The 72089-nt window shown below is 43.4% G+C and overlaps 2 protein-coding genes and 2 long non-coding RNA genes across 4 annotated transcripts; 2 read left to right on the plus strand and 2 right to left on the minus strand.

The window, feature by feature from the left end:
• Positions 1-1659: 1659 nt before the first annotated feature.
• On the minus strand, positions 1660-2049 carry LOC137356295 (late histone H2A.L3-like). Its single transcript, XM_068022168.1, has one exon. It carries the CDS (start codon positions 2047-2049, stop codon positions 1660-1662), a length of 390 nt encoding a protein of 129 aa, XP_067878269.1.
• Positions 2050-13426: 11377 nt separating this feature from the next.
• On the minus strand, positions 13427-32332 carry LOC137356204 (uncharacterized). The gene is made up of 3 exons (XR_010971025.1): positions 32261-32332; positions 25435-25681; positions 13427-14032 (listed from the first exon to the last, which is right to left on the minus strand). It is a non-coding gene; the product is annotated as an uncharacterized lncRNA (long non-coding RNA).
• Positions 32333-35943: 3611 nt separating this feature from the next.
• LOC137356296 (uncharacterized) lies at positions 35944-53898 on the plus strand. Its single transcript, XM_068022169.1, has 15 exons — positions 35944-36009; positions 36484-36591; positions 36952-37033; positions 37131-37177; positions 39483-39531; positions 39829-39864; positions 42019-42312; positions 43998-44051; positions 45868-46164; positions 46297-46584; positions 46713-47006; positions 49504-49809; positions 50428-50733; positions 51623-51718; positions 53561-53898. The coding sequence occupies exons 1-15, from the start codon at positions 35944-35946 to the stop codon at positions 53896-53898; spliced, it is 2661 nt and encodes an 886-aa protein (XP_067878270.1).
• Positions 53899-54621: 723 nt separating this feature from the next.
• Positions 54622-57935, plus strand: LOC137356142 (uncharacterized). Its single transcript, XR_010971007.1, has 3 exons — positions 54622-54673; positions 55984-56027; positions 57732-57935. It is a non-coding gene; the product is annotated as an uncharacterized lncRNA (long non-coding RNA).
• Positions 57936-72089: the final 14154 nt, after the last annotated feature.

Genomic DNA, 72089 nt, shown 5'->3' on the forward strand with positions numbered 1-72089 from the left:
AGTATACACACCAGAGCTCATTGGAACTCAAATGTCATTTCAACCATTTCAATCTGCACCTTAACACCACGTTCATGTTCCCATTGGAGGATAGAATCATGGAATGGTTACATCATCTCCTAGAAACCGACAAAATTCTAACAGGACTGGACAGACTAGATGTAGGAAGGATGTTCCTGATGGCGGGGGAGTCCAGGACCAGTGGTGACAGTCAAAAGATAAGGGGTAAGACATTGAGCACTGAGATGAGGAGGGATTTCTTCACCCAGGGAGTGGTGAAGCTGTGGAATTCTCTACCACAGAAAAGAGTTGAGGCCAAATCATCAAATAAATTAGTAAAAGTGTTAGTTGCGCTGGTTTCGGGCGTTCAGCTGCTCAGCAGATGAAATGCATTTCAGTTCCCTCTTGTCATATTTGTAAGGCAATTTTTTTTACACTTCTACACTTTGTGCACTACTAAAGCGTGTCTGGAATTCGAAAATGATCGTCGCTTCTGTCTGAAGGGATCTCGGGATACGCGGAGAAAGCGGGAACAGTTTACTGCGTTTCGATGATCTGCCATGATCTGATTGAATGGCGGTGCAGGCTGGAAGGACCGAATGGCCTACTCCTGCTCCTATTTTTCTATGTTGCTCAGGCAGCGACCGTTGGGCCCGTCGTGTCGGGGCCGGCTCTCTGCAACACCAGCTCACCTCCTCCCACCGACCCGCCTTTTCTCCATTGCTCTACAGTTTTGTTTTATTCTCGATATAATTATCCAATTCTGTTTTCAGGGTCTCGATTGAATCTGCCCCCAACACACTCGATGTTATTCCTCTCCAATTTCAGATATTTCTGAAGGAATGGGAATATTCTTGCATGACTCACTTTTAACCAGTAGATGGCATCAGTCTACAATCATTTGGATCTTGTGATTTGTGTGCACACATATCGACCGCAATGGGTCTGCTGCTGCCCGGGGAGTTCTCCAAGCACGCCGCCTTGGCAGGGACAAAAACACTGACGAATTATCCCAGTTCCTTGTAAATCTCCACAATGTACAGAAATAAAACACGAAATGCAACATCTCTTTTAAAATCCGCCTTCAGCTTCTTTGAAACAACTGCCCTGAAAAAAAATACTGACCCTGCCCGGAACTGAGTTTGGCATCAGATAACACAACGGCTCTTCAAAGAGACATCAAATTGGCAAAAGATAGAGCTGTTATCTCTTGTTGATTCCAGCACATAAACGTCTCAGAAGGATGTGACCACCCTCTTTACTATCCACTGATAACTCTCGAAGCAGAGTGACCCAGATTCCTTTGTCTCCATATTGCAGCTGGGAATTTCAGGACCTTGCAGTTTTCAGTGTGAGAGCAGTGACACCATTGTATACAAGTCATTTTATCAGAGTAGCTCATTTTAGAACTCAAGACACGCCTTAGTGGTATATAAACGGTAGTATTGTAAAAAAGCCTTACAAATATAGCAAGAGAAAATTAAAATGCATTCCATCTGATGAGCAGATAAATGCTCGACTCCAGTACAATTCATAGCAACACAAAATAACGCGAACAGTATAACATTACCGTCTCTCAGACAGTAACCAGCCCTTTCACAGATAAAGTGGGTGGCTCTGAAAAGAGCCTTTGGGTTGTCAAATTCAGGTCTGGCAGCTTCACTTGCCCTTCGTGCTCGGAGCGCTGGTTTTCTTGGGCAGCAACACGGCCTGGATATTAGGCAGCACACCGCCTTGTGCGATCGTCACCCCTCCCAGCAGCCTGTTGAGCTCCTCGTCGTTGCGGACGGCCAGCTGCAGGTGTCTGGGGATGATTCGGGTCTTCTTGTTGTCCCGGGCCGCGTTGCCGGCCAGCTCGAGGATTTCAGCTGTCAGATACTCGAGCACAGCAGCCAGATAGACCGGGGCTCCGGCACCCACCCGCTCAGCATAGTTGCCCTTTTTAAGGAACCTGTGAACACGGCCCACCGGGAACTGCAGTCCAGCTCGGGAGGAGCGGGACTTGGCCTTGGACCGAGCTTTACCACTGGTCTTCCCTCTTCCAGACATTGCCACAATCTCACAAGCACTTTCACGAAGAATGTTGAGATCCGCCCACATTCCTCCTCCTTGTACCTTCTGGAGGAATGGAGTGGTGGGCACTGCTGATTGGTCACTCTGCTCTGTGTTCTTCATGTAACCAATCGGAGAGCTGCTGAATTCACCAATCAGGAGACGCCAAGGAGATGAGGGCGGAAAATAACGGCGCCAAATTGTCAGACTGCAACCGATTTTTCAAATTTGAAAAGCCCGCCAATATATTGGGGCGGCTTCAATACAGAATATCACATTTATAGTTCTTTTTTTACGGTTAAATAAATAAAACCTTTTTCATATTGTGTTATTCTACATTTGGTAACAAGTTCCAGATTGGCTTTTACATTCTGACATCTATTCGGGTTTACTCTCTGTCCTTTTTGAAACCAGCGAGCAGAAAGTCTCTTTCACAACATTCTCCAACCGGGCACATTTCATGTCAATTTTCATAATAATACCGCATCACTGATGAACGATTGTTTGTTATTCGTGGGAGATAACAGCGGAGTGTAGATTTTCAGTGTCAGGTGTCAGCGTGTGAGACGGAGGGTTCCGACACCACCCGGGGTTAGAGATAATGTACTTATTAATTTTTGAGTTCAAACTTGAACTAGGGAAATAAGTGACTGCGAACTGATGTATGTGCGTTAAATCAGCTTTTATTGTCGAAATACAAATAAGGGGCCGAATATGAACACGTCCGAGAACAAACCTCACAAAGGGTCAGTGGTCAGTAATTTATGTTCGGGACATTATTAGTTAGAGACAGAAAGATCGCACGGGCAGTGAAACTGCATTAACCAGAATCTATGGGAGTAAAACAGAGATCACAAAGGCAAGGACACTTGATATATAAATCAATACAAGTCGATACTATACAGACAATGTTGTAGCTTTTTCAGAGAAGTTGTGGGTGGCTCTTAAAAGAGCCTTTTTGTGTTTTGGGTGTGTTTCAGTACATTGCGGATATTTACTTGGAGCTGGTGTACTTGGTGACCGCCTTTGTACCTTCCGACACGGCGTGTTTGGCCAGCTCCCCGGGCAGCAGCAGGCGCACGGCGGTCTGGATCTCCCGGGAGCTGATGGTGCTGCGTTTGTTGTAATGGGCCAGGCGGGAAGCCTCACGGGCGATTCGCTCGAAAATATCATTCACAAACGAATTCATGATGCTCATGGCCTTGGAGGAGATGCCGGTGTCAGGGTGAACCTGCTTCATCACTTTGTACACGTAGATGGAGTAACTTTCTTTCCTGGATTTTCTCCGTTTCTTGCTGCCCTTCACTGGCGCCTTCTTCAGAACTTTCTTGGCGCCCTTCTTGGAAGGTGCTGCAGTTTTCTTCTCGTCAACCATGATCACGATCAACTTCAGACACAGAATAACCGAAATTCCGCTCCAAGCTCGCATTTTATAGACATCCCCTGAACCCTATGCTAATGAAGGATGGGAGAAGGCCATGTTCATGATTGGCTGCTTTCCAATGATGTCACTGCCTGATGTTCTGTATCTATCTGATTGGGTATCTAAAGTAACCAATCACATTTTGTGCTTCTCACATTCACAAACTGTCGCAGCAGTCAGATCGTCCAAACCCCTTTGCCGGCCCTTATCCATCTCCATCAGTGACTTTCTGAGTCCCTCTTCCTCATCAACCATTTCTATTTTGCTCGTACGAACTCGTCTCTTTTTTCACTCTCTATAGTTCCCTTCCTTATCAGGATGTAGCGCCCCTCTGCACTTCCGTCCATCAACAGGACCGAATCGTCCAGTATAGTGGGGGTCAGAGTGGGGCAAATGCGAGCATTGAAGTGCAAGTTCTTATCTCCATGTAGCGTGCCAAATAAGGTTGGTCAGCTGCAGTCACAAGTAACCACATGAAAGATTTATATGACAGCGCTTCTGATATGTCTTCCTTTTTCCTCAACCGAGGATACCCTTGTCCTCACTTTCCACCCCATCAGCCTCCACATCCAAAGAATCATCCTCCGCCATTTCTGCCACCTCCAGCGAGATGCCACTACCAAATACATCTTCCCCTCCCTTCCCCTGTCAGCATTCCGAAGGGATCATTCCCTCTGCGACACCCTGGTCCACTCCTCCATTACCCCCACCACCTTGTACCCTTCCCACGGCACCTTCCCCTGCAATCGCAGGAGGTGTAATACCTGCCCCTTTACCTCCTCTCTCCTCACAATCCCAGGCCCCAAACACTCCTTTCGAGTGAAGCAGCGATTTACTTGTACTCCTTTCAATATGGTATACTGTATTCGCTGCTCACAATTTTGTCTCCGCTACATTGGCCCTTTGGCCCATTGTGTCTCTGCCTCCCATCAAGTATGAATCTATTCGAATCACATTTTCCAGCACTTGGCCCATAGTCTTGTATGCTATGACGTTTCACGTGTTCATCGAAATCCTTCTCAAATGCTGTGAGGGTTCCTGCCTCTACCAGCCCTTCAGGTAGTGTGTTCCAGATTCCAACCACACTCTGCGTGAAATATTTTCTCCTCAAGTCCCCTCTAAACCTGCTGCCCACTACTTAAATCTATCTCCCCTGGTTGTTGATCCCTCCACTGAGGGAAACGTTTTCTTCCTATCTGTACGATCAATGTCCCGTGTAATTTTGTATACCTCAATCAGTTCCCCCCTCAGCCTTCTCTGCTCCAAGGAAAACAACCCAAGCCTATCCAGTCTCTCTTCATCACTGAAATGCCACAGCCCAGGAAACATCCTGGTGAATCTCCTCTGCACGCTCTCCGTTGCAATTTGGTGAGTTGACCAGAACTGTACACAGTACTCCAGCTGTGGCCTAACTAGTATTTTATTCAGCTCCCTCATAACCTCCCAGCTCTTATATTCTATGCCTCGGCTAATAAAGACAAGTATCCCATATGCCTTCCTAACCACCTTATCTACCCGTGCTGCTGCCTTCAGTGATAGATGGACAAGTACACCAAGGTCCCTCAGACCCTCTGTACATCTTAGGATCTGGCCATTCATTGTATATTCCCTTGCCTTGTTAGGCCTCCCAAAATGCATCACCTCACATTTTCGCACTTCTCTGGATTAAATTCCATTTGCCACTGCTCCACCCATCTTACCAGACCATCTATATCATCCTGTAATCTAAGGCTTTCCTCCTCACCATTTCTGACACCAATCTTCATGTCATCTGTGAACTTACTGATCATATCTACTACATTCACATCTAAATCATTCATGTACACTACAAACAGCAATGGTCCCAGCATCGATCACTGTGGTACACCACTGATCACAAACTTTAACTCACAAAAACAACGCTCGACCATCACCCTCTGCCTCCTGCCACTAAGCCAATTTTGTATCCAATTTACCAAATTGCCCTGGATCCCATGGGCTCTTACCTTCTTAACCAATCTCCCATGTGAGACTTTATCTAAAGCCTTACTGAAGTCCATGTAGACAACATCAACTGCCTTACCCTCATCTACACATCGAGTCACCTCCTCAAAAAATTCAATCAAGTTTGTTAGACACGATTTTTTTTTCAAGTCACCTCCTCACTCTGCTTATTATTCTTATATATTTTTATTTAATTACCACCTCCCCTCCCCCCCCCCCCCCCCCCCCCCCCCCGCACCCCTGACATTTTCTATACTCCTCTAGGGCCTCCGCTGTTTTCTGCCCTAAGCCTCTTTTTTTTTCCGTTATCCAATCCTCTATATCCCTTGACATCCAGGGTTCCCTGGATTTGTTTGTCCTACACTTCACCTTTATGGGAACATGTTGGCCCTGAATTCTCATTATTTCCTTTTTGAATGACTCCCACTAGTCTGATGTAGACTTTCCTATAAGTAGCTTCTCGCAGTCCACTTTGGCCAAATCCTGTTTTATCATATTGAAATCGGTCTTCCCCAAATTGAGTACATTTATTTCTGGTCCCTCTTTGTCCTTTTCCATAACTACCTTAAATATTACTGAGTTATGGCCACTATCCTCGAAATGCTTCCCCACTGACACTCCTACCACTTGTCCGGCTTCACTCCCTAGGATTAGGTCGAGCAGGGCTCCTTCTTTTATAGGACTTTCTACCTGCTGGCTCAAAAAGATCTCCTGTATGCACCTTAAGAATTCTGCCTCCTTTAAGCCATTTGCACTGAGACGATCCCAGTTGATATTGGGTAAGTTGAAATCCCCGACAATTATTACCCTATTATTTTTACACCTCTCTGAGATTTGCCTGCATATCTGTTCCTCTATCTCTCACTGACTGTTTGGAGGCCTGTCATACACTCCCAGCCAAGTGATTACCCCCCTTTTTGTATTTATGTTCTACCCATATGGATCATTTGAGGAATGTTCGAAGATATCATCGCTCCTTATACAGTAATTGACTCCTTGATCAACAGTGCACTGCCACCTCCTATTTTATACCCTCCCCTGTCATGCCTTAAGATTCAATACCCTGGAATATTGAGCTACCAGTCCTGCCCTTCCCTCAACCATGTCTCCGTGAAAACAATAATATCATATTTCCGTGTGTTAATAAATGGCCTCAATTCATCTGCCTTACTAGTAAGATTCCTTGTGTTAAAATAGATGCAATCCAGCCTTGCAGTGTTCGTTTGTGTCTTAACAGGTCTGCCTTTTCTCTGCCTTCCAGCCTGACTCAGTTTCTCTTCTATATTTGACTGTGCATCAACCCTTACTGTACGTCCCCTCTGTATCCCACCCCTTGCCAAATTAGTTTACAACCACCACCCACCCCCCTCCCCCAAAATCACGTGCAAACCTCCCAGCAAGGATGTTGGTCCTGATCCAGTTCAGGTGCAATCTGTCCAACTTGTACAATTCCCACCTTGGCCAGAAACAGACCCAGTGATCCAGGAAATTAAAGCCCTCCCTCCTGCACTATCTCTTCAGCCACACATTCATCTGCTCTATCCTCCTATTCCTATACTCACCTGCACGTGGCAGCGGGGGTAATCCAGCGATTACAACCTTTGTGGACCCCTTTTCTTTAATCTGCTACCAAGCTTCCGAAGTTCAAGTTGCATGACCTCATCCCTCTTTGTACCTGTCAGTTTCTGGTATGGAATAAAGATCTTTACTCTGTACCTGCTAGTTGCTGGCAAGTGATTGTGGCATCAATCCATATGTGTCAGAGTGTGATGTTACTTCAGATTTTACTCTTCAGCTGTCAGTTTCTGACATGTGAATATGGATTTTCCTCATTCTGGTCACTTACTGCAATGTAAATCACTCCTTTATTCTGTGCCTGTCAGTTTCAGGTCTGGAAGAAAGATTTTTTTTCATTACCTTTTATAATCTGGCAAGTGAATGTGAGATCACCCTGTATCTGTCAGTTTGTGACATATTACTGTGACTTTTACTCTTCACTTGTCAGTTTCTGATACGTGAATGTGTATTTTATTCTGGTTACCTGTCAGATACTAAAATGCAAGTATGTATTCTATTCTGTTCTTGTTTGTTACTTGGAGTGTTTACTCTTGATCTGTCAGTCTCTGGAATGTGAATGTGGCTCTTACTCTGTGTCTGTCTGTATTGGATTTGCCAGCAAGTGTTTTTCTTTGCCTTTCTGTTCCTGATATGTGAATGTGAATTTTACTACGTACCTCTCAGTTACTGGTATGTGATCGTGGTTTTATTCTGTCTCCATGAGCCTATGATTAATGATTGCAGCTTGTGTCCAAGGCATGTCAGTATCTTGTTTGCACATGACCATTCTTATGTGCATGTTGCTTTATGGGAAATGACTATAGGATTTACTCTCTTATCTGCCATATTACTTCTATGGCTTCAAGGGCTGGTCAGAGACAGGGAATTCTGTGATGAGCAACTCATGTCCTAACTTCCCAAAGTCTTTCCACCACCTACAGGCCACAAGTCAGAATTCTGATGGATTACTCTCCACTTGCTTGGATGAGTGCAGCTCTAAAAACACTGAAGAAGCTTGATACCATCCAGGACAAATCAGCAGCCTTGATTATCTTACCATTCACCAGGTTATGCATTTACTCCCTCCACCACCAGTGCACAGTGTATCCCATCTAAAAGATGTACTGCATCAACCTGAGGAAGTACCGCACAACAACACCTTCCAAACCCATGACATCTGCTACTGACTGGAACTGGGCAGCAAGCTTATGAGAACATTACCACCTGCAATTTCATCTCTAGTTTGCACAACATCCTGACTTCAAAATATAACACCATTCCTTCATCATCGCTCAGACCAAATTCTGGAACCTCCTGCCTAACACCACTTTTATGAATGACATTCATTCTGTAGCTGTTCATCAATGGTACAGTCTGCGTGTAGAATGTATTCTGCATCTGCCACTCTGAAAGACAGGATTGGTTTGTTTATATTTAAGGAACAAAGAAGGATCTCTTACACACCTAGATCTGTCTAAATATCTGTCCCTCTTTGTATGGTATGTGTGTGAGGGATTCATTCTTTATCTCAGAATGTGGAATGTGACTATATTTATCTCTGTCACTTACTGATATGTGCATGTGCACTTTTCACTCTCCCTGCCAGCTTCTGATGTGAGTGGATTTTTTTATGTACCTTTCATTTAGTGATGAATTGAACGGTGGTTTTGGTTTGAATCGCTCACTTTCTCTTATGTGAATATGAGTATTCCTTCGTACTTGTCAATTACTGGTATTGAAGTAAGATCTTTAAACTGCACCTAATACAAAGCAAAATACTGTTAATGCTGGAAATTGGAAATAAAAGCAGAAAATTCGGTAAATACACAGCAGGACTGCCAGCATCTGTAGAGACAGAAACAGAGTTAGCCTTTCAGGTCAATGACCTTTCATCAGAAAGGTCTGTCCTGATCAAAGGTCATTGACCTGAAATGTGAACTGAATTTCTCTCTCCACAGGTGCTGCCAGACTTGCAGAGTATTTCCAGCATTTTCCATTTTCATTTACACTGTACATGGACATGTACATTTACTGGCAAGTGAATGTGGGGTCAATATTTAACCTTTCAGTTCTGATATGCAAATGAGGATTTTACCCAGCACGTTTTCAGTTCCTGCAGTGCAATTATCTGATTTATTCTGTAACTTTATGATTGTGGTAATTGATTGTGGGTTTGACCCTACATCTACCAGTCTCTGTAATGTGAATGTGACTATTACTCTGTATTTATCTGTGCACAATTTGTGAGTGTTTGTTTTCCTCTCCGTGTCTGTTTCTGACATGTAAATGTGGATTTTGCTATGTACCTCAGTTACTTTATGTGTATGTGCTTTATTCTGTTTCTGTCCATCTGTGGTGAGCTTCACATTTTCCCTGTACCTATCAGCATCACACTTCTTTGTATGGCCATTATTCTGCACTTGTTGGTTTATGGCACTGCTTGAATTACTCTTTCCTTCTCAGTCTCTGATACGCTACTATAGATTTTCCTCTTTACTTGTAAGATTCCACTCTGTGATAATGTTGTTTCTCTGTCTGTCTGCGTCTGGTATGCTATTGTAAGATTTACTGTGTGCCCATCAGCTTCTGGTATTTAATTATGAAGTTCACATTGTAACATTCAATTTGATCTGTGTGAATCTGCTTCTGCCTTGAACTGACAGTTTCTATTCTGTGAGTGTACATTTACAAGTGCACTTGTTAATTTCTGCTAAATAACTGTTTGTTTTAATCTGTGCACGTCAGTTGCTGCAATGGGAAGTTGGGAAAGGTTTTTAATTCTGAAAATGGCAATTACCGATAAGTAAATGTGGGTTTTACTCGGTAACTCTCATTCTCTGGTCTATGAGTTTGTGTCTTTTTATTCTGGTTAGCTGTCACACTCACTTCTCTGAAGTAAACATCTTATGAACCGTCTCCAACACATTTACTTCCTTTATTAAATAAGGAGACCAAAACTGCACACAGTATTCTAGATGTGGTCTCACCAATGCCCTGTATAACTGAAGTATAACGTGATTATTTTCATTTTCAATTCCTCACGTAATACTGGATAGCATTCCATTTGCCTTCCTTCTGTCTTGCTGTAACTGCACACTAACTTTTTTGACTCATGCACTAGAACACCTAGATCCCTCTCCAGAATTCTGCAGTCACTCAGCACTGAAATATTTTTAAATCTTCCTGACAAAGTGAACAACTTCCCATTTTCTCACATTGTACATCATCTGCCAGATTTCTGCCCACTCACTCAACTTACATATATCAGTCTTCAACTTCCTTATGTCCTCTTCACAACATAAATTCCTACCTATCTTTGTTTCATCTGCAAATTTAGCTGCCATGTCATCACTCCCCTTATTTAAGTTATTGATATAAGTTGTAAAAAGTTGAGGCCCCAGCACACGTCACATCCTGCCAATCAGAATATGACCCGTTTCTGCATTCTCTGTGTTCTGCCAGCCAGTCAATCTTCTATCCATGCCAATATGTTACCCATGAGCTCCTACTTTGCACAACAACCGTTTATGTGGCACCTTGTCAAATGCCTTCTGGAAATCCAAGTACTGTCTGTCAACCGGGTTCTCCTTTATCCACAGTGCATGTTAGTCCTTCAAGGAACTTCAATAAATAGGTTAAACATGATTTCCCCTTCACAAAACCATGCTGACTATTCCTGATGACCTTATGTTTCTCAAAATACCCAGCTATAGCCTCCTCATTGATCAATTCTACCACCTTCCTCATGACAGGGGTCAAGCTAACTGGCCTATAGTTAATGTTAACTCTGCATCTCTCTCCACAGATGCTGCCAGACCTGCTGAGTATTTCCAGCATTTCTTGTTTTTGTTTCAAATTTCCAGCATCTGCAGTATTTTGCTTTTATATTACTATAGTTACCCTTTCTCTGCCTCCATACCTTCTCAAATAGAGGGATTATATTTTGTACTTTCCAGTCTGATGTCACCTTTCCAGAATCTTACGAATTTTGAAAAATTAACACCCACAAATCTATTACTTCCGTAGCCACCATTTTGAAACTCCTAGGATGAAGCCTATCAGGATCTGTGGACTTGTCAGCCCGTTGCTCCATCACTTTACTCAGTACCACTTCCCTGGTGATTGTAATTTCAACAAGTTCCTCTCTTCCATCCACCTCCTGATTTACAGCTATGATGGGAATGTTTTTTGTATATGCTACAGTGAAGATAGAAGCATTTTTTAATGTACATTTCTTCTGTCATTTCCTTATTCTCAACCTTTAACTCCTAATTTTCATTCTCTAGAGGACCAACACTCAATTTACTTACACTTTTCCTTTTCTAATATCTGTGGAAACTCTTGCTATCCGTTTTTAGATTTCTAGCTAGCTTACACCCATGCTCTAATTTATTTTTCTCCTGATTAACCTTTTAGTCATTCTCTGCCATTCTATATAAAATGACCAATCATCTGACCTGCCATTCATCTTTGCTCAATTATATGCTTTTTCATTCAGTTTGATGCCTTCCTTAACTTCTTTAATCAACCATGGAAGGGGGTTCCTCCCCTTGGAATTTTTCTTTCCAGTCGGGATATACTTATTTTGAGTATTCTGAAATATCCACTTAAATGTCTGCCACTGCTTCTCTATTGAACTATCTCCTGGCCCAGTAACCCAGTTCACTTCAGCTAGCTCAGCTTTCATGCCCACATAGCTGCCCTTATTTAAGTTTAAAATACTAGTCTTAGACACACTCCTCTCAATTTCAAACTGGATGCAAACCTCAATCATATTGTGATCATTGCTACCAAGAGGTGCATATACTCTGAGGTCATTAATTAATCCTGTCAAATTACACAGTACCAAGTCTAATAAAACCTGCTCGCTGGATGGTTCTAGAAGATGCTGCTCAAAGAAACTACTTCGAAAGCATTCTATGAACTCCTCATACCGGCTTCTATTACCAATCTGATTTTTTCCAGTTTATATGTTGATTAAAATCACCCATGATTATTTCCATCCCTTTATCACAAGCACCCATTAGTTATTCTTGTAGACTTCATCCTACATTGTGATGACTGTCTGTGGGCCTGTAGACTACACCCAATAGTGCCCTTTCCCCCGACTATTCCTCATCTCCACCCAAACCGATTCTACATCCTGATCTCCTGAACCAAGGTGATGTCTAACTATTGCACCAATGCGATCCTTGATTAACAGTGCCAGTTCTCCACCTTTACCTCGCTTCCTATTCTTCTTGAAAGTTACACACCCCTCAATATTGAGGACGCAATCCTTGTCATCCTGCAGCCATGTCTCCATAATGGCTATTAGATCATATTCATTTAACACTTCCCCTATCTCCTCTGATTCCACACACAACTTCCCACTACTATCCTTGATTCGCCCTAATCTAACTCTAGTCATTCTTTTATTCCTGATATACCTATAGAAAGCCATAGGGTTTTCCTTGATCCTATCCGCCAATGACTTCTCGTGTCCTCTCCTTGCTCTTCTTCGCTCTCCCTTTAGATCCTTCCTGGCAAGCTTGTCACTCTCAAGCGCCCTAACTGAGCCTTCACGTCTCATCCTAACATAAGCCGCCTTCTTCCTTTTGACAAGCGCTTCAGCTTCTTTAGTAAACCACGGCTCCCTCACTCAACAACTTCCTCCCTGCCTGACAGGTACATACTTATCAAGGACACGCAGTAGCTGCTCCTTGAATAAGCTCCACATTTCGATTGTGCCCATCCCCTGCAGTTTCCTTCCCCATCCTACGCATCCTAAATCTTGCCTAATCGCATCATAATTTCCTTTCTCACAGCTATAATTCTTGCCCTGCGGTATATACCTGTCCCTGCCCATCGCTAAGGTAAACCTAACCGAATTGTGATCACTATCACCAAAGTGCTCACCTACATCTAAATCTAACACCTGGCCAGGTTCATTACCCAGTACCAAATCCAATGTGGCATCGCCCCTGGTTGGCCTGTCTACATTCTGAGTCAGAAAACCCTCCTGCACACACTGGACAAAAACTGACACATCTAAAGTACTCGAGCCAGAGACCAGAAGCAGCAGCGAGAGCCGCTCGGTTCTGTTCTGTGGACCTGCTTGACCAGCAAAAGTTGAAGTGTGACGTCACAGGAGAGCTGCTAAGTGATTGGTGGGTATTTCTTTCTTCCATTTGAGCAGTGGGAGTGGTGAGAGTGCGAGCCAGGGGGCAGCCGGGAAGGTAAGTTTCACTATAAAGTACTTACCTCGTGATTGGGCGGACTCAGACACGGGGACTGCTGGGTAAGTGAACTTATATATTCAGGCAGTGGCTAAACCTGAAACACTACACGTGTAGTGTCTCCCACCTATCCTCCTCCTCAAACCAAAAAAAAAGGACTCTTGTGTGGAGGGTTCGGTGAGGTAAGTTTTTTCCTTTATTTTTTAAAATCTCTTTTGTCAATTTAGAGTGGAGGGGATGGAAGCTCGGGCAGTTGCATGCTCCTCTTACAGGATGTGGGAGGTAAGGGTCACCAGTTGTTTAATATTGGAAGGCATCAAGATCGGCGCAGGCTTGGAGGGCCGAATGGCCTGTTCCTGTGCTGTACTGTTCTTGGTTCTCACCATCTGTTGCTCTCTCACTCTCACCTATTTTCTCTCAGTCTCTCCATCTCTCTATGATTCTTTCAAGCTCAGTTCTTCCTCTCTCTCTCCCCATCACTCTCTCTTTTCTATTTCCCTCCCAATTACTTGCTCTCCAACTGTCTTGCTATGTCTGTCCATGTTGGGTGCCTTTAAGAGTTTGGGACAGTTCTGGTGGTGCAGGGTCCCTTTAAGAGTCTGGTGCTGACCCCCTCCCCCCACCCGAGGAAGGGCGGGGGGGGGGGCGGGGGGTGGGGTGACAAGTCGCCCAAACCGCGGCTGCGCGGAGGCAGGTTTTGACCCCTTGAATCCAGACACGTGGGGCGAGGCAGGTGGTGTCATCAGCCGCCATGTTTGCGTGACGTCACAAGCCGGCCACTGATTTCCGTAAACAGCAGCTGAAAGGAAAAAGAGAAGCGGCTTCAGCTCTCGATCTCAATGGAGGAAAGTTGAACGTCTGAGCCGGGGGAGAAATAAAAAAGCAGCGGTTAACGCTCTTGTAGAGATGCGCATGTGCGGAGCATCCTCCCAGAGTGCAGCGCGGCCTGTACCGCAGAAAGGGGACGTTCCCAGTCGCGCTGCATTGTGGGAGCCGCAGGACGCCATTGCCCCCTCATTAACTCAGTAAAAATTAACTCATTCCCTCTCTGCTCTCCATCCCTCCTTTTCATATTGCAGGCTGAAATGGGCTTTGTTGGCATTCATTGCACCATCCCGGGTGTGATCAGATACTCTGTCCCTTCGTAATCGATTTCCCGTCCCTCCAACAGCTTGTGCTTGTGATTGGCTTTTCTCCTACTGAAATGGTTGCTGAATGTGTTGGTCTTTTTCTCCTGGCTTCATAGCTAACCCTCTCTCGCTCTGTCTCTCTCCTAGTGTCAGTGGTAGCAGGAGGGAGAGAGAGAGGAAGACGGAGAAAGACACAAAGAACAACCCCAGCTTCTCCAATCTATCCACGTAACTGAAGTCCCTCATCCCTGGAACCTTGCTCGTGAATCTTTTATGCATCCTCTCTACAGCCCCCACATCCTTCCTAAAATATGGTGTCCAGAATTGGACACAATACTAGATGAGGATGAAGCAGTGTTTTATAAAGCTTCATCATAACCTCCTTGCTTTTATACTCTCAGCCTCTATTTACAAAGCCTGCATCCCATATGCCTTTTAACCACTTTCTCAACTAGCCCTGCCACTTTCAATTTGTGCACAGACATCCCCAGGTCTCTCTGTTCCTGCACCCACTTCCTTCTCTTCTTAGATTCCCATAACACAGAGGGACAGAGGGACAGGGAGGTCTAGAAATAAGGAGGGGGAGAGAGAGCAAACAAACAGGAAACACATATGGGAACACCACCACCTGCAAGTTTCCCTTCCAGTCTCACACCATCCTGACTTGGAACGCTATCACCATTCCTTCACTGTCACTAGGTCAAAATCTGGATCTCACTTCCTTACAGCACTGTGGGTGTACCTACCCCACATGGACTGCAGCGGTTCAAGAAGGTTCAACGGCAATTCGTGATGGGCAATAAAATGCTGACAGAGCCAGTAATGCACACATCCAACAAATGAATAAAAAATAATAACAATTTGGCACCAAGTCACTAAAGAGGAGACCACTGGAGGGACAGAGAGAGAGGCAGAGAAGGAGAAAGATGGAGTGACAGGGAGGGAAGGACAGATGGAGGGATAGAAAGAGATACAGAGATAGAAGGAGAGAGAGGGAGTGTCAGGGAGGGAAAGACAGATGGAGGGACAGAGTGAGAGACAGAGAGAGAAGGAGAGTGGAAGAGACAGAGAGGGAAAGAGATGGAGGGACAGAGTGAGAGATGGAGAGAGAAGGAGAAAGATGGAGAGAGATGGAATGACAGGGAGGGAAGGACAGATGGAGGGATAGAGAGAGACAGAGATAGAAGGAGAGCGAGGGAAAGACAGATGGAGGGACAGAGAGAGAGAGAGGCAGAGATGGAAGGAGAGAAAGGGAGAAACAGACAGGGAAAGACAGATGGAGGGACAGAGAGAGATACAGAGATAGAAGGAGAGAGAGGGAGTGACAGGGAGGGAAAGACAGTTGGAGAGACAGAGAGAGAGAGAGAGGCAGAGATGGAAGGAGAGAGAGGGAGTGAAAGGGAGGGAAAGGCAGATGGAGAGACAGAGAGAAATAGAAGGAGAGAGAGGGAGAGACAGAGAGGGAAAGACAGATGGAGAGACAGAGAGAGAGAGACAGAGATAGAAGGAGAGAGAGGGAAAGACAGATGGATAGACAGAGAGAGAGAGGCAGAGATGGAAGGAGAGAGATGGAGTGTCAGGGAGGGAAGGACAGATGGAGAGATAGTGAGAGAGAGACAGAGACAGAAAGAGAGGGAGGGACTGGACAGGGTGGATGCTGAGAGGATGTTTCCCCTTGTTGGGGAGACTAGAACTTGGGGACACAGTTTAAAAATTAGGGACGTCCCATTTAAAACTGAGATAAGGAGACATGTTTTTCTCTCAGAGGAGGGTCAGTCTGTGGAATTCTCTTCCCCAGAGAGCAGTGGAGGCTGGATCATTGAATATATTCAAGGCTGAGTTCGATAGATTTTTTATCAGTAAGGGAGTCAAGGGTTATGGGACGCGGACAGGAAAGTGGAGTTGAGTTCACAATCAGATCAGCCATTGAATGACAGAGCAGGCTCGAGGGGCCGAATGGCCTACTCCTGCTCCTAATTTATTTGTTCTTGTGTGTTCCATTTCACCAGACAGCCTCTCTCCTCCTGAAGTCTGCTACTAGTCCCTTCCCTTTTATTACATTGCAGATGACACAAACATTGAAGTTATGCCCTGTAAACACAAGTCCAAGTCATTAGTATATATCAAAAAGATCAGTGGTCCTAATATAAACCTCCACTGTATACCTCCCTCCAGTCTGAAACAACCATTGTCCACTCTCTCAGCCAATGTCGTATCCACTCAGCCACAGCCCCTTTCATCTCTGGAGCACCAATATTGCTAACTGGTCAATTAGGAGGCACCATTAAGTCCTCCCCATGAGGACACTGGTCCCAGACCTCTCTGTTTGCACTCTCCCATCAACATTCCCCAGACAGGTACAGCATGGATTAGATACAGAGTAATGCTCCTTCTACACTGTCCAATCCAACAGTCCCAGGGCAGGACCATCATAGGGGGGATACAGAGTGAATCTCACTAGACACTGTCCGAAACAGACACAGTGAGATACAGAAAGGGAGAAACAGAGAGACACAGACAGACAGGGCGACTGAGAGAGAAAGAAGGATATTTAACATCAGACATAGGAAGAGGAGGAGGTAATTTAACCCCTCGACCCCGTTCCAGCATTCAGTGTTATCAGGGCTGAACTGTGATCTAACTAACACTATATATCCCACCTTTGCCCCTTATCTCTTAATACCTTTGGTAAACAAAAATCTACCAATTTCAGATTTAAAAATTTACAAGTGTCTCAGCATCAATTGCTGTTTGTGGAAGAGAGTTCCAAACTGAAACCACACCTGATGTGTTGAACTGTTTCTTCATTTCACTCCTGAATGGTTTTAAGACTACATTTAGATTTTTAGACTATGCCCCAAGTTCCTGACTCCGCAGCCAGTGGGAATAGTTACTCTCAGTCCACCCTATCAGTTTCCCTTATTACTTTGTAAACCTTCATCAAATCACCCAATAACCTTCTAAATTTCAGGGTTACAGAGTAAGTTTCCCTCTACACTGTCCCATCACACACTCCGAGGGCAGGAACATCATGGGGTGGATACAGAGTGAATCTCACTGGACACTGTCCGAAACAGACAGAGAGAGAGACAGAAAGAGAGAAACAGAGAGACATAGACTGACAGAGAAAGAAGGATATTTAACAGGGGATATTGGAAGAGGAGGATGCAATTTAACCCCACAACTCTGTTCCGGCATTCAATGAGATCATGGCTGATCTGTGATCTATCTTACACCATAGATCCTGCCTTTGCCCCTTATCTCTTAATACCTTTGGTTAACAAGATTCTATCAATCACAGATTTAAAAATTAACCAATAAGCCAGCATGAAATTTCCACAAACAATATCATAAGGGTGTGATGACTCCCACAGTGGAATAGCTTGCTGAATATTTAAAATGGAGGCTATTCCTTCTGGATCATCAAAAGTGTCCGCCTGGGCCCCAACTTCATCTGCATTTCTCCCTCTCCCGATGTTTTTTATTCTCTCCACACCTATCTCTTCTATGTTTGTGTACACAGCAGTGAAGGATTAAATCAAATTAATATATCTGACATTGTTCCAGATTCCAACCACCCTCTGGGTGAAAAATCTTTTGCTCAAATCCCCTCTAAACCTCCTGCCTCTTGCCTTCAATCTATGCCCCCTGGTTATTGACCCCTCCACTAAGGGAAAAAGTTTCTTCCTATCTATCCTATCAATGCCCCTCATAATTTTGTATACCTCAATCAGGTCCCCCCTCAGCCTTCTCTGCTCTAAGGAAAACAAGTCCAGCCTTTTCAGTCTCTCTTCATAGCTGAAATGCTCCAGCCCAGGCAACATCCTGGTGAATCTCCTCTGCGTCCTCTCCAGTGCAATCACATCCTTCCTATAGTGTGGTGCCCAGAACTGTACACTGTACTCCAGCTGTGGCCTAACCAGTGTTTTATATAGCTCCATCATAACCTCCCTGCTCTTATATTCTATGCCTCAACTAATAAAGGCAAGTATCCCATATACCTTCCTAACCACCTTGTCTCCCTGCGCTGCAGCCTTCAGTGATCTATGGACAAGTACACCAAGATCCCTCTGACACTCGGTACTTCCTATGGTCCTACCATTCATTGGATATTCCCTAGCCTTGTTCGTCCTTCCAAAATTCTATGTAACCTAACCTATGTATAATCTTTAATCTTGCAGTGCATGTGTAATGTTTAATTTCTGAAAGCCAGACAGAGTAAAGCTTAACGTACTCCAAAAAACTCCAGACTTTTGGCATTTATTACCTTATCGGGTCATATCTGTCATTAAGTTGGACTAGACTTGTGAATAATTCTTTTTAAGTTGTTTTTCCGACAGTACGAGTGTAAATCGATTTGCAGCATCCCATCATATAATATACACTCCTGTCTATATTGTCTGAATACAGACATAAAATAGCTACAAATTTTGCTATTTATTTCGGGGCAGACAGGTGAAGTGTTTATTTTGTCTGTGATTTAACTCGACCCCCAATGATAACCAACATGGTGGGAGCGAGTGACAGACAGAGAGAGAGGAACAGAGGTAGAGTAACAGAGAGATAGGGAGAGATAGAAATGGAGAGAGAACAGAGAGATAGTGAGGGATAGAGACAGTAGCAGAGAGATAGAAAGTGCCAGGAGACCCTGAGACACTTTAGAAGCAGGGGGACGGGGAGACAGGCTGTGTGGGGACCCTGGGGTAACATTACAGATAGACAGGGTAGATGTAGGTAAGATGTTTCTCCTGGTTGAGGAGTCTAGAACCAGGGGACACAATTTCAAAATAAGGCGGAAGCCACTTGGGACAGAGATGAGGAGAAATTTCATTACTCAGAGGGTTGTGAATCTTAGGAATTCTCTATCCCAGAGGGCTGTGGAAGCTCAGTCATTGAGTATGTTTAAAGCAGAGATTGACAGATTTCTAAATACCAATGACATAAATGGTATGAGGATAGTCTGGGAAAATCACATTGAAGTGGATGATCAGCCATGATAGTATTGAATGGCAGAGCAGGTTTTATGGGCTGAATGGCCTAATCCTGTTCCTATATTCCAAAGCTGCCAAAATAGTTTCTCGCAAACTACCCCATCAGTTCCCCTTAATATCTCAACAACTTTGATCAAATCACCATGATCCTCCTAAATGCCAGGGAATAAATCCCCAGTTTGTGTAATATCACCTCGTAATTTAACCCTTGGAGTCCAGTTATCATTCTGGTAAATCTACACTGCACTCAAATGGACACAAACCCCTCAAGTCTCTTTGGACCTCCAGTGTTTCTATCTTTTCACCATTTATAAAGTACTCTGTTCTAGACTTTTTTTACTGCCATTGAAATCTATCTACCACAGTTTTGCCCATTCACTTCAGATATCTCTTTGCAATGTTCTGCTTCCAGCTACACTGCTTACAATGCTGCCTATTTTTGTGTCATTGGTAAACTTGGGTATGTTGCATTCTACCACATCATCTTAAATCGTTAATAAATACAGCAAAACTGAGACACACACGGGCTTTGCACTAGTAGACAGGAGTGAATCATTCCATCCTAGAGGTTTTTTAACTCCAGATTTATGTTTATTTTTAGAAAAAACAAAATTCAAATTCACAACAGCCCAGTGTGGGATTTGAACTCCTACTTTTTCAATCATCAGCTCAGGCCTTCAAATTAAAACCCATAAAAAGAGATTAATTTTCCTACTGCTGTTGTCTGACTGACTCAGGTTTTGTATATTGTTCCCTTCTCCTCTTCTTCCATGTGTTTGAAGTCTTTGAAGTTTGTCAGACATTGGTAAACTACTTCATGTGGTGTTCTGTAAATACCTTCAATTCTGTGTATCTGGAAGGGACACAATTCAAATTCTCACCTTATTGCATCAACCAAAACCTGCAGGTCCATTCAAACAACTCTATTTCCTGTCTCTGCAAAGACAGCTCACACTTCCACAATGCAGGAATGTCTGAATGGAAACAGCTTTTGACACATTTCCCAACACGTTTGCAAACACTTTTCAGGATAAAGCTAAATTCAACTCACAGATTCCAAGCCCCAAATTGAGCTTTTGGGTAGAACAGCTAACATTGATGAAATCCCAGATCTCTCTGTCCTGTCACCCATTCTAACATTGTACCATTTAGTTTATATCACTCAGTCTTCCTTCCAAAATGCATCACTTCACATTTCTCAGCATTGAAGTTAACCTGCCCTGTGTCTGTCCAATGATAGGTTGGATAGTAAGTTGTCAAGAGCACATAAAGTGTCTACAAAGAGATTTCCATAGGTTAAGTGAGTGAGCAAAAAATTGGCAGATGGAGTATAATGTGGGAAAATGTGAGCTTGTCCACTTTAGCAGGAAGAATAAAAATCAGTATATTATTGAAATGGAGAGAGACTGCAGAACTGTACGGTACAGAGGGATCTGGGTGTCCTGTTACATGAATCACAAAATGTTACCGTGTAGCTACAGCGAGTGATTAGGAAAGCAAATGGAATGTTGTTGTTTATTGCAAGGTGAATAGAATATCAAAGTAGGGAAGTGTTGTTACAGCTGTACAGGGCATAAGTTAGACGACGTCTGCAGGATTGTGGACACTTTTCGTCTCCTTACTGAAGAAATTATATAATTGCATTCGAAGTAGTTCAGAGAAGGTTCACTGGGCTGATTCCTGGGATGAAGGGGTTATCTTATGAGGAAAGGTTGAACAGGTTGGGTCTATACCCACTGGAGTTTAGAAGAATGAGAGGTGATCTGAGTGAAACATCTCAAGTCCCAAGGGGACTGGATTGGGTGGATGCCTCTCTCCTCCTGAAGACCGCTACTAGTCCCTTCCCTGTTTATTACATTGCAGATGACACAAACATTGACAAACATTGAAGTTATGCCCTGTAAACACAAGTCCAAGTCATTAGTATATATCAAAAAGATCAGTGATCCTAATATAAACCTCCACTGTATACCTCCCTCCAGTCTGAAACAACCATTGTCCACTCTCTCAGCCAATGTCGTATCCACTCAGCCAATGCCCCTTTCATCCCTGGAGCACCAATATTGCTAACTGGTCAATTAGGAGGAACCATAAAGTCCTCCCCATGAGGACACTGGTCCCAGACCTCTCTGTTTGCACGCTCCCATCAACATTCCCCAGACAGGTACAGCATGGATTAGATACAGAGTAATGCTCCTTCTACACTGTCCCATCCAACAGTCCCAGGACAGGAACATCATGGGGTGGATACAGAGTGAATCTCACTCTACACTGTCCGAAACAGACAGAGAGAGAGAGACAGGAAGAGAGAAACAGAGAGACACAGACAGACAGGGCGACTGAGAGAGAAAGAAGGATATTTAACATCAGACATAGGAAGATGAGGAGGCAATTTAACCCCTCGACCCTGTTCCAACATTCAGTGATATCAGGGCTGATCTGTGATCTAACTAGCACTATATATCCCACCTTTGCCCTTTATCTCTTAATACCTTTGGTTAACAAAAATCTATCAATCTCAGATTTAAAAATTTACAAGTGTCTCAGCATCAATTGCTGTTTGTGGAAGAGAGTTCCAAACTGATACCACATCTGATGTGTTGAACTGTTTCTTCATTTCACTCCTGAAAGGTTTTGAGACTACGTTTAGATTTTTAGACTATGCCCACAAGTTCCTGACTCCGCAGCCAGTGGGAATAGTTACTCTCTGTCTACCCTATCAGAGTCTCCTTGTCTGCACTACCCCATCGAACAATCTCAGAGAAGGTACAGCACGGGTTAGATACAGAGTACAGTTCAGTTTGAACATTCCCTGGAGTGTCGGATTAACCCGGCTCACTCACTGTGCCCGGCTCAGCCTCAAGACTCACCTTCCTCAGTCACTGAGATGCTCCTGTATCACTTGCCTTAATGTAAGTGGATGCCGGGTTTGGGAGCAGGACAGGCACACGGGATTAGGACGACTACTCATGCGGAGGATAAGCATCAGTAATCCCTCAGAGAATCAGAACAGACCAGCGAGACTCAGAAAAGGAAACTTGTGTTGAATTTGAGAGTGTTGCATTGTGGAATGCTTTCGTATTTGGTGAGAATGTTGAGCCAGTGACATTTTGCCCCAGTGGGATGAATAGATACTTTTTGACTTGATTACAACAGTAAGGTACCGTGTGTACTGTAAATATGGACTGAAATAACAATGTAACTGATCAATTTTCAGCTGAATACTATGACTACAGTTATACCTGCTATCCTGTTATATATGTGCTGCTATACCTGCTATATGTGAGAATGTACATACGACACGATGGGATGAAGTCAAAGTGGCCACTGTTTATATTTTCAGACTATGCCCCAAGTTTCTGACTCCGCAGCCAGTGGGAATAGTTACTCTCAGTCCACCCTATCAGTTTCCCTTATTATCTTGAAAAAATTCATCTCATCACCCCAGAACCTTCTAAGTTCCACGGATACAGAGTAAATCTCCAGCTACACTGTCCCATTAAACATTCCCAAGGTAAGCACAATGTTGGGTTTGACACAGAGTAAATTCCCCTCTAAACTGTCCCATCACACACTCCCAGGGCAGGAACATCATGGGGTGGATACAGAGTGAATCTCACTAGACACTGTCCGATAGAGACAGAGAGATAGAGAGACAGACAGAAAGAGAGTAACAAAGAGACATAGACTGACAGGGTGACTGACAGAGAAAGAAGGATATTTAACAGGGGATATTGGAAGAGGAGGATGCAATTTAACCCCACAACTCTGTTCCTGCATTCAATGAGATCATGGCTGATCTGTGATCAATCTTACACCATATATCCTGCCTTTGCCCCTTATCTCTTAATACCTTTGGTTAACAAGAATCTATCAATCACAGATTTAAAAATTAACCAATAAGCCAGCATGAAATTTCCACAAACAATATCATGGGTGTGTGATGGTTCCCACAGTGGAATAGTTGGCTGAATATTTAAAATGGAGGCTATTCTTTCTGGATCATCAAAAGTCTCTGCCTGGGCCCCAACTTCATCTGCATTCCTCCCTCTCCCGATGTTTTTTTTCTCACCATACCTATCTCAAATATGTTTGTCTGTGCAGCAGTGAAGGATTAAATCAAGTTAATATATCTTACATTATCCTCTTCATCCAACTCAACAATCTCTCTCTCTCTCCAAGTTTGTCCCTCTCTACAGCCCTCTCTATGCCTTCATATCTAACCCTCCGTCCCTCTGTCTCTCTCCTGGTGTCAGTGATAGCAGAGAGAGAGACAGAGATAGAAGGAGAGGGAGGGAGTGACAGAGAGGGAAAGACAGATGGAGAGACAGAGAGAGAGACAGACAGAGAAAGAGGCAGAGACAGAGACAGAAGGAGAGAGAGGGAGAGACAGAGAGGGAGTGACAGGGAGGGAAGGACAGATGGAGGAACAGAGAGAGAGACAGAGATAGAAGGAGAGAGAGGGAGAGACAGAGAGGGAGTGACAGGGAGGGAAGGACAGATGGAGGAACAGAGAGAGAGACAGAGATAGAAGGAGAGAGAGGGAGAGACTGAGAGGTAAAGACAGATGGAGAGACAGAGAGAGAGACAGACAGAGAAAGAGGCAGAGACAGAGAGAGAAGGAGAGAGAGGGAGAGACAGAGAGGGAGTGTCAGGAAGGGAAAGACAGATGGAGGAACAGAGAGAGAGGCAGAGGCAGAGACAGAGAGAGAAGGAGAGAGAGGGAGAGACAGAGAGGGAAAGACAGATGGAGGGACAGAGAGAGAGACAAAGATAGAAGGAGAGAGAGGGAGAGACAGTGAGGGAAAGATCGATGGAGGGACAGAGAGAGAGGCAGCGAGAGAGAGAGAGGCAGAGAGAGAGAGAGAGAGGCAGAGAGAGAGAGAGAGGCAGAGAGAGAGAGAGGCAGAGAGAGAGAGAGGCAGAGAGAGAGAGAGGCAGAGAGAGAGAGAGAGGCAGAGAGAGAGAGAGAGAGAGGCAGAGAGAGAGAGAGGCAGAGAGAGAGAGAGGCAGAGAGAGAGAGGCAGAGAGAAGGAGAGAGACGGTGTGACAGGGAGAGAAGGACAGATGGAGAGACAGAGAGAGAAAGACAGCGAGAGAAGGAGAGAGTGGGAGAGACAGAGAGGGAAAAGCAGTTGGAGACACAGAGAGAGAGAGAGGCAGAGATGGAAGGAGAGAGAGGTAGAGACAGAGGGGGAAAGACAGATGGAGGGACAGAGAGAGAGACAGAGATAGAAGGAGAGAGAGGGAGTGTCAGGGAGGGAAAGACAGAGAGAGAGAAGCAGAGAGAGAGAAGCAGAGAGAGAAGCAGAGAGTGGGAGACACAGAGAGGGAAAGACAGATGGAGAGACAGAGAGAGAGAGACAGAGAGAGAGAGAGAGACAGAGAGAGATGGAGAGAGTGGGAGAGACAGAGAGGGAAAGACAGATGGAGGGACAGAGAGAGAGACAGAGAGAGAAGCAGAGAGTGGGAGACACAGAGAGCGAAAGACAGATGGAGAGAGAGAGAGAGACAGACAGAGAGAGATGGAGTGAGTGGGAGAGACAGAGAGGGAAAGACAGATGGAAGGACAGAGAGAGAGAGAGAGAAGCAGAGAGTGGGAGACACAGAAACCGAAAGATAAATGGAGAGACAGAGAGAGAGACAGAGATCTCTCCCGATGTTTCTGTCTCCATACCTATCTCTTAAATGTTTGTGCACACAGCAATGAAGGATTTCATCAAATTAATTTCTCTTACATTCTCCCTTTCAATCGACCCCGCAATCTCTCTCTCTCCAACCTTGTCCCTCTCCACAACACTCCCTCTGTCTGCATATCTAACCCTCTCTCCCTCTGTCTCTCTCCTCGTGTCAGAGATAGCAGGAGGGAGAGACAGAGAGAGGAAGACAGAGTGAGAATGTTGAATGAACTGTACTTTGTTCCTAATCTGTGCTGAACCTGCTCTGGGAGTGTTTGATGGGCTACATTAATCGGCCGTGTACAGTCCTGTATCAGGCTGTGAAGAAGCAGAGCAAGTTCAGTGTACAACGGGTCAAAGGGAACGATTCACTCCTGTCTGCTACTGGGAAGAGAGACTGACCTTAACATCAAGGCAGCGTTTGACCGAGTGTAACATCGAGGAGCCCGAGTAAAACTGAAGTCAGTGGGAATCCGCTGTTTGGACTCATACCGAGCACAAAGAAAGATGGTTGTGGTTGTTGGAGGTCAATCATCTCAGTCCCAGGACATCACTGCAGGAGTTCCTCAGGGTAGTGTCCGAGGCTCAACCATCTTCAGCTGAGATCCCAGGAGAGAATGCTGGAAATACTGAGCAGGTCAAGCAGCATCTGTGGAGAGAGAAACAGAGTTAGTGATTCAGCTCGATGCTTTCCAGATTTCCAGCATCCACAGTATTTTGCCTCAGATAATGAAGCAATCCATAGCCACATGCACCGAGACCCGGACAATATTCAGGCTTGGGCCGACCAGTGGGAAGTAACATTCATGTCACACAAGTTCCAGGCAATGACCATCTGCAACAAGAGAGAATCCAACCACCTCCCCTTGGCATTCAAAGCATTATCCCATCGCTGAATCCCCTAGCATCAACATCCTGGGGAAATATTGACATCAAACTTAACAGAACGAAACACATCAATAGTTTCTTCACCCAGTGGCTGGTGGGTGTCTGGAACTCACTGCCTGAAAGGATTAGTATAAAATGGGTGGTTGATGGCCGGCATAGACTGGGCGGGCCGAAGGGCCTGTATAAGTGCTGTATCTCTCTATGACTCTAAAGGATGGTAGAGGCAGAAACCCTCATCACATTTAAAACAATCTCTTGGATATTCACTTCTCTATATTTAAAATGGGTAAGGAATAACTCTCCTCGTCTGCACTGCCCCATCAAACACTCTCAGAGAAGGTACAGCACAGGTTAGATACAGAGCAAAGCTCCGTTTAAACTGTCCCTGGAGTGTCGGATTAACCCGGCTCACTCACTGTCCCCGGCTCAGCCTCAAGACTCACCTGCCTCAGTCACTGAGACGCTCCTGTATCACTTGCCTTAATGTAAGTGGATGCCGGGTTTGGGAGTGGGACAGGCACACGGGATTAGGACGACTGCTCATGTGGAGGATAAGCATCAGTGATCCCTCAGAGAATCAGAACAGACCAGCGAGACTCAGAAAAGGAAACTTGTGTTGAATTTGTGAGTCTTGCATTGTGGAATGCTTTAGTATTTGGTGAGAATGTTGAGCCAGTGAAATTCTGCCCCAGTGGGATGAATAGATACTATATGACTTGATTACAACAGTAAGGTACCGTGTGTACTGTAAATATGGACTGAAATAACAATGTAACTGATCAATTTTCAGCTGAATACTATGACTACAGTTATACCTGCTATCCTGTTATATATGTGCTGCTATACCTGCTATATGTGAGAATGTACATACGACACGATGGGATGAAGTCAAAGTGGCCACTGTTTATATTTTCAGACTATGCCCCAAGTTTCAGACTCCGCAGCCAGTGGGAATATTTACTCTCAGTCCACCCTATCAGTTTCCCTATTATTTTGGAAACCTTCATCAATTCACCCCACAACCTTCTAAATTCCAGGGATACAGAGTAAATCTCCAGCTACACTGTCCCATTAAACATTCCCAAGGTAAGCACAATGTTGGGTTTGACACAGAGTAAATTTCCCTCTACACTGTCCCATCACACACTCCCAGGGCAGGAACATCATGGGGTGGATACAGAGTGAATCTCACTAGACACTGTCCGATAGAGACAGAGAGAGAGACAGAAAGAGAGAAACAGAGAGTCACAGACTGACAGGGTGACTGACAGAGAAAGAAGGATATTTAACAGGGGATATTGGAAGAGGAGGATGCAATTTAACCCCACAACTCTGTTCCAGCATTCAATGATATCATGGCTGATCTGTGATCAATCTTACACCATATATCCTGCCTTTGCCCCTTATCTCTTAATACCTTTGGTTAACAAGAATCTATCAATCACAGGTTTAAAAATTAACCAATAAGCCAGCATGAAATTTCCACAAACAATATCATGAGGGTGTGATGGTTCCCACGGTGGAATAGTTGGCTGAATATTTAAAATGGAGGCTATTCCTTCTGGGTCTTGAAAAGTGTCCGCCTGGGCCCCAACTTCATCTGCATTCCACCCTCTCCCGATGTTTTTTTTCTCTCCATACCTTTCTCAAATATGTTTGTCTGCACAGCAGTGAAGGATTAAATCAAATTAATATATCTTACATTATCCTCTTCATCCAACTCAACAATCTCTCTCTCTCTCTCCAAGTTTGTCCCTCTCTACAGCCCTCTCTATGCCTTCATATCTAACCCTCCATCCCTCTGTTCTCTCCTATTGTCAGTGATAGCAGAGAGAGAGACAGAGATAGAAGGAGAGGGAGGGAGTGAGAGAGGGAAAGACAGACGGAGGGACAGAGTGAGAGACAGAGAGAGGAGAGAGATGGAGTGACCGGTAGGGAAGGACGGATGGACAGACGGATAGAGAGAGAGAAAGACAGAGATAGAAGGAGAGAGATGGTGTGATGGGGGTGGGTGGGAAGACAGATGGAGAGACAGAGAGAAAGGCAGGGATAGATGGAGAGAGAGGGAGTGACAGAGAGGGAAAGACAGACGGAGGGACAGAGTGAGAGACAGAGAGAGGAGAGAGATGGAGTGACCGGTAGGGAAGGACGGATGGACAGACGGATAGAGAGAGAGAAAGACAGAGATAGAAGGAGAGAGATGGTGTGATGGGGGTGGGTGGGAAGACAGATGGAGAGACAGAGAGAAAGGCAGGGATAGATGGAGAGAGAGGGAGTGACAGAGAGGGAAAGACAGATGGAGGGACAAAGAGAGAGACAGAGATGGAAGGAGAGAGGGAGTGATCGGGAGGGAAAGACAGATGGAGAGACAGAGAGAAAGACAGAGATAGAAGGAGGGAGAGGGAAAGACAGAGGGAGGGTCAGAGAGAGAGGCAGAGACAGAGAGAGGAGGAGAGATTGGGAGAGACAGAGAGGGAAAGGCAGTTGGAGAGACAGAGAGAGAGAGAGGGGCAGAGATGGAAGGAGAGAGAGGGAGTGACAGGGAGGGAAAGACAGATGGAAAGACAGAGAGAGAGAGACAGTGAAAGAAGGAGAGAGAGGGAGAGACAGAGAGGGAAAGACAGATGGAGGGATAGAGAGAGAGACAGGGAGAGAAATGGAGTGACAGGGAGGGAAGGACAGACAGTGGGAGAGAGAGTGAGAGAGAGACAGAGATGGGAGAGAGATGGAGTGATGGGGTGGGGGGTGGGTAGGAAGACAGATGGAGGGACAGAGAGAGAGGCAGAGATGGAAGGAGAGAGGGAGTGATAGGGAGGGAAAGACAGATGGAGAGACAGAGATAAAGACAGAGATAGAAGGAGAGAGAGGGAGTGACAGGGAGGGAAAAACAGATGGAAAGACAGAGAGAGAGACAGTGATAGAGGGAGAGAGAGGGAGAGACAGAGAGGGAAAGACAGATGGAGAGAGAGAGAAGGAGAGAGAGAGAAGGAGAGAGAGAGAAGGAGAGAGAGAGAAGGAGAGAGAGGGAGTGTCAGGGAGGGAAGGACGGATGGACAGATGGAGGGATAGAGAGAGAGACAGACAGAGATAGGAGAGACAGGGAGACACAGAGAGGGAAAGACAGATGGAGGGACAGAGAGAGAAAGACAGAGAGAAAAGGAGAGAGTGGGAGAGACAGAGAGAGGAGACAGATGGAGTGACAGGGAGGGAAGGACAGATGGAATGACAGAGAGAGAGAAGGAGAGAGAGGGAGTGTCAGGAAGGGAAAGACAGATGGAGGGACAAAGTGAGAGACAGAGAGAGAAGGACAGAAATGGAGTGACAGGGAGGGAAAGACAGATGGAGGAACAGAGAGAGAGACAGAGATAGAAGGACAGAGAGGGAGTGACAGAGAGGGAAGGACAGATGGAGGGACAGAGAGAGAGACAGAGAGAGAGGCAGAGACAGAGACAGAAGGAGAGAGGGGGAGAGACAGAGAGGGAAAGGCAGATGGAGGGACAGAGAGTGAGGCAGAGACAGAGATAGAAGGAGAAAGACGGAGAGACAGAGAGGGAAAGGCAGATGGAGGGACAGAGAGAGAGGCAGAGAAAGAGATAGAAGGAGAGAGAGGGAGTGTCAGGAAGGGAAAGACAGATGGAGGGACAGAGAGAGAAGGAGATAGATGGAGTGACTCGGAGGGAAGGACAGATGGAGGGACAGAGAGCGAGAGAGAGGCTGAGATGTAAGGAGAGAGAGGGTTTGACAGGGAGGGAAAAACAGATGGAGGGACAGAGTGAAAGAGAGAGACAGAGATAGAAGGAGAGAGAGGGAGAGACAGAGAGGGAAAGACAGATGGAGAGATAGAGAGAGAGAGAAGCAGAGATGGAAGGAGAGAGAGGGAGTGTCAGGAAGGGAAAGACAGATGGAGGGCCAGAGAGAAGCAGAGAGACGGAGAGAAGGAGAAAGGTAGTGATAGAGAGGGAAAGAGAAATGGAGGAACTGAAAGAGAGACAGAGAAAGAAGGAGAAAGAGGGAGTGACAGAGAGGGAAAGACAGATGGAGGGACAGAGAGAGAGACAGAGACAGAAGGACAGAGAGGGAGAGACAGAGAAGGAAAGACAGATGGAGGGACAGAGACAGAAGGACAGAGAGGGAGAGACAGCGAGGGAAAGACAGATGGAGAGAGAGAGAGAGAGGCAGAGATGGAACGAGAGAGAGTGTGACAGGGAGGGAAAGACAGATGGAGGGACAGAGAGAGAGACAGAGATAAAAGGAGAGAGATGGAGTGACAGGGAGGGAAGGACAGATGGAGGGATAGAGAGAGAGAGAGAGATAGAAGGAGAGAGAGGGAGTGACAGAGAGACAGAGGGAGAGGCAGAGACAGAGAGAGAAGGAGAGAGTGGGAGAGAAACAGAGGCAAAGGAAGTTGGAGAGACAGACAGAGAGAGAAGCAGAGATGGAAGGAGAGAGAGGGAGAGACAGAGAGGGAAAGACAGATGGAGGGACAGAGACAGAAGGACAGAGAGGGAGAGACAGACAGGGAAAGACAGATGGAGAGACAGGGAGAGAGAGAGGCGGGGGAGGGAGTGACAGGGAGGGAAAGACAGATGGAGGGACAGAGAGAGAGACAGAGACAGAAGGACAGAGAGGGAGTGACAGGGAGGCAAATACAGATGGTGAGACAGAGAGGGAGACAGAGATAAAAGGAGAGAGATGGAGTGACAGGGAGGGAAGGACAGATGGAGGGACAGAAGAATAGAGAGAGATACAGAAATAGAAGGAGAGAGAGGGAGAGGCAGAGAGGGAAAGACAAATGGAAAGACAGAGAGACAGAGAGAGAAGGAGAGGGTGGAAGAGACAGAGAGGGAAAGACAGATGGAGGGATAGAGAGAGAGAGAGAGAGACAGAGATAGAAGGAGAGAGAGGGAGTGACAGAGAGGGAAAGACAGATGGAGGGACAGAGAGAGAGGCAGAGAGAGAAGGACAGAGAGGTAGTGACAGAGAGGGAGAGACAGATGGAGAGAGAGTGAGGCAGAGGTGGAAGGAGAGTGAGCGAGAGACAGAGAGGGAAAAACAGAAGGAGGGACAAAGTGAGAGACAGAGAGAGAAGGAGAGAGATGGAGTGACAGGGAGGGAAGGGCAGTTGGAGTGACAGACAGCGAGTATGTAAGTGTGGGAGACATTCTGTATCTGCCAGTATCTCTACTGTGCACACAGGATAGACACATTCAGTATATGTAAGTTACTGATACTGTGTCTGTATATTTGATTCATTCTTGATCTGTGAGGCTCTGGCACCCTGGTTGACTGTAGGATTCACTCTGCATCGATGTGTCTTTGTGCTGTATGTGAGTTGAGATCCTGCTGTATTCAGGACTTAATGTGTATCTCAGGCATTGTGTTGTCAATGCTTTGTTTAACTCATTAATGTATCAATATGTGTTTACTTGTGTTTAATTTAAAATAAGGATTAACAATATTTTATTGCTGTAGGTTTTATGCAATTCTTGTTTGTGAGTTGCAGCTTGGTATCCAATTTGTAGCTCTGCAAAAGCAATTGTGAATGACGATCTTTCACATTTAGAGCATGACCTGATATGTTTAGAACATGACCTGATTTGGGGCGGCACAGTGGCGCAGTGGTTAGCACCGCAGCCTCACAGCTCCAGCGACCCGGGTTCAATTCTGGGTACTGCCTGTGTGGAGTTTGCAAGTTCTCCCTGTGTCTGTGTGGGTTTCCTCCGGGTGCTCCGGTTTCCTCCCACATGCCAAAGACTTGCTTGTTGCCAGGTTAATATAGGGACAGGTGGGGATGTGGTAGTAATGTAGGATTAGTATAAAATGGGTGGTTGATGGTCGGCACAGACTCGGTGGGCCGAAGGGCCTGTTTCAGTGCTGTATCTCTAACTAACTAACTATGTAATGTCAAATTCCATTGGTTTGTAGAGAATGAATTAATCGTGTATGTTGTTGTCTGACCCTTAGTGACATGTTTGGACTGCTGTGTAATTTGTATCTCAGTTTATATTGTGGGGTGTGTTATTGGGATTCATTCTGTAGCTTTCATTCAGATACATTTTGTCTGTTCTGTTTAAGATTTGATATTTGAATTGTAGCCAAGGTGACACAGTGTATTTAAATCAGATAATCTGTATGTTTTTGGATTGCGATTGATGTATCTACCAGTCAGCTGGAGTGAAATAGAAACAACTCCTATCTCTACTGCTCTATTTGACGATTGGATTGATAGTGTGTCTCTCGACCTTGGAATCAGTGTGGATCTGACTACTTATTTTGTTTGTTACAGTGGAAATGATGACCTGACCATGTCAGTGTGCTTTGTGACTGATACTGTACCTACTGTGTATTGGAACGAGCTGGATGCACGTTTCCTTCTGTCGAGGAATCACGACTTTCATTCTGGTTCCTTCAAGTCTTTGCCTGCAGGAAAAGAAAGGCAACTCTTATACTTGAATAACAGCTGAGTGAGAAGACAGAAAAGTGATCAAAGTAATCTTTTCAACAATAAACATTCTGAACAATCACAAAAGGAAAGTTAACAACACAAGTAGTGTCAGTGTCTGAGTCCACTGCAGTACTCTGCTTCTACTTGCCAGGGATTTGGAGCGGTTTTATAACAATTTTGTGACATTCAAAAACACCCCAAGCCCTGCACTGCTCCATGAATTGGAATACCCGATCGAGTAGTGACATTTGCGTAAGCCAGATTTCTATTTTCATGTCCCATTGTTCAACAGACAACAAGTAAGCACTGTTTAAAAAAGTGTCTTTAATCTTCTCACCTGGTCCCTTCAAATCTGCCGCATCTTTATTGTTCAGCCATTTTTTTCTGCTATTCAATATCCAATAACAATAAATAGTGAGATACTGGATCTGAACCAGGAACATTCATTACTGAAGAAGGGTCACTGACCTGAAATGTTAACTCTGCTTCTCTCTCCAGAGATACAGCCAGACCTGCTGAGTATTTACATGATTTCTTGTTCTTATTTCAGATTTCCAGCATCCGCAGTATTTTGCTTTTTATTATAACATTCATTACTGTTTGGAGAGAGAAATCAGCAATGATTTTCAATAGTGAGTTCATCATATTCTGTCTCTCTCTCCCTGTCCAGACACTGCCTGAGAAAGACCTCTCCCTTCCCCCCCAGCTCACTCCATGTTCCAGGACCAGTTCCTGCTCCACAATGTACATTACAAACTGTCCCCCACTCCCGCTGAATGTACCCGGTAATCAATGCTAATCTATGAGCACATCGGCAGACACGGGCCCAAATCTGTTGTACTGCTGTGAGCAGATACTGTTTGTTCACTTACCCCAGGCTTGTAATGTCTCCATTTGCAGCTGATTTAAACAATCGTCCGCTCACTCAGTGAATGACGCTCAGAGGCAGAACTGGGGGATGGGGTGCGCATGCGCTCATCTCATTTTGATGTCCAATTCGACTGGCCAAACCGCGCGTGCGCAGATCTCTGCAGCAATTCAACATTCAAAATTCAATGGGAACTTTCCCCATTTCACATTCATCAATGTCCGATTTGAAAAGCCGAACATGGGCTTAGGGTGGAGGGAGGGAGGGAGGGGAGGTGTGGGGCAACATGTAACATATAAAACTGGCAGCTAGTCCAATGTAGATGTTCAAATTGTGATCTGTCTCTGCAGGGTGTTTGTTATTATTGAGCCTCTCCTCTCAAAACAATCCGACAGAAACATGGGAAGACTGAGGGATCCGGTGTGTTTGCTGGGACTTTGCAGAGTTAATTTCAGCCAGTAAAATGTTGTTTTACCCGGGTAAAACCCGAGGTCAATGAGAGTAATGTCAGAGGGCGCTCTTCCTCATTTTATTGGAAACAAGAGACACAGGCACGGAAGTACCGCGATTACACCGGACACACAATTGCAGTGACAATAGAGTTCCAGCTCCCGGTTGTTAAATGTCCTCATGTTGACAGTCTTTGCTGTGATTTTCAGGGGTTAATTCCCGATGCCTAGGTCTGTATCCCTTAAACACTCTGAGCCAGGAGATCCTCGCAGTCCCTGTTGTAATATTAATGGACAGGAATTTTGAGAATCTTTGACCGAGTCGATCAGAACCTGCTGTTCAATCATAGTCTCAGTCAAAGAATTAATGAGACATTCTGTTCACTACTCAGGCCTTGAATTCGGTTTGAGCAGAGCAAATACTGAAAGGTTCGGCACTTTTGCAGATAGAGCAGGTCGAGCTGGATAGAGGGACTCAGGGTGAATCCTACACACACAGGATAGAAGCAGTGACCGGTACTCAGGGAGGGGAACTGGTGTCGTTTCTGTTGCCTATGTGTGTTCAGACCATCAGTATTAGTCTCTCACTTAGTCTGAACAGCTGTCTCCAAGAACCTGCAAATGCAGAACCCGGAAGCAGCTGTTTTGCTCAGAAATTGGTCGGAGCAGGAGAACCCCTGTCTGAGTGTGGAAACATTTTAGATATGTCCTCAAATCACCTCTCATTTGGGAAGATAGTTTACAGTTCAGGGAAATTTGTCGGTAACATGTGAAGTCGAGGCTCGAAGGCAGCATCCATACCTCCAAACGGGTCATTTACCTGAACCCTTCGAACACCACCTAACCCTCATGTGGCAGAGTCTGCAGATCATGCATTGGATTTATCAGCTATTTCAGAACCCATCAAACTGGAGTGTAAAAAGTCATCCATAATCGCAGGGGACTGTCTGAGATGGAGGAGAATAAATAGGTCAATATGACCATCATCAATAATAATAAAGTGCAGAGGGAGGAGAGCGAGAGGAGGGAGATAGAATAGAGAGGGGAAGTGGTGACAGAAAATGTCCTGTGATTATTGGCCAAAATAGAACTACAAGGTACAAACTCAAGTTCTGTGATCAAGTCTGAGAGTTTATTAGTTTTAACTAAGATAGATAAAGTGAATGTTTAACAACAGCAATAGGTATGCAGCATCACTCAGCACCGGTTCTTGCTTCTGGGCTTGCTGGGGCGTGGACTTCTCTCTTTCTGCTTCCCTTGCTGTTTTCTTGACCATACTCTATCTTTTCCTTCTAAGTGTGATAATGATGTTCCGTGGACGCCTCTCGAAGTGCCGACAATGTCCTGTGACACCCTTTCTTTTTACCCTTCTTTGGGTGCAAAGATGTCACCATATTAGCTTTGAATTGTTCGAAGTATCCTAATTGGACCAGGTTGACATCATTGTTTGACCCCAGTTAGTTAATGGTTCAATCTACACACATTACAGATACTTCCTGTTCCTTTCTATTTTAACAAGGATACTAAAGGTCACATTCTTGCTGATGGAAGCCATTTTTTGAAATTCTGCTGTCTCCTATTTCTCTCATCTCACCCCCTGTAAGGATGCTGTGGTCTTCAACCTATCTCTCCCATTGTTCTTACATAGAGGTTTTAACGGACTATAGCCTTGTAATGTCATTTCATAATGAAACAAGCATTAGCTCAAACAGACTGTAATATATTGATGTACATAGCATATATAGCATATCGACACAGAAGTCCTCGAGGCGGCCAACATCCCCAGCTTATACACACTACTGAGTCAGCGGCGCTTGAGATGGCTTGGCCATGTGAGCCGCATGGAAGATGGCAGGATCCCCAAAGACACATTGTACAGCGAGCTCGCCACTGGTATCAGACCCACCGGCCGTCCATGTCTCCGTTATAAAGACGTCTGCAAACGTGACATGAAGTCCTGTGACATTGATCACAAGTCGTGGGAGTCAGTTGCCAGCGTTCGCCAGAGCTTGCGGGCAGCCATAAAGGCGGGGCTAAAGTGTGGCGAGTCGAAGAGACTCAGCAGTTGGCAGGAAAAAAGACAGAAGCCCAAGGGGAGAGCTAACTGCGAAACAGCCCTGACAACCAATTTCATCTGCAGCACCTTTGGAAGAGTCTGTCACTCTAGTGTTGGCCTTTATAGCCACTCCAGGCGCTGCTCCACAAACCACTGACTACCTTCAGGCACTTACCCATTGTCTGCCGAGACAAGGAGGCCAAAGATGACGGAGATGAAGATTAAGGAGAGATATACTTACATTGGAAGCAGTTCAGAGAAGGCTCACCAGGTTGGTCTTTTGGATTAGTCTTATGAGGAAAGCTTGAGCTGATTGGGCCTATACTCATTGGAGTTTCGAAGAATGGGAGGTGACCTTGTTGAAACATATCAGATTCTGAAAGAGCTTGTGGATTCAGAGAAGATGTTTCCCAATCTGAGGGAATCTGGAACCACATGACACAGCTTCAGAATTAGGGGTCGCCCACTTCAGAGGGAGATGAGGAAAACATCTTCTCTCAGAGAGTCATTAATCTTTGGAAATCTCTTCCACAGGGAGCAGTGGAGGTTGTGTCATTGAATATATTCAACGCTGAGTTTGACAGATTTTTTGATGTACAAGGGAGTCAGGGCTTATGCGGACATACAGGAAAGTGAAGTTGAGGCGACGATCGGATCCACCATGATCTTATTTAATGGCGGAGAAGGATGGAGGGGCCAAATGGCCTCATTGCGCTCCTATTTCACACGTTCTCTCCATTCGTAGATTGAAATAATTGCAAAACAGCAGTATACTCACCAAACTACTTCATTCAACCAAGCTGAATTGCACAATGAAAATATATTGGGACCCCAGCAACTCGCTTCAGTTCCTGTAATGTCTAACCCAATGGAAACTGTCGAGAATCCCAGTTTAGCCCCTGTTTCGCATTTATCTAAACACCGATGCTGGTAAAAAAAAAGTCCCTTCGACAGTGTTTCAGGTGCTGTAAGAAACATTTCCTTCACGCTTTGCCTGATAAAAATAGCTAGCCAGGCTAATTCAGACACACAGTCACATCATCTCCACCTCCCCCTCCCCCCACAGACACACACACACTTGTACATGTGACTATATAACACAATGGGACAAAATAACATGAACGCTCTACATACTCAAATTTCTTTCCAGAGTTCTGATTGAGCTGTTTAACTTCCTACATCCATTTACTGATATCTAATTATCCATCTCCAGTCTAGCACACGGAGGCCATTTGACATTGCAGTATCTGATGGACTCCTGTGCAGATCTGCACAAGCGACGTCTCAGTTGTCACGTAGGTGCCTATTTAAGTCGAACTGAAGTGCCCACTTATTTCCTGTTCACTCAGGCTTCAACTGCGTGACTTTTGTTCACTTATGCAACTGAAACAGAGCACGGAGCATTCCCTGAAGTAAGAGGTGAAGTCAAAGAATACCGAGTGAGTAAATTGTTGAGTTGGATAAAGCTTTGCTACCATCTAAAATTATTAATCATTTCCTGAAGGCGACCTAGAACAATATTTGCCATGATAATAATTCACTATTTTTATTATTTATTTGTGGTTGAAATATAGTCAAATACTATCATTGTTGCTGATACAGTTATTGACTTTTAATGACTTATGAATCTGATTATTGTTATACCCGGACCTCGCCTGCTCTCTCAAATGAAAGATCCTTCACAATTATTGTTATAAAAGCAGAGAACATCTTGCCTGTGTCCAGGCCAACACTTAGTCCTCAATTCGAATGACGAAAACGGGTTTATCTGTCAAGATCACATTGGAATTTGTGGATGTGCCTGAGTGCAGATTGGCTGCTGTTTTTCTTACATTACAGCAAGAAATGTATGATTTACAAACTGCTGTCAAGCTTTCTGTGCCGATATGGGTTCTGAAAGACTCTATATAAAAACAAGGGTTTTTAATTTTATTTCAGTTAATTTCAATTTAATTTAGTTTTATCATTGTAAATTATTATTTATGCACCCTGGTCCTACTAGCACCATTGTTTTCTTTTTCTCTCTTTATTATAACGTCAACACTGTTATTCAGCCTAAAAGCCCAGCTCAGTCCATGGGATTTTACAACTGAAATCTCCGGATTTATATTGCTGAAGGCATTATCTTGTTGAATGTTGGAGCAAACACGAAGGGCCAAATGGCCGACGCCCTCTCCTATTTCTTGTGTCCTGTTCTTACACGTTGTCATTCGATGCCTGCAGTTTATTCGCAGTTTAAACACAGGCGACATGTCACTTGCTGCACTCAGCATTTTTGAGAAAGATGAATGTTGAAGATGCCAGCTCTTCTCGCTGATTATCTCTCTCCAAGGACACATTTCCGGAAAAGAAAATCTTTCAAAAAAATGTTCACCTGCGATTGTCTTTTCAGTCAGGCCAGTTCCAAATGATCACTGCCCAAGTGCAGGTATCAAGGACGTTACTGGGAGATTGCACCAGGGTATGAAGAACTACAGTCTTTAGTCACCAGTAACAGCTAGTTATGGGGAGAGGGGAGAAATGACAGCAGAAGAATAACAAGAACTCTGAGCAGGACAAACTTTAGGGCTCCTGTTTAGTGAGTCGAGATTATTGTTCAGTTTAACCTATAAGACCGAGTAATGTTTGAGCTCTTCATTGGTACAATATTGATCAGCCGTGAGCTGATGGAGATAACCATTACCCTCCAGCCAGGAAGACTTCCCAATGATTTCCTGCTACCGCTTCAACCAATGGAGGCAGATTAGTCTGTTTGGTAAAGATTGAGTCAATATTCTAACAATGAGGAAGTGCTTCATCTTTGAATTAGTCGTTAACACGAAGGCTCAGATGGGCAGCGGCGTTCCAATGCGGAACTGACCAAATGCTTTCATTCATGCTGCATTGTCAAGATAGATTAGTTGGGTCATTAATCTCACTCAGGATTGTGCAACTTGCTTGGTCGTTAATCATTCTGTTGTGCATTCTGTCCGAGCAATATTAGTAACACGTCAATGTCCACAGTGACTCCAATGTTCTTCGGGACCTTCTGAGATAGTAAATGTACGTATGCAAAATCAAACAGGCCATTCATCCCATCGTGCCGGTGCCTTCTCCTTAGATGAGGTATCCAATTCGTCCCACTTCCCTGCTTTTTCACCAAGCCCTTGCTCTTTTTTTGCATTTTAATGTATGTATTATCTATTTTCGAAGTTGTTATTGAAACTGTGTCTATCAGGCGTTCAGGCAATGTGTTCCAGATAACAATAAGACGTTGCACTGAAACAAAAATCAGTGGAAATTCTTCATGTTCCTTTTGCCAAAAGTCTCTCTCTGGTTATCGAATCACTTGCCAAGGCAGATTATTTCTTCCTATTTATTCTATAAGATGTTTTCTGAATTGTTTACATCTTTTTCAAATCTCCCCTTCAATCAAATAAGTTCTGGGAGGACAACACCACCTTTTTTAATCTCTCCTCATAACTGAAGTTATTCATTCATCATACAATTTCAGGCAATCTCCTCTGCACCATTGACATCCTTCCTAAAGTATAATACAATGTACTGGAAACTATAGTACAGCTGTTGCTATCATATGTTATGGCTCTATTTATGAAGTCGATGATCCCTAATGCTTTTCTAACAGCCTCATCAACTTGTCCTTCCACCTTCAATGATTTGTGTCTGTGCACCCACAGATCTCTATTTCTGCACTTCGTTGAAAACAATTCCATTTACGTTTTCATTCCTTTAATCCTTTTTCAGCAGGGATATGTGGTAAAGATGGACTTGAGCAAATATGTTATCTACATGGGTAAGTAACGCACCCTCTGCTTCCAATGATTGTGTAAATTGGGATTTATAAGGTCAAACAGATAATTCGTATTATTGTGCATTTTGTGCACAAATTTCCAGATGATTAAGATAATTTACCTCAAGGAATAAAAGCTCCATGTTTAAATTTTAATGTTTATTTTGCCGTTTAGTAATGACAAATATATTTTTTATTGTTATAAATATGTTTAGGCATTGAAATTATTGGGATTATTATTTTCGTAATTGCTGTTATTGACATTAATACAATATTGTCTTTTCTTTCTATTTATTTTAGTGTTTCTGATTGGGAATTACCTCGTTCTTTCCAAAGGTTAGTAAACATATTATTGATCTGGGTGGTGTATATTCACAGAGTTCCTGGTGTCAAAGTCGTGTTAGTGTTTCTAAAGCCCAGTTCAGTGTTATCCAGCAACAGAATGATCAATTATCTATGTATGGTAGTAACTTCTCAGTGGAACCATAATTATACTACTGTTATTTTTTTCATTTGTATTACTTTATTATTCTATTTTTCCTACTTAAAATAATTCCAATTTGTAGTAATGGTGAAGAGGTAGTATTAATTATAGCAGTAGTGTCTGTTGCAGTAATGGTTATCGTAGTGTTATTTCAGTTATAAACAAATTGTCATTCGGGGACAGACTGGAATGCCGATGTGAACATCACTGCAAGAGGTGCCCAATGGATCTTTAGTTGTGATACATTTCACCATGTTATGTAGGGATACAGAGCTGTCCAAATCTACCATCTGAACCTATTCTCCAATGTCAAATGATTTAGGAGTGCATCTCGATTTCATGTCCTGTCGTTCCCTGACAGCATGTAAATTACACATTTAACTCACGACGACTAACTGAAGAGAAAGCCAACATCCTTGGTTCAATTTGTTCTTTTGCTACAAAACCAATAAACTCAACTGTTCCAAATTAGTGGTCGAACAGAACTTAATCCGTGCCATCGTTAGTCTTGAAACATCCCTGATGGTAAGACCTACTATAGGCGATTCCATTCCATTTACCCTCTGCCATAGGTGATTACCACACATTTCATTATTCACGAGCTGCAATGTTTTCTACATAATTTTAAATCATTATCTTGTCTAGTGATGCTGCAAATTAATAGATCGGCAGTCTAAAGAAATTTTATGCGGATTTATTGTTAAATGGAACTATCGGTTCTAGAGCCGGACGCTTTTGAGGAAGAAATTCAATATCACTTTGTTTTAAAAGTTCTTTCATGGGATGTTGGCGTTGCTGGCAAGGCCAGCGTTGGTTGCCCATCCATAATTGCCATTATGACAGTGATGGTGAGCTTCTTTATTGAACCACAGCTGTTCTTAGCATGTAGGTACACAAGTAGTGCTGTTAGGAAGGGTGCACCAGGATTTTGACCCAGCGACAGTGAAGGAACGGCGATATAGTTCCAAGACAGAATGTTGTGTGGCTTGGAGGGGAACTCACAGGCGGTGATGGGCCAATGCAACTACTGCGCTTGTCCTTCTAGGTGGTCGAAGTCTCATGCTTGGAATGTGAGTTTCTGCAGTGCATCTTGTAGATGGTACACGCTGCTCCCACTCTGCGTTGGTTGTGAAGGGAGTGAATGTTGAAGGTGCTGGATGGGGTGCTAGTCACACGGGCTGCGTTGTCATGAATGGTATCGAGCTTCCTGAGTGTTGTTGGAGCGGCACCCATCCGGGCAAGTGAAAGGTATTCCAACACACTCCTGACTTGTGCCTTGCAGATGGTGGACCAGGCATTGGGGAGACAGGAGGTGTGTTACTCGCCGCAGATTTCCCAACCTCTGACTTGCTCTTGTAGCCACAGCATTTATTCCCTGATCCAGTTCAGTTTCTAGCCAATGGTATATGCCAGGGTGTTGATAGGTGGGGATTCAGTGATGGTAATGCCATTGAACATCAAGGGGAGATTCTCTCTTGTTTGAGATGGTCATTGCTTGGCACCTATGTGGCGCAAATGTTGCAAGTATTCCAGTCTCTCTATAATTTTTCTCAACTTGGCGTACCTCGTATCAAAGAATCTTTCTGCTTGTGGATAATATTTTGTTTCAAGCCATCCCATCATTGCTTGCAGGTTTGTCCAGATAAACAACATGCGTGTTTATATCTTTTACATCTCCATAAGCAAAGGCATGATGAATTCTAGAATTGGATGACACAGTTTAGAATATATTTCTACAGAAATGAACAGCTTAGTTTAAAAAGACTTCAGAGCGTTTGCTATTTTCATATCTATTAATTCCCGGCAACACACAAGAGCCAGATAAAGAGTTATAATTAGTAGCCAAGGGTTTGGCGCCATTGATTCCGCTTGGGTAAAGGAACTTAGCGTGTTTGCAAGTCACGCCAAAGCAATTTGTAAATAAAAAACAAAACCCAGGCCTAATATATAGACTTATTGACACATATTTTGTCTTCAATGTGCACGTTTTTAATATATCCATGAAGGTCAAAAGAAGCCGACAATCGCCATGGATCCATCGTTGGATGGAGTCATTGAAGGTGAAAGTGTCTACATTATCTGTACCCTTGATTCCGGGTGCACAGATGCATGGGTATATCTCTACAGAAACAGCGAAAGGAACTATCTTAGTGCGAGTCGAACAACTGGTGAGCAATGTTCAATCACCTTGGAAATTCAAGTATCTGTAACTGAATATTACACGTGTGTCTACTCGCTTTCTGAATCTGGAAAATTGGGACGACTTCAACGCAGTGACCCTTTGATTGTTACCGTGCTAGGTAAGCTTTCAGATGATTTACATAATAATAAAGGACATAACGCCACATTGCTCAGATATTGTCGGAGTCTTAGAGTCCTAGAGTCAGGGAGTTATACAGCACAGAAATAGGCCTTTCGGCCCATCGAGTCTGTGCCGGCCATCAAGCACCTGACTATTCTAACCCCACTTTCCAGCATTTGGCCCGTATCGTTGTATGCTGTGGCGTTTCAAGTGCTCATCTAAATGCTTCTTAAATGTTGTGAGGGTTCCTGCTTCTACCACCTCTTCATGCAGTGTCTTCCAGATTCCAACCACCCTCTGAGTGATTTTTTTCCACTCAACTCCCCACTGATCCTCCTTCCCCTTTACTTAAATTTATGCCCCCTGCTTATTAACCCCTCCACTGAAGTAAAAAGTCTCTGCCCAGCTGAAATGCTCCCGGCCAGGCAACATCCTGGTGAATCTCCTTGCACCCTCTCCAGGGTAATCACATATTTCCCATAGTGTGGTGATCAGAACTGTACACAGTAGTCCAGCCATGGCCTAACTAGCTTTTTATACAGCTCCATCATAACCTCCCTGCTCGTATATTCTATGACTCGGCTAATAAAGGCAAGTAGCCCATATGCCTTCCTATTCACCTTATCTACCTGTGCTGCTGCCTTCAGTTATCTATGGATAAGTACACCAAGGTCCCTCTGACCCGCTGTACTTCCTAGGGTCCTACCTTCCATTGTATATTCCCTTGCCTTGTTAGTTCTCCCAAAATGCATCACCTCACACTTCTCAGGATTAAATTCCATTTGCCACGGCTCCACTCATCTTACCAGCCCATCTATGTCGGCCTTCAATCTAAGGCCTTCCTCCTCATTATTTATTGACACCATCAATTTTCATGCCATCTGCAAACTTAATGATCACATGGGCAGCACAGTGGTGCAGTGGTTAGTACCGCAGCCTCACAGAGACCCTGGTTTGGTTCTGGGTACTGTCTGTGTGGAGTTTGCAAGTTTTCCCTGTGACTGCTTGGGTTTCCGCTGGGTGCTCCGGTTTCCTCCCACTGCCAAAAGACTTGCAGGTTGATAGCGAAATTGGCCGTTGTAAATTGCCCCTAGTGTCGGAAGGTGCTAGGGAATATGGGATTAATGTAGGAGGGGATGTGGTAGGGAATATGGGATTACTGTAGGATTAGTATAAGGGTGGTTGATGGTCAGCACAGACTCGTTGGGCCGAAGGGCCTGTTCCAGTGCTGTATCTCTCTATGATGCTATACCTTTTATGCTTACATCTTAGCGGTATCTTACTAGACTCAAATTATAATGTAATACTTAGGGAAGACTTATAGCAGTTCAGAATACAAATGGTGAATTATTTGCGACTCCTGCTGCCTCGTTAGCACCAGTTGGTTTTATATTCAAAATTAAGTGTTTATTCTAACATTGTTAACATTCGCACTTAAACTGGGTAGTTTAATGTCACATGAATGTAATGCAAGATCGGCGTTAAGATATTTTGGACAGTAATTTTTAGGATTAAAGGAAACATTACCAAATATTAATGTCACAGGAACACTGTTTCCTAGCTCTGTGTTTTGTAATTAAAAAAATGTTATTCTAAAGTGTGTATTTGTTCTGTCTGAAGTTTGCACACACAGTCTACTAGCTAAACGTGTTAGTGCATTGGTTTATGTCTGTGCTTTGGCAGGCCTGCTGGCTTGCATGTGCGAGTTTCTATTTTGGCATCTCTTTGTGTTGCCATGTGAGTGCATTTGTGTTTTGGGAGTTATGTGGATTTGTTATGTGGGTGTGTGTCTGTGTTTTGCTATACACGTGTGTTTTGGTATTTGTATGCTGGTATGTGTAAGATTGTATTTGTTTTTTGGTATGTGCATGTGTGTATTTTGTGTGTATGTGTTCATGTCTTGTTACATGTGTGTGTGTGACTTTGTGCGTGGATGTTTGTGAGTGTTGTTGTGTGTGTTGATGCTTGTGCGTGTGTGCCTTGTTGTGTTGTTATGGGTGTATGTGAGTGTGTGTTGGACAATAGCAGCATGGATATGGAATTGGCTGAGTGAATTGGAAACAGAGTAGTGGTTAACGGATGTTTTTTTAGGGCTGGAGGATGGTGTGTAGTGGAGTTATCCCGGGATCAGATTTGGGACCCTTGCTCTTCCTGATATATATTACTGACCTAGACCTTGATGTACAGGGCATAATTTTAAAGTTTGTGGTCGATACGAAAGGTGGGACCATGGTGAACTGTGAGGAGAATAGTGTAGAAAATCAAAAGGACACAGGCAGTTTGGTGGAATGGGCGAACAGGTGGCAGATGAAGCTCAATGCAGGGAAATGTGATGTATTTTGGCAGGAAGAACACGGACAGACAATATAAAGAAAGGGTGCAATTCTAAAGGCAGTGCAGGGACAGAGGGTGCATAAGACATTGAAGGTAGCAGGACATATTGAGAGTGCAGTTAATAAAGCATACAGTACCCTGAGCTTTATTAATAAGGGCACAGAATATAAGGGCAAGGAAGTTATGCTGAACTTAGATAACACTTAAGAAGCTTGACATCATCCAGGACAAAGCAGTCCGCTTGATTGTCACCCCATTCACAAATATTCACTCCCTCCACCACCGACACACAATGGCAGCAGTGTATCATCTACAAGATGCACTGCAGCAACGTGCCAAGACTCCTTAGACAGCACCTTCCAAACCTCTCTCAACTAGAAGGAGAAGGGCAGCAAATGCATAGAAACACCAGCACCTGCAAGTTCCCCACCAAGCCACACACCATCTTGACATGGAACTATATCACCATTCCTTCACTGTCTCTGTGAAAATTAAACGGGTTGCTTTGTCCTGGATGGTGTCAAGCTTCTTGAGTGTTGTTGGAGCTGCAGAAATCTAGATAAATGGAGAGTATTCCATCACACTCCTGCTTTGTGCCTTGTAGATGGTGGACAAGCATTGGGGAGTCAGGAGGTGAGTAGGATTCCTAGCCTCTGACCTGCTTTTCTAGCCATGGTATTTGTATGGCGACTCCAATTCAGTTTCGAGCCAATGTTAACACCCAGGATGTTGATAGTGGGGGATTCAGCGATGGTAATGCCATTGAATGTCAAGGGGAGATGGTTAGATTCTCTCTTCTTGGAAATGGTCATTGCCTGGCACTTGTGTGGTGCGAATGTTACTTGCCACCTATCAGTCCAAGCCTGGATATTGTCCAGGTATTGCTGCATTTATACACAGACTGTTTCAGTATCTGAGGAGTCGCGAATGGTGCTGAACATTGTGCAATCATCAGCGAACATCCCCACTTCTGACCTTAGGATTGAAGGAAGTTGTCCGTGAGTGTGTGTTGGCGAATGGGTGTCACATTTTAACAACTGCAACTCGCATTTCCATTTTGCCTGTTCTTGAGTCGACAATCTGTAATACTGATCACCGTTTCCCATATAAAATCTAGGATAACAATACTGAAACTGTTCACAAGGAGCAAATCCCAATTGTTGTATTGACTAACGTATTTCATTATTTCTCCACCGGCATTTTGCCTTCACTTTTTCAGCTCGCCCTAAAACTCCGACGATCACGTTGAATAGCCGTTTCACGCTGATAGTTAAAGGAGAACGGGTCAAGTTTATCTGTGCAGTAAGTTCTAAATATTCATGCAGTTGGCTGTACCTGCACAGAAAGGGCACAACAATAGGCTATGAACCAGTTCACAATGACGCCAATTATCATTTCGCCACCTTTGAAATTGCAACGTCAGCTTCTGAATATTACACATGCACTTGTGAAACGTTAGTGTCAGGAAGCTGGCGGAAATCAGAGCACAGTGACCGGATTGATATAACTGTCATAGGTACGTGCCAGTATTTTGCTGAATTAATATTCACATTGTCTGGCTTTGCTTAAGTTTGAAGTTGTGTTAGTTCAATCCAATAGTGCAAATTCATCTCAAAGTTACACTCGACTCTGTTTTTATGACCCACAGAGCAGCCGCGGAAGCCTTTGATGTCTCTGAATCCGTCCGAACAAAGATTTTTGAAAGGGGAATTTGTTACAGTTATTTGTGGAGTGGATTTTCAATCTTCCACTTACAGATTTCGTGTGTACAACAGCGGGCGGGAAATGAGCCATTCCGCCGAGGAGCAGCGCAATTTTACCTCCTTCCAAGTACAGGCAAAGCTGCCGGGAAATTACACTTGTGTCTGTGGGATAAATAATTTAGGAGAGTGGACATACTCAGTGCACAGTGAGAAAATCTTCCTGAATGTAATGGGTAATTGAAAGATTTTCTGTTTAAGATGGAATTAGAATTGACCAGTGAAATTATTAGCTTTTCCAAGAGCTTGCTTTCAAGGGGAATTCATCCCAATTTTATTTGACTTTTTCTTCCAATTTACTCAGATCGTCCTAAAAGGGCGGAAATCAGGCTGAATGATGCTCCAAATGTATTTCTGAAAGGTGAAGAGGTCAGCCTCACTTGTAAAGCTGGCGATCATCATTCAGCCAGCCAGTTTTATTTGTACCAAGGCAGTGATGATCATTCAGTCGATCAGAGGAATAACATTAGGAACAATGTTGTCAGTTTTCGACTTGTAGCCTATGTGTCAGAACGCTATTGGTGCGCCTATCAAACAAAGATCGCAGGGCGGTTAATACATTCGGAAAACAGTACAACGGTGTACGTTCCTGTAATAGGTAAGTGCAATAATATTTTGAATTTATGTTCTTATATTTGATATTAAAATATAAATCATACAATACAGATAAATAACTCGCAGCCTTAAAGTCATATAGCCAATCTTGCATTAATGTATTGTGTTTTTCATGACCTCAGTATGTCTCAAAGCGCTTAACAATGATTTTTTAAAAAAACATAGTCAATACTGTAGGAATGTGGAAAGCCTGTTTAAAGATCGCAAGGAAAGAAAACATGCATTTATTTAGCGCTTTTCACGACCACCCAACGCTTTATAGCCAATCAAGAGCTTTCTGAACTGTCGTCACTGTTGTAACGCAGGAAATGCGTCATCCAGAAAGGGCACAGCAAAGTCCCACAAATAACAATGTAATAATATGATGAAACTGCCATCGATTGTTGTAAAACTCCACCTGGTTCAGTAATGTGCATTATTGATGGAAATCTGCCGTCCTTACCTGGTCTGGCCTACATGTGACTCCAGATCCACAGCAATGTGGTTGACTCTTAACTGCTGTCCGAAATTGTCCAGCAAGTTCAAGGACAATTAAGGATGGGCAATAAATGCTGGCGACGCCCACATCCCTTGAAATAATTTTTAAAAAAACATTTACCCAAAGAATATAAGAACTGAAGTAGGCCATTCTACCATCAATCTGATCAGGGATGATCTGATCGTCAACACCATTCATCTGTCTTTGTTGTATATCCTAATACATGTTTACATAGACATAATCTATAAGTCACAGTCTCGATAATTTCAATTGTTCACCAGTATCCAGAAACACTTGGGGCAGCGAGTTCCAGATTTCTTCCCATGCATGACGTCACTGCTAATAGGCCTAGCTCTACTTTTAAGGTGAATTCATTTCACTCTGGGTAGCTCAACAGAGGAAATTATTATTATTATTTTATTCATTCAAGGATGTGGGCATCGCTGGCCAGGCCAGCATTTATTGCCCATCACGAATTGCCCTTGAGAAGTTGGCAGCGAGCTGCCTTCTTGAACTGCTGCAGTCTATGTGGGGTAGGTACACCCACAGTGCTGTTAGGAAGGGAGTTCCAGGATTTTGACATAGTGACAATGAAGGAACGGCGATATAGCTCCAAGTCAGGATGGCATGTGACTTGGAGGGGAACTTGCAGGTGGTGGTGTTCCCATGTATTTGCTGCCCTTGTCCTTCTAGTTGGAAGAGGTCACGGTTTGGAAAGTGCTGTCTCAGAAGCTTTGGTGCTTCTTAGGTAACTGAACGATTCCTGCAGTGCATCTTGTAGATGGTGCACACTGCTGTCACTGTGCGTCGGTGGTGGAGGAAGTGAATGTTTGTAGATGGCGTGTCAATCAAGCGGGCTGTTTTGTCCTGGATGGTGTCGAGCTTCTTGAGTGTTGTTGGAGCTGCACCCATCCAGGAAAGTGGAGAGTATTCCATCACACTCCTGACTTGTGCCTTGTAGAAGGTTTTGGGGAGGCAGGAAGTGAGTTACTCGCCACAGGATTCCTAGCCTCTGACCTGCCACGGTATTTATATAGCTGCTCCAGTTCAGTTTCTGGTCAATGGTAGCCCCTAGGATGTTGATAGTAGGGGATTCAGTGATGGTAATGTCATTGAATGTCAAGGGGAAATGGTTAGATTCTCTCTTGTTGGAGGTGGCCATTGCCTGCCACTTGTGTGGCGAGAATATTGCTTGCCACTTATCAGCCCATCCTGGATATTGTCCAGGTCTTGCTGCATTTCTACACGGACTGCTTCAGTATCTGAGGAATTGCGAATGGTGATAAACATTGTGCAGTCATCAGTAAACATCCCCACTTCTGAACCTATGATTAAAGAAGGTCATTGATGAATCGGCTGAAGATGGTTGGGCCTATTTATTTGTATCTACACAACCCATTCTATTAATAAATCCACAATCTTCTAAACTCAAGGGGAATATAGGGCAAGGTGATGCCTAATCTTTACTGATTTTCTTGTTTGGATGCTAAAGTTGCTTATTTTTCTCCGTCGTTAGACTCTGAGCAATAAGCAAATATTCTGATTTGACTTTCTCAGATGCAAAGGTGAATGATCTCACGCTTTCCTACATTGGGCTCCATCTGCAATAGATTTGCTAACTTAATTTAACATAACTGTACGGTGTTGTCATTTTTACCCTCCTATTGTATTAACTTGCAGGGCTTCCTAATTTAGATTTTGGATTTAAACAAAAGTTAACAGAGTGCAGTAAATCGAATATATCTCTTGTTGAGCAATGTATAATTGTGCAAATCAGCATTGCATCGACAAACTGTTTGAGAGCCATGTGTTTTCTCGGTGGTCGTTGGATTCTTGAAATAAACTAGAGCGATAGGAAATAATATTGGTTTGAAATGGATTGATATTTAATGTGTATTTTACCCCTCAACACCCGATTGACTGGTTTACATAACAGTTAGAAACAAAATGTATTATTACAGCTTTGTCTATACATGCAACTTGAAACTGTATTCCATTTCAGATCGTCCAGCAAATCCGGAGATTTCTCTCAATCAGAATTTTACAACAGTTATAAGGGGGGAAATTTGCTTATTAACTTGCAAGGCCCTGCTTCAAGATTCGGACAATACTTTTTACCTGTATAAGGTGAACAACTCATTTCAAGTGACACCTTCCATAATCGTGAAGGGAAAACATTCAGTGACGTTTAACCTTACAGAGGTTATAAATCTCGGGGTCGAACATTATAGATGCAAGTATAACACGATCGTCCTCGGCCGATCGATCGACTCTGAGCTCAGTGATCCTGTGATCTTGACTGTAGTAGGTGGGTGAATTTTATTCTTTGTTGTACTTAAAAACTCCCTGCTCCAAACTTAATATATTTTCTTGTTATAAAATCATATTCGGTTTGCCAAATGGGGGGATAGATTCTATTTTTTCCTGGGGAATACTGCGTAATTTAATCGAATATTGTTATTTCTATACTGATAAAACATTCCCATTAATTATCCCATATTTAGTATTGCATTTCTGAAAACTGTAATTTATTGCAGATATTGAGGCATTACGCTACTTCCTTTTTGCAACCCGACCTACTTTTACTCGGCCTCCACAGCTTTCTGGGGATGAAACTTCCACATACTAAGACCCCTTGAGAGAACAAAGAAAAAAAAACTCCTTACCTCCATCTTAAAAGACAGATCATTATTCTTAAACTGTGTCCCCTAGTATCTAGTCTCCCCCACAAGAGGAAACATGCTCCCGGTATTCACTCTGTCAAGTCCCCTCGGGATCATATATGTTTCAGTAGGAAAGTAGAAAACGTGGCACAATGGAGAATAGATTTTCTTTTTTACACAGGTATCCCCATTCAATACACAAGTTCACATCTTTTTTTTAATGACTGCATTTATTATTTCGTTTTGTGCTTTTATTTTTCTAGACCGTCCCTTAAAACCGATCTGTTTGTTGGAAACACAAGGCCCTGTTACTGAGAATGAACAAAATGTCACTGTTAACTGTACAGCTCCGAATGCATATCCGATCATGAAATTCTATTTCTATGTAAATTCTCAAAACCAGCTTCATATACCTCAAGTAACAGAGGGGCACAATTCTGCTACTATCATTACCAGTGTACCTCGTTTAAAAATCAAGACAGAATATTTTACATGTCGATATCAAGTCAAGATTGCCGGGCGATGGGTAGAATCAGACACAAGCAATCCTCAGAGACTGGTCGGATCAGGTAACGAGGTGGTTTATACCATACCAATACATATCTAAGTGGATTAAGGAACTATTGATAAGTATTATTCCTTTTTAAAGGCCTTGTCATTTTATTCAGAGCAGAGAAAGTTGGGGGAGGGGGGTTGGGGGGGGGGGCGCGGTTGGTGGGGACATGATTGAGATATACAAAATTATGAGCAGCATTGGTAGGTTAGATAGGAAGAAACTTTTTTCCCTTAGCGGACGGGCCAATAACCAGGGGGCATAGATTTAAGGCCCAGGAGGTTTAGAGAGGATTTGAGGAAAAATTATTTCACCCAGAGGGCGGTAGGAATCTGGGACGTACTGCCTCAAGAGGTGGTAGAGTCAGGAACCAATTCAACATTTAAGAAGTATTTAGATGAGCACTTGAAACGCCATGGCATAGCAGGCTACATAGAAGTGCTAGAAAATGGGATTAGAGTAGGTAGGTGCTTGATGGCCGACACAGACACGATGGGCCGGACATCCTGTTTCTGTGCTGTGTAACTCTATGACTCCTTGACTCTATTTGAGAATACTGATTTCCGTGTCTTATACAATGATAATTAAGGTTGAATGTTAACATTGATTGCGATTGCATGTACGATACGCTATAACAGTCGGTCAAATTGAATAAAGAATGTGAAAAATGTAACAATATCCGTTTGCGCAAAAGCACTGAACAGTGTATCAAAATCAGATTTGTCTCCTTTTGGAATTTAACCCACAAAAGCCTGCAATGAGTAGCTTGAACCCAGATGAATGTGCAGGCATCTGGGTGCGATTTTGTATCCAGTTTTTTGACCAAGAAATATATGAATTTCCAAAACAGCAATGTAAATGCGTGCATAAAAAGAAAAGGGCTGGTTCCTGTCATTATCTTTCAGATGGACTATACATGCAGTTGATACTTGGCCTGGGGTCTGCACTTACATTTTTGCTCATCATCCTTTTGACGTGCAAATTGGCGAACATTAAAAGAGGTAATCAACCATTTACTGACAGCAAGTCAGAAGATTCTAATAGGTATTTATATTGACAAATATATATTAATTGTTATATTATTGTTTTTTTTCATTGTCAGCAACTTTACTGCTGGTATATGACACTTAGTACATGTTCAATTTTCACATGTCTTCAAATATTCACTGTCATTAGCTTCAACGAGCATTGAGTATTCATCATTTGGGATCGATTTATCTTCTTATTAATCTCTGCCGAAAACACAAAACAGTTCCTTATCTGCCCTATGTAGCAAAAGATGAAACATACTTGTAAAGACGTCCCTTGCCTTATTTGGATCTTCAGCTTCATTGATGAAGCCAAGAAATGTCAAACCAGTTCAATGTTCAATACGAAAACACACTCTAGGCTATTGGTGTATTTAACAATCGGGGGGCTATTTGTCCCCGAATGAGATTAATTGTTGGTTTTAGCATTAAACTACCCAGAGGGCACATGCAGTACTTAGATTTCCCTTAAGAAAAAATAACAGAAAGAAATAGGAGCAAGAATCGGCCATTTGGCCCCTCGAGCTTGCTGCAACATTCAATAAGATCATGGCAGATCTAATCATGGCCTCAACTCTGCTTTCCTGCCTGCCCCCATAAACCTTGATTCCCTTGTAGATATACATACAAAATCTGTAACTCAGCCTTATGGATGTTCAATGATCCAACCTCCACTGCTCTCCGAGGTAGTGAATTCCAAAAGTTAACGCCCCACAGAGATAAGAAATTCGTACTCATTTCCGTCTCAAATGAGAGACTCCTAATTCTGAAGCGTTGCAAGTGCTCATCTAAATACTTCTTAAATGCTGTGAGGGTTCCTGACTCCACCACCCCTTCAGGCAGTGTGTTCCAGATTCCAACCACCCTCTGGGTGAAATATCAATGAATACTTTTTCATTACCTTTCCTATGCTTTGTTGAATTCGATGTGGTTTTACGAAATATTTCCTAATAATAGCCACTTTTCTTCAATACATAAACAGATGTGTCTGAAAAGTAATGTCTCAGAATGTGTTAATGTCCATTCTCTCTTTTATTCCATGTTGGAAACAAATAACACAGCGAGGAAAAGGTGAGATGTATATATATATATATATGTAATAAACAATTTTCATCTTTGAGAATAGATTTTATTTCACAAAATTATCATCTATTGCTCTCCATATTTAAGGAAGGATAGACTTGCATTGGAGGCAATAGCTCCAGAGTTGACAGGATTGGTCCCTGGGATGACAAGGTTGTCCTTTGATGAGAGGCTGAGTAAATTGGGTCTATACTGTCTGGAGTTTAGAAGAATGAAAATGATCTCCTTGAAACATACAGGATCCTGAATGGCCTTGACAGGGTAGACACTGAGAAGTTCTTTTCCCCTGGCTTGGGGTATCTAAAACATGGGGGCCGGGGGGCGGGGGTGAGATGGGGAGAAATTGCTTCGCTCAAACGGTGGTGAATCTTTGGAATTCCCGACCCCAGAGGGTTGTGGATGCGCCTTCATTGAATACATTTAAGGCTGAGACAGAGGGATTTGTGGCCTCGCACGCATTCAAGGGGGAGGCGGTGGCGTGCTGGCCGTGTCACTGGGGGAATAAATCGAGATCTAGGCTAATGTGCTAGGGGCATGGGCTCGAATCCCACCAAGGCAGGTAGTGAAAGTTTATAAATTTGGCTTTGTAAGCTAGTGGTTATTAAACCATTGTCAAAAGTTGTAAACTCCTTTCGAAAAGGGATTTTTCTGTACTTACTTGGTGTGGCCTACATGTGATTCCTGACACATAGCAATGTGGTTGACTTTTAACTACACTCTGAAATGGGCCAGCAAGTCACGATGTTGTTCTTGCCAGCGATGTCACATCCAATGAAACAAAAAGAGGAAAATCAAATGGGGGAGCTGGCAGAAAAACGGAGTTAAGCTGCCCATCATATATGATCATGCTGAATGGTGGAGCAGTCTCGTTTGGAATGAAGGATAAAGCAACAGATTTCTCAATAATTATAATAACAATTGAAACTCAGCGTGAGCGTTATAAAGCACTGATTAAGCCTCTCATAAAGCATGGTGTCCAATTCTGTGTACGACATTTTAGGAATGATCTCAAAGCCTTGGCACTGAAGACATTTAGAGGAATGATAACGGGTCTGAGTAGCTTCAGTTAGTTGTGATTACAACAGAATCTGTGATTCTACTTCTTGGCATAGTGAGGAAATGGAGTGTTCAAAAATTGGAGGGGATTCGACAGAGTTCAGAGGGAGAAATCGATTCCTCTGGTGGATGGGTTGGGAACCACAGGTCACATTGTAAGGCGATTGGCAATTAACACTTTCAGACACTGATTTCTAAAGCACTGAGATGCTGGCTTAGGACACTTGAAAGCATTGGACTTGAAAGAATGAGGTATTACTTGTCTGGAACTCCCACCCTCCCCCGAACCACCACAACCATCGCCCTTTGTAATCTTATGTACGACAATATCTCTTTCCTGGGGCAGAGCCTAGAACTGGACGCAGAACATCAACGTTGGTGTAACCAGGACTTTATACAACGGTGGTACAACTTCCAGCCGATTGCATTCCGTTTGCCGGAGAGATAGAGACTAATATCTCATTATCCTTTTAAACTATTTTTGATTTCCGGCCACGAGATTTTGTTTTAGCGTTTTCTGCACGTGAACAACTCAATCTTCTGGTTTCTGCTCTTCACCATTTAGAAAATAACATGAACTGCCAATCCAATCAGACACAGTAACACAGATACTTAATACTATAAATACTTACCAGTCAGTTACCAAAAGTGAAGTGCAGTTACTTATCAGTAGTTCATTGTGAGACCAGTCCAAATGAAATGAACGATACGAGTTAAAATCGCGTATTTTCCATTCCAGGGAACCGACTTTGACTTTGCAGCAAGACAGCAGGAACATCCCACCATTCTGTGAGTAACTTTTGAATTGAATTAATATTAAAGAGTGAGAAACGCAAACTGATCACCCAAAAAAGCGCAAGTGTAGCGATATTGCCAATCTTTATTCGTAATATAAATGAAGAACAAAAACCTTCTTGTCTCGAATGTTTATAAAATCACTAACAGTAGGGACAGACATTAAAATACTCAATGTAGGACTATTGGTGCATAATCCAATTCATAATAATGAGAGGAACTTATTGGTTACTCCAGCACGGAGAGGGTACATCCTATATTAATTCTCATGCCATATTTGGTTTTGATTAGGGAGATCTCATTCCAACTGAGATTTGCTTTTCTCAAGAATATTGCTCGATAAAAAAGCTGTTCATGAAATATATTTTTTGCCAGGTGATGATGATTATTTGATTATTATTACTGTTTTTGTAATAGTCATCGTAGGTTGACAAGCCAAACTATATTACTGGCAATTTGCTTCATTCGCCTCGTCTTGCAAGCAAGTGCAAGCTAAGAAATTATCTATATATATATATAAACATTCGGGAGGAATGATCACTCACCCTCAATTATTTTCTGCAGACGATCTGGCTGTGTTCTCCTATTTGAGTCCAACAGTGTTCATTTGAGCTTACTCGGATGGATCTGTTTAAACTGCCTGGTGGGGTATTAGTCTGCCAATGTCCACTACGCCTAATTTTTATTTTTGCTAGTCGTTTGGTCGAACAGAACTTGAGTATTGTTGAGAACAGAGACATTTTGTTGAAGCTTTTCGTCTTGCACTCATCAGGACAATACGAAGGAATACCGATGTAGCAATGTAGCTGCCCTTGCATTGGCATTCTTTTGAATTACCCTGATGAGTGCAAGAGGAAAAGCATCGACAAAATTTCTCTCTTTTCAGCAATATTTATTTCGGTTGACTTACATTGAAGGGAAATTCAGGTGGGCTTTGTAAAAGGTGTCTGCTCACAGATCACACATCCCTCAAGGTTAAGATGGCTTCATAGAAAACATGTTGAAAGCAATTGGCAAGCCGTTTTTCAGGTATTCGGATGTTTGATTCCACGGAATTTAATGGAAATAACATTCTAGAGAGATGTAAAGGGAGGCCAAGTTTCTAGTACCAATTTTACACCAGCCCAACAAGGTGAAATTTGCAGCAATAGAGTTGAAATTGTAAATTCAGACAGTAAAGCTCAACTTTAAACACTTGACAATAGGTAGAAGCTCATAGACTGGATGCCTTTGACCCATGGATTACGGTCAATATGCATATAGATGTATATTTACTTGCTTATGTACATATGTATATTTTGCAGATTCATTAATCAACAGGGATCAGATCCACACAATCCCGGACAATGTAAGATTCTTAATCTAAGCAATACTTTATTTTGCATGTCTTAACAACGGATATTCCAAAGATATAAGAAAAACAAAACGTGACACCTGACAAGCACTATATCCTTTCAGTGTCATTAACAATTAGCCCAAGCATTTAACCAAAGAACAAAAGAAAAAAAAAAAAACACCGGGCAATATTCACAAGGGTGCTTTTAAGTTCAGACTGCAGGCTATTCTGACTGGACTCGAACTGTCGGTGGTTTAGGTCCCGTCCAAATTTACCCTTCATTCCAGTTTATAATGACCTAGGGACACTTAACATGTTCCTCGACTTTCCACTGTGGTGCAAATATCTACTCATTTAAAAGTGCTCATTGGCAGCAGAATAATATCAAAAGGCGAAATGCCAATTAGTTTCTTTAATGCTGTCCTCTGACTATCATGACCGACATTAATTGTTCCCTCACTATTATTGAAATTGTTTCCCAAACGTCCACTTCTGTATTGAGATTCAATTTAGAAAAGGGCAGGGGACATACAACACAAGATATATTATAATGTATATGAAAAGTAATTATTTTTACACAGACGATGGTGGGGTTTGGAACTCATTGGCTGAAAGGGCGGTGGCATCAGAAAAACCTTACTGCATTTAAATTAAGAAGAAATTGGAAATACCCTTGATGTGCCCAGAACACTATAGCCAATAGCTGGAAGACATGATTAGGCTTCAAGGTGCCTTTTCTGCTGTATCGTAGAATGAATCTGATTGAACTGGAGAGGGTACAGTGGAGATTTACGAGGATGTTGCCAGAAATAGAGGATTTTTAACGATGAGGAAAACTTGGATTGACTGGTGTGCTTTGTTTGGGACAGGCTGAGGGGAGATTCAATTGCGGTGCAGTGTCATAGAGCCAGCCACGGCACAGAAGGAGGCCGTTCGGCCCTTCGAAACCATGCCAGCTCTCCACGGAGCTATCCAGTCAATCACACTCTCCTGCAACTTTATTTCCTTCAAGTGGCTAGGCTGTGATACAATGGATGAGATGGATGGACCTACTTCTGTTTGGGAGTTGAATTTTTATTTTATTTGTTTTTATTCAGAGTTACAGCACTGAAGCAGGCACTTCGGCCCACCGAGTCTGTGCCGACCAGCAACCAAACATTTATACTAATCCTACATTAACCCCATATTCTCTACCACATCCCCACCATCCTCCTACCATTTACAATGACCAATTTACTTATCAATCTGCAAGTCTTTGGGAAGAAACCGGAGCACCCAGCAGAAACCCACGCAGACACAGGGAGAACTTGCAAACTCCACACAGGCAGTACCGAGAATTGAACCCGGGTCGCTGGAGCTTTGAGACTGTGGCGCTAACCACTGCACCACTGTGCCGCCCCAGGGGGAAAGGATTTAAAGTGGCTTCTGTCCTTCCAGCTCCAAAAGATGAATGACATGCAACAAACAATCCATTTAGATGGAGGTGTCTTCTCTCTGGTGCAACTTTGCTGATGGCTGTGAAGGCCAATCTTTGAGAGGCAGGTTCTGCCACATGTGCCGCAGGTGAAGCTGTAGTTTCCCAACGGCAATTAGGGTGAGGCAAGAAACACTGGCATTGGAAGAGTTGAATGAAAATATGGAGTAAAACAAAATAATCGACTCATTCACAATTGCATCGTTGTAGACAACTGAAATGATTGATTATTTTTCTTCCAGATTGAACATACCTATGACATGGTCGCTTTGACGGACTTAAACGCAGAGTCTCAGGAGCGTTTGACGAGAGAAGAGTCCATGTATGCGACTATAAAATAGTGCCCGCATCAAGAGCTTTATTCATCTCTCACCATTAACAGTGTACCCTTAGCGCTGAATCTTGGCAGATTCGGTTCCAGCGCCTCTTTCATGCTCCCTTCAGCTTCCCTCTCTCTATTGAAATCAATGTTTACTTTTTTAAAAAATTCATACTTGCCAATTTCTGTCCCATGCATGCCACGATGTGTATGCGTGGGGTTAAGAACTCCCAAGGACGGTAGCCATCCTGCTGTCATTAAAGGGCTTCGAAAGAGAAAGCGGCAAAGAGGAACGCAAAGGCAGGAGGGAGCGGGGGACTGTTGGGTGTGGGATGGAGGCGGCGATTGAGAGGATGGAATTGTGATAAATTGAGCAGCGCCAACTTTAATCCTGGCAGCTGCCTGAGACGTCACAGTGCAAGAGGCTGCATTTGAGAGTTCTGCGCCACCTAGTGGTTGCGATGGAAACGAACGGAGCCTTTCCAAATAGAGGTGGTTTCCTGCTTTCTGGGCCATTAGAAGATGGTCCCTCAGCCAGCCTCTCACATTCCAGCCTCTGTCAAGTTTCGTTTATCCAAATCTCGGCGCCAAGTACCATTTCGCCACCGCCCTGTGCTCACTCATCCACAAATAAAGACTCAAATTTAAATTGCTTCCAAATCCCTCGGTGACTTCACCCCTCCCTATCTCAGTAACATCCCCTAGTTTTAAAATCCTCGAAGGTACCTTCGTTCTTCAGTTCTGCCCAAGTGGACATCTCGAATTTATTCACCACAGATTTAACATAGAAACATAGAAAATAGGAGCAGTAGTAGGCCATTCGACCCTTGGGGCCTGTTCCGCCATTCAAAAAAGATTATGGCTAATCGTCTAATTTAGTACCCTGCTCCAGCTTACTTCCCACATCCCTTGGATGGAGGGGGTGGGGCGAGAAGAGGGACGAAAAGGAAGGAAGGGAAAGGGAAAGGGGAAGGGGTAGCGGATAGGGTGGGAAGGGGAAGGGGAGAAGGGGAAGAGAACAAGTGTAAGAGGAAGGGAAGATGAAGGCGAAGGGGAAGGCAAGGAGGAAGGCGAAATGGAAGAAGGAGGGGCAAGCAGAAGAAGAAGGGGATGTGGAAGGGGAGAGGAAGTGGAAGGGGAAGGGGATGGGGAAGTGAAAGGGGACGGGGACAAGTGAAAGGGGGAGGGGAAGTGGAAATGAAGGGAAGGGGAAGTGGAAAGAGAAGGTTGAGAGGCAAGTGGAAGGGGAAGAGGATGGGTACGTGGAAGGGTTGGGGACGGGAGAGGGAAGTGGAAGGGGATGCAGGAGGGGGAAGAGGAAGGGAAAGGGGGAGGGGAAGAGGATGGGGTTAAGACTTAGTGTAAGTTGAAGGGGATGGGGTGAGGGGGAAGTGGAAGAGGAAGGGGGAAGGGGAAGTGTGGGAGGGGAAGTGAAAGTGGTAGTGGAAGGGGAGGGGGAGGGTGGGAGAGGAAGTGGAAGTGGAAGGGGAGGGGCTTGGAGAAGGGGACGGGGAAGGGAAAGGGGAGGGGGAAGGGGTAGGGGATGGGGAGGTCGAAGGGGAATGGGTGGGGGAACGGGATGTAGAAGGGGAGGGGAAGGGGAATGGGAAAAGGGGAAGGGGAAGGCTAAGGGGGAGGGGGAAGGAGCAACTATATTGCCCGTCCTTCACTGTCACTGTATCATAATCCTGGAAATCTTTTCCGAAGAGCACTGTTGGTGTACCTACCCCACATGGACTGCAGTTGTTCAAGAAGTCAGCTCGCCACCATCTTCGAAGGGGCAATGAGGGATGGGTAACAAATGTTGTCCCAGCCAGCGATCCCCACATCCATGAAGGAATAAAAAAACACATAATTAGAGACAACGTTTTAGCTGCCCTAACATTTGGAATTCCCTCCAGAAGCCACTCTGCCTCTCTTCCTCTTTTCCACCTTTAAGACGCTCTTTGAAACTTACCTCTTTGATGAAGCTTTCTGTCACTGAGATCTAATATTTCCCTTTGTGCCTTGGTGTTAAATATTGTCTGCTAACGCTCCTGTGCAGCGACTTGGGATGCTTTACGATGTTTAGTACGCTATACAAATGCAGATTGTTGTTGTTGGTAATGTCCATTTTGTGTGACAAGGCAGCTCACGGTTCCTTCAGCCAGTCTTCTGCTTCCACCGACAGGGAACGCCCCCCAACCCATCCTACACCCAGCTTCCAAACCAAGTACTCTTCCCTTGCTTGAATGCATCTCATGGTGCTTGGAAATAGAACGATGTAAGTGTGGAGAGACTGCAGCAAGAAGTAAAGTCAAAGTTCTGCAGGGTTTTGATAGAGTGAATACCTTGAAAAGCATTTCATTGACTCTAAGGCACTTTGGAAAGTCCTAAGAGTGTGAAGGGTCACAGAGAAATGGAAGGTATTTATTTTGTAGTCGAATATGAAGAATTACAGAGATTGGAAATCTGCGGTGAAACAGACCTAATAGAACTGATCAGAACAAATTCACTGGTATAAATTGAATCTTTTAATGTCTCCTTTTTGCTATTTAGGAATATAGGAACAGAATTACACCATTCGTCCCCTCTACCTAATTCTGGCATTCAATTTAATCCTGCCTGATGTGTATCCATATTGCTTAATGCTCTAACAACAAAACTTATCCATCGGAGTCTTGAAAATTTCGATAGATCTACCGTAAACAGCTTTTCTTTAAGAAGGGGAATGTTCCAGATTTCTACTATACTTTGGGTCCAAATGTCATTTAACATTATCCCTTATATTAATCTGGTGAACGTGCTCTGCACTCTTCCAAAGCCAACATATCCTTCCTGAAGTACAGTGCCCATAGCCAAAAGGGATTACAATTAATTTGCACCATGGATGCTCTAAACTATGTAACTCGTACGGAAGTGGAGGTTGATACGAGCCTAAACAGGCATAACTCACACAGCAGCGCATCTTCAGAAAATGCTGCTTGGCACCTCATACCATTAAAAAGACATAGAACCTATCCTGGCCTCAGGAAACCCCTAGAGCTTTTCACAGCCAATTAAGCACTCTTGAAATGTACCCACTGTTGGAATGCAGAGAACTCGGCAGTCAATTTGCGCACAGCAAGATCCCACTAACATCTGTGTTGTAATGAGTACATAATCCGCTTTAGTATACTGACTGTGGGCGATATATTGGCCTGGACAACGGGGCGAACTCCCCTGCTCTTCTGCGACTAGTATCATGGTATATTTTTATACCATCCGAGAGAGCAGATAGACCTCAATCGCAGCCTCATCCAAAAGACCGCATCTCGAATATTGCTTATTGGGCGTGCAATCGAAGTGTAGTGTTCAGTTAAAGGCAGATCAGCAAATCATAAGAAGTTGGATTTTAATTTTTTTTCAGCAATATTATCTGAGGAGCTGATGATACCCAAAAGAGTGACAGCACCTGGCTGTGGTGAGGGTGGTGGGGGGCGGGGGAGGGGTGGAGTTGCACCGTTAGATGTTGACATATGCAGTCTGCATTATAAATTTGGACATGGGGTGGGGGTAGGGGGTTATAATGGAAGGAGGTTTGACCTCATGGCTTAAAGAACCTTATTGAGTTTGAGAAATACACCGAACATATAATCCTGAATAAAAATATGAAATCATCTACCAGATAAAAAATTTTCAGAACATCTTTTAGCAGTTAAATATAAGCTGTTTTAAATGTATTTACTTGGTCATGAGCTGATACTTCTTGAAAAATAATATCATTTAACCGTGGTTAAGAGATCTGTAAACAAATATACCAATTGCTAAATACTTAGACAAATCAAACATACGTACTATGTCATTGGGAAATGATTCGCCATCCTACCATCTCTGAAGATGATAAAACCACGATACCCGTTCCTTCAAGGGAATAGCACATAGATTTCTGTGATGAAAAGCACCAACATGCGAGTGAAAATAAACTCTGCTCAATTATTTTTTTCACTAATGACAGCAACAAGGAAATAACCTGAATTTGCCTCTAATTTACCATTCGTTCATAGAAAGGCGTGTGCCATGCTTGTGTGCAGTGGAGTATTCATTTCCATTGTTGTATATAGCAATGATTTCACTATTGAGGTGTAACAATTTTTTTGTTATTTCTGATTGTGAGGAGAGATGTTTTACCATCGTGGTAATGTTACTCACATCTCCCGACAATGTGGAAAATTGCATAGGTATGTCCTGTCCGCAAAAAGCAGAGCAAATTCAATCAGGCCAAATACCAGCCCATCAGTCTCCTCTCAATCATCAGCAAAGTGATGGAAAGTGCCATTGACAGCGCTATCAAGCGGCACTTCAAGAGCAGTAACCTGCTGGCCAACGCACAGCCCGGGTTCTGCCAAGGCGACTCAGCTCCTGACCTCATTATTGCCTTTGTCTAAACATGGACAACAGAGATGAACTCAAGAGGGGAGGTGAGAGTGACTGCCTTTAGCATCAAGGCAGCATTTGACTGAGTAGGGCGTCAGGGAGCCCTTGCTGAACTGGTGTCAATGGGAATAAGTCGGAAAACTCTCTGCTGATTGGAACCACACCGAACACAAAGGAAGATGATTGTGGCTGTTGGAGGCCAATCATCTCAGTCCCAGGACATTGCTGCAGGAATTCGTAAGGGTCGTGTCCTCGGCCTAATCATCTTCAGGTGCTTCATCAATGACCTTCCCTCAATCACTCGCTCGGAATTGGGGATGTTCACTGATGGTTGCACAGTATTCAGCACCATTCACAAGTCCTCAGATACTGAAGCAGTCCTTGTCCGTTTGCAACAAGACCTGGACAATACCCAGGCTTTTTCTGAAAAGTGGCAAGCAACATTCGCACCACAGAAGAGCCAGCCAATGACTGTATCAAACGTTGGAGAATATAACCATCTCTCCTTGATATTCAATGGCATTACCACCACTGAATCCGCCACGAACAACATCTGGGGCTTACCAGTGACCATAAATCGAACTGGACCAGCCATTTAAATGCTGTGGCTACAAGATCAAGTCAGAGACTGTGAATTCTGAAGCGAGTATCAATATCAGCTACTGACACCCCCAAAACCTGTACACCATCAACAAGACACAAGTCAGGAGTGTGATCGAATACTCTCCACTTGTCTGGGTGAGTGCAGCTCCAACAACACTCAAGAAGCTCGACACCATCGAGGGACAAGCAGCACGCTTGATCAGTACCCCATCCAGCAATTCAACATTCACTCCCTCCACCACTGATGCACAGTGGCAGCAGTGTGTACCATATTAGAATTAGAATATTACAGCGCAGTACAGGCCCTTCGGCCCTCGATGTTGCGCCGAGCTGTGAAACCATCTGACCTACACTATTCCATTTTCATCCATGTGTCTATCCAATGTCCACTTAAATGCCCTTAAAGTTGGCGAATCTACTACTGCTGCAGGCAGGGCGTTCCACGCCCTTACTACTCTCTGAGTAAAGAAACTACCTCTCACATCTGTCCTATATCTATCACCCCTCAACTTGAAGCTATGTCCCCTCGTGTTTGCCATCACCATCCGAGGAAAAAGACTCTCACTATCCACCCTATCTAACCCTCTGATTATCTTATATGTCTCTATTAAGTCACCTCTCCTCCTCCTTCTCTCCAACGAAAACAACCTCAAGTCCCTCAGCCTTTCCTCGTAAGACCTTCCCTCCATACCAGGCAACATCCTAGTAAATCTCCTCTGCACCCTTTCCATAGCTTCCACATCCTTTCTATAATGCGGTGACCAGAACTGCACGCAATACTCCAGGTGCGGTCTCAGCTGTACTGCAGCAACTCATCAAGGCTCCTTCGAAATCACCTTTCCAACCCACGACTCGATTATTTGTGAGGATAAGGATATGAGACGCATGGGAACACCGCCTGCAAGTTCCCCTCCAAGCCGCACTCCATCCTGACTTGGAAGTGAATTAACGTTCCTTCCCAGACACTGGGTTAACATCCTGGAACTCCCTTCCGAACTGCACTGTGGGTGTATCTGCGTCACATGGACAACAGAGGTTCAAGAGGATAATTCACATTATTTCAACGTCATCCGTTTGTTGGCTGGTCAATGAACATTTCTAATGAAAAAGACACAGACTTTGGGAAATGATCTGCTGAGTCACAAGGAGCACCACATGCTGTCCAACAAAACTAATGCCAGATTGAACATCTCATGTCTGATGAATTTAGAGCTGCATGGGAGTCGGTACACTTTAAGATAATCCACCTATGTTTTCTTTTATTCGGTTTGCGGCATATGCGGATCACTGGGCCTGCATTTGTTGATTACCTCTAATTTGCTGTTGCCCTGAGTGGTTATTTCAGAGGGCGTTTTAAGATGGAACCACAGTGCTTTGGGTTCAGAGTCACATGTCCGCAGCGGGATCAGTGAATCAGATGCGTTTTTACAACAAGTAAAGTCCTCGTGGGATCTTTAATTCCCCATTTCTTAATGGAACTGAAAATTCTCTATTACTTATGCAGGGATTCAAACACACTTTTCCAGAAAACTAGCACATCATTAGGGCAAACAGAAATTACCACCATCGCATCTGCTACAGGGTGCAACTTGAAGTATTTCAGGGATATTTACTCAGCTCGTCAAAGGCAGATCTTTATTTTCCTTCTTGTCTCCAATATTAGATGCATTTTCTTCCTCTCGCACGCAATTCTGTCTATTTTTGCCTCTGAACTGAGGGCAACGGAGATTTTGCCAAATATGCAGTCTGCGCTGGGTTAATTATGTAAGACGTTTTACCGAGATTCTGACAATTCGTTCAACTAAATTAGCATTCAGTTTAATCCTCATACACATATTGAAAGGAAAATATGTACCCTGTAAACAGTTACGGATTAATTAATATAGTTAATATATCAATAATATGATAAATTATATATTGAAAAGTGGTTTTACTTCTTTATTTGCATTAGCTACACCGGACTGACCTGCGGTGTCCACTTACTATGGGATGGGCAGTACGTGGGTGTGTTATATCTGTAACTCAAACAGCCTTAAAATCGCATCAGTTCCTCATGTAATGTATATCTGTTTCTTATCAGGGCAGAATCAAACATGTATCAAATGTCAATTGTTATGACAATACATTCTGAAATTCAACAATGGGAAGAAGTGCATGTGGGACAGGGTGTCGACATGCGTGTGATAACTCGACTCCAAATGGAAAATTCTGATAGTTGTCCTGTCGCAATGTGCTAGCAAGCTGCTGGTAGTGTGGCCGAGTGGTCTAAGACGCTGGGTTTATGCTCCAGAATGAGTAGAGACGTGTGTTCAAATCCCACCGCTGCCATCATTGCAAGAACACTGATGGCAATGAAGGAGGCGACGGGGAAGCGGGTGCGGATCAATATTTCATGCTTGAGAACGAAGGGGGTGATGGTAATGTGGAGAAATCAGTTCAGCCGATTCATAGCAAAACACATGTAATAAATGGGAAAGTTATGTTGAATCTGCTTCCATATCCTTTCACAGTCAAGAAAGAACTCGCTGCATCATGAAATAACCTCACGTCGCCTCTTTTGCCTGTCAACTTAAGTCTGTGTCATCTGATTGCCGACCATTCTGTCACTGGAAACAGTTTCTCCTTCCAGGCTCTACCGAAACCATTGGTCATTTTGGACATGCATATTGTATCACCTCTTCAGCTTCGCTGGTCTAAGGACAGCAATCCCATCTTCTCCACTCCCTCCAACGAACGAAAGTGCTTTATTCATGGCACTATGATACCACTTCCGAGCCCTCTCGAAAATGTTACCATTCTTCTTACAGTGTGCTGCTTACAATTGAAAGGAAATTCTCCAGCTGGAGCCTAACAAGTCGTTAGAGAAAGCAAGTTATGAGGAGGCCGCAAAGACTCTGCAAGGGGATATAGATAGGTTGAGTTAGTGGGCAGAAATCTGGCAGTTGGAGTATAATGTGGGGAAATGTAAGGTTTTACTCTTTGGTAGGAAGAATAGAAAAGCCGAATATTATTTAAATGGAAAGAGACTACAGAGTTTTGCAATACAGAGGGATCCGGGGGGCCTTGTACATGTATCACAAAAAGTTAGCAATCAATTAGGCAGGAAAATGGAATGTTTCGTGTATTGTCCGGGAGATGAGTATAAAAGTAGGGAAGTCTTTCTACAACTGTACAGGGCACGGATGAGATCAAGCCGAGAAAACTAAGTATAATTTTAGTCACCTGGTTTAAGGAGGGATATACTTGCATTGGGAGCAGTTCAGAGAAGGTTCACTAGGTTGGTTCTTCGGATGAAAGGGTTTTCTTCTGAGGCAAAGTTGAGCTGGTTGGACCTATACTCATTGGAATTTCGAAGAATGAGAGATGATCTTATTCAAACAGATCAGATTCTGAAAGAGCTTGTAGATGCTGAGAAGATGTTTCTCCTTCTGAGGGAATCTAGAACTATGGGACACAGCATCAGCATAAGGGGTCGCACATTTAAGATGGAGATGAGGAGAACAAAATCCTCTTTCTGCAGTACATTCACCAAACTACCGTCTGACGTGCACATTGAAAATATATTTGGACCCCAGCAACTCGCTTCAGTTCCTGTAATGCCTGACCCATGGAAACTGTCAAGAATCACAGTTTAGCCCCTGGTACACATTTATCTAAACACCAATGCTGAGGAAAAGAAAAGAAAACAGGGTCCCTTCAACTGTGGTTCAGCTGCTGTATGAAATGCTTCCTTCACGCTTTGCCTGATAAAAATAACTAACAAGGCGCAATGGTTAACCCAGACACACAACCACATCGCTGCCACCTCACCCCACCACACACAAACACACACACTTCTATTTATAAATATATAACACAATGGGACAAATAACATGAAGGCTCTACATACTCAAGTTTTTTTTTCAAGAGTTCTGATTGAGCTGTTTAACGTCCTACATCAATTTACTGATATCTAATTATCCAGCTCCGGTCCAGCATACAGAGGCCATTTAACATTGCTATACCTGATGGTCTCCTGTGCAGATCTGCACAAGCTACGTCTCAGTTGTCACGTAGGTGCCTATTTCAGTCGAACTGAAGTGACCGCGTATTTCCTGTTCACTCAGGCTTTAACTGCACGACTTTCGTTCACCTGTGCAGCCGAAACAGAGCACCGAGCATTTCCTGAAGTAAGAGTTGAAGTCAAAGAATACCGAGTGAGTAAATTGTTGAGTTGGATATAGCTTTGCTAACATCTAAAATTATTAATCATTTCCTGAAGGAGATCTAGACTAATATGATAATAATTCACTATTTTTATCATTTATTTATGGTTGTAATATTGCCGAATGGATCTATTGTTGTTAATACAGTTATTGATTTTTAATGTATTATTAATATGATTAATATTATACCCAGACCCTTCTCAGATGGATGTGAAATATCCTTCACAATTTTTGTTAGAAGAGCAGAGAACATCTTTCCTGTGTCCAGGCCAACATTTATTCCTGAAACAACATCAGGAAAAGGGCTTTACTTGTCATGATCATATTGCTGTTTGTGGAGGTGCCGGTGCGCCTATTGGCTGCTGTTTTTCTTACATTACAACAACTATTTTATGATTCTTTGCTTTAAAAATGCAAACTTTGCTGTCAAGCTGTCTGGGATGACATGAGGTTGTGAAAGACTCTGTACAATCACAAGTGTTTTAAAATTTATTTTAGTTTAATTTATTTTTATAAAATATTATTCATGCAGCCCGCTCCTGTCAGTGCCATTGTTTTCTCCCCCCCTAAATATTGTCGCGTGACCTCTGTTATTCTGTCTATAAACCTAGCTCAGTCCGTGGGATTTTATTCCTGAAAAGTCCTGATTTATATTGCTGAAGCCATAATATTTTTGAATGACAGAGCAGACTCGAAGAGCCAAATGACCTACGCCCGCTTGTATTTCTTATATCCTGTTCTTATTCTTATCGTCAGATTCCTGCAGTGAATTCACAATTTAAGCACAGGTGACATGTCACTTGCTGTACTCCGCATTTTTGAGAAAGACAAAGGATGATAGAGCGAGTCATTCTCGCTGATCATCTCGCTCCAAAGGCAAATTTCCGAGGAAAAAAAAACATCTTTATTAAAAGATGTTCACCTGTGATTGTCTTTTTAGTCAGGACAGTTCCAAATGATCACTGCCCAAGTGCAGGTATCAAGGACGTTACTTGGAGATGGCACCAGTGTATGAAGAACTAGTCTTGAGTCACTGGTAACAGCTAGTTATGGGGAGAGGGGAGAAATGACAGCAGAAGAACAAATAAACTTTAGGGGTTCTGTTTAGTTAATCGAACTTATTGTTCAGTTTCACCTATAAGACCGAGTGATGTTTGAGCTCTTCATTGGTCAAGATCATATCGATCACCCGTGAGCTAATGGAGATAACCATTACCCTCCAGCCGGGCAGAGTTCCCAATGATCTCCTGCTACCGCTTCAACCAATGGAGGCATATTAGATCTTTGGACCTGTTTGGTAAAGATTGAGGCAGCATTCCAACATTGAGGAATTGCTTCATCGTTGAAGTAGCCGTTAACTGGAAGGTTCAGATGCAGGTGAACAATCCAAGGCAGTTCGAAGCGATGGGCAGCGACGTTCCAATGCAGAACTGGCCAAATGCTTTCATTCATTCTGCATTGTCAAGATAGATTAGTTGGGTCATTAATCTTATTCAGGATTTTCCAACTTGCTTGGTCGTTAATCAGCTGTTGAGCATTCTGACCAAGCAAAGTCCACAGTGACTCCAATGTACTTCGGGACCTTCTGAGAGAGTAAATGTATGTATGCAGGATCTAACAGCACAGACGTAGGCCATTAAGACCATCGTCTCGGTGCCTTCTCCTTAGAAGAGGTCTCCAATTTGTCCCACTTCGCTGTTTTTTCACCACGCCCTTGCACTTGTTTGTGTTTAAAGTATTATCTATTTTCGAAGTTAATAATGAATCTGTGTCTATCAGGCGTTCAGGCAATCTGTTCCAGATAACAATAAGACGTCGCATTGAAACAAACATCTGTGGAAATTCATCATGTTCACTTTGCTATAAATCTCTCTCCTCTGGTTATGGAATCACTTGCCATTGCAAATTAGTTCTTCCCAGCTACTCTATCATAAATATTCTGAATAGTTTACATCTTTTTCAAATCTACCCTTCAATCAAATAAGTTCTGGGAGGACAACACCACCTTTTATAATCTCTCCACATAACTGAAGTTATTCATTCGCCGTAAAATTTCAGACAATCTGTTCTGCACCATTGATATCCTTTCTAAAGTATAATACAATGTACTGGAAACTATAGTAAAGCTGTTGTCTAGCCAGTGAGCCATTAATGTTTAACATCATGTCCTTGCTTTCATATGTTATGGCTCTATTTATAAAGTCGATGATCCCTAATGCTTTTCTAACAGCCTCATCAACTTGTCCTTCCACCTTCAATGATTTGTGTCTGTGCACCCACAGATCTCTGTATCTGCACTTCGTTGAAAATAGTTCCTTTTGCGTTTTCATTCCTTCAATTCTTTTTCAGCAGGGATATGTGGTAAAGATGGGCTTGAGCAAATATGTTATCTACATGGGTAAGTAATGCAACCTCTGCTTCCAACGAGTGCGTAATTTAGGGCTTGTAAGATCAAACAGATGATTCATATTATTGTGCATTTTGTGCACAACTTTTCAGATGAATCAGATAATTTTCGTCCAAGGAAAAAAAGCTGCATGTTTTAATGTTAATGTTTATTTTGCAGTTTAGTAATGACAAATATAGTTTTTATTGTTATAAATATTTTTAGGCATTGAAATTATTGGGGTTATTATTTTCGTAATTGCTGTTATTGACATTAATACAATATTGTCTTTTCTTTCTATTTATTTTAGTGCTTCTGATTGGGAATTACCTCGTTCTTTCCAAACGTTAGTAAACATATTATTGATCTGGGTGGTGTATATTCACAGAGTTCCTGTTGTCAAAGTCGTGTTAGTGTTTCTAAAGCCCAGTTCAGTGTTATCCAGCAACAGAATGATCAATTATCTATGTATGGTAGTAACTTCTCAGTGGAACCGTAATTATACTACTGTTATTTTTTTTTCATTTTTGTTACTTTATTATTCTATTTTTCCTACTTAAAGTAATTCCCATTTGTAGTAATGGTAAAGAGGTAGTATTAATTATAGTAGTAGTGTCTGTCGCAGTAATGGTTATCGTAATGTTATTTCAGTTATAAGCAAATTGTCATTCGGGGACAGACTGGAATGCCGATGTAAACATCACTGCAAGAGGTGCCCAATGGATCTTTAGTTGTGATACATTTAACTATGTTATGTAGGGATACAGAGCTGTCCAAATCTACCATCTCAACCTATTCTCCAGTGTCAAATGATTTAGGAGTGCATCTCGATTTCATGTCCTGTCATGAAAATTACACATTTAACACACGACGACGAACTGAAGAGAAAACCGACATCCTTGGTTCAATTTGGTTTTCTGGTTGCAAAACTAATAAACTCAACTGTTCCAAATTCGTGGTCGAACAGAACCTAATCCGTGCCATCGTCAGTCGGGAAACATCCCTGATATGCAGACCTAATATATGTGATTTTACTCCATTTACCCTCTGCCATAGGTGATAACCACACGTTTCATTATTCACGAGTGCAATGATTTCTACATAATTTTAAATCATTAAGATTTCTAATGATGCTGCAAATTAATAGATCGGAAGTAAAAAGAAATTTTGTGCAAAAGTCTTGACTTTGGATTTATTGTTCAATGGAACTATAGGTTCTAGAGTCGGTCGCTGTTGAGGAAGAAATTTAATAAGATGGCCCTCCATATATAACTTTTTTTTACAAGTTCTTTAATGGGATGTTGGTGTTGCTGGCAAGGCCAGCGTTGGTTGCCCATCCCTAATTGCCATTGTGAAAGTGATGGTGAGCTTCTTTCTTGAACCACAACAGTTCTTGGAATGCAGATACACAAATAGTGCTGTTAGGAAGGGTGCACCAGGGTTTTGACCCAGAGACAGTGAAGGAACGGCGATATAGTTCCAAGTCAGGATGTTGTGTGGCATGGAGGGGCACTCACAGGCGGTGATGTTCCCATGCAACTATTGCCTTTTTCCTTCTAGGTGGAAGAGGTCACATGCTTGGAATGTGAGTTGCTGCAGTGCATCTTGTAGTTGGTACACACTGCTGCCACTCTGCGTTGGTAGTATAGGGAGTGAATGTTAAAGATAGTGGATGGGGTGCCAACTACACGGGCTACTTTATCCTGAATGGTGTCGAGCTTCTTGAGTGTTGTTGGAGCTGCACCCATCCAGGCAAGTTAAGACTATTCCATCACACTCCTGACTTGTGCCCTGCAGATCATGGACCTAGCATTGGGGAGACAGCAGGTGAGTTACTCTCTGCAGAATTCCCGGCGTTTGACCTGCACTTGTAGCCACATCATTTATTGGCTGCTCCAGCTCAGTTTCCTGTCAATGAGACATCCCAGGATGTTGATAGGTGGGGATTCTGCGTTGGTTATGCCATTGAACATCAAGGGGAGATGGTTAGATTCTCTCTTGTTTGAGATGGTCATTGCCTGGCACGTGTGTGGCGCAAATGTTGCAAGTATTCCAGTCTTTCCATATTTTTTTCTCAACTTGGCGCACCTCGTATCAAAGAATCTTTCTGCTTGTGAATAATAACATTTTTTTTACAAGGGATCCCATCATTGCTTGCGGGTTTGTCCAGATAAACAACATGCGTGTTTATATCTCTTACATCTCCATAAGCAAAGGCATGATGAATTCGAGAATTGGATGAACCAGTTTAGAATATATTTCTCCAGAAATGAACAGCTTAGTTTAAAAAGACCTCAGAGCGTTTGCTATTTTGCTATCTATTAATTCCCGGCGGCACAAGAGAGCCAGATAAAGAGTTTTAATAGTACAAAAGTGTTTGGCGCCATTGCATCCACTTGGGTAAATGAACCTAGCATGTTTTCAAGTCGCGCCAATATAATTTGTAAAAAAAACAAAACCCAGACCTAATACATGGACTTATTGACACATCTTCTGTCTTCAATGTGCACGTTTTTATATGCCCATGAAGGTCAAATGAAGCCGAGAATCGCCATGGATCCATCATTGGATGGAGTCATTGAAGGTGAAAGTGTCTACATTATCTGTACCCTTGATTCCGGGTGCACAGATGCATGGGTATATCTCCACAGGAATAACGAAAGGAACTATCTTAGTGCGAGTCGAACAACTG

Source organism: Heterodontus francisci, chromosome 45 (genome assembly GCF_036365525.1).
Source record: "Heterodontus francisci isolate sHetFra1 chromosome 45, sHetFra1.hap1, whole genome shotgun sequence".
Taxonomy (NCBI): Eukaryota; Metazoa; Chordata; class Chondrichthyes; order Heterodontiformes; family Heterodontidae; genus Heterodontus; species Heterodontus francisci.

Excerpts from the sequence above, each read along its gene's own strand:
- LOC137356295 (XM_068022168.1), bottom strand. The coding sequence starts at position 2,049 with ATGTCTGGAAGAGGGAAGACCAGTGGTAAAGCTCGGTCCAAGGCCAAG.
- LOC137356296 (XM_068022169.1), top strand. The coding sequence starts at position 35,944 with ATGACGGAGATGAAGATTAAGGAGAGATATACTTACATTGGAAGCAGT. Across the intron at positions 36,010-36,483 it reads GTTCAGAGAAGGCTCACCAG|ATTGAAATAATTGCAAAACA; the intron begins GTTGGTCTTTTG and ends CTCCATTCGTAG. Across the intron at positions 47,007-49,503 it reads GGTGTACGTTCCTGTAATAG|ATCGTCCAGCAAATCCGGAG; the intron begins GTAAGTGCAATA and ends ATTCCATTTCAG.